This window comes from Salvia hispanica, chromosome 2 (genome assembly GCF_029641045.1).
Source record: "Salvia hispanica isolate PSC_SH4W2 chromosome 2, Shi_PSC_v1, whole genome shotgun sequence".
Taxonomy (NCBI): Eukaryota; Viridiplantae; Streptophyta; class Magnoliopsida; order Lamiales; family Lamiaceae; genus Salvia; species Salvia hispanica.
Genome location: NC_142693.1, coordinates 48,001,917 through 48,074,005, shown reverse-complemented (window position 1 = coordinate 48,074,005; position 72,089 = coordinate 48,001,917). Strand labels below are relative to the sequence as shown.

Sequence of the window (72,089 nt, the reverse complement as noted above, 5' to 3'; positions counted from 1 at the left end):
GGATTCGTTCATGAGCTCCCATGCAAGTATGGTCGAATCATCTTTGTAAGCTACGCCACTTACTGAATTTATTCTTGTTACCACTGCCTGCATTATAGTAATTAATTAATTAGTGTAATTAATATGGAAGGAGAAAAAATTAATTTGACGGAGTTAACAATTTGAAAATGTCAACAGATGACAAAATAACAGCAACAAAAAATGTCAACACAGTGTCAACGGTTGACGCTGTGTTAACAGTGTTGACATCAAAATCTTGAAATTTTACAATGTGTTCACACTGTATTAAGAAATTTGAGTTTGTACAATATATAGAATTTGATTTTTATCACTAGTTACCTTAATATAATTTTTGAAGTAGCCTTTAACAATAGTATTAGTGAAAAACTCATCATCGTTGTTCATCGATTGGCCTTGCTCCCTAGCCCATTGAACATACTGCTTTTTCCATCCATAACCATCCCAATTGTTCACCAATGTCAAGATTAGATGAATCCCATGTTTGCTGGCTTCTGATACCACATAATCCAATCCCTACACAATACACATATAAATATATATGAACAAACATATCTACAACGACTTGGGTCTGCTCTGATATCATAAGGAAAAAAAATGTAGGTTTTCACTAATTATACCTTAAACATGTCCTCATTATATGAGCCCGGAGATGCTTGCAAGGGTTTAGAGCCTCCGTCGTTAAAAGCCCAAGTCCTTGCGACGTTCATTCCATATTTCGAAGCCTTGGCATAGGTTTCGGACACCTTAGCCCTTGTGGAAGGATCGGACGCCATGTACATTAACCAATAAGAATTGAAGCCAATCAAAAAGAAGGCCTTTCCATTCTTGATAAATTTCTTACCTTTTGTCTTCACAAACTCACCACCTCCAACTCCAACTCCTCTTGCCTCGCCACTTAAAATGGCTGCAACTGCAAACACCAACACAAAACCCCAACTCTTTCTCCACATTTTGTAACAAAATGTTTTCTCTTTTTCTCATCAATACATGGAAATTGGTTTATTTATAGAAGGGGGATGGATTGGTTATTAATGTTTGCAGCCTATTATTCTTTGTACAAATTTCTTGTGGAGATCGTGTAATTATTTTTCTTTATATCTATCATCTATTATATTAAGGGATTTGATATTGCGAAGCCATCAAAATGGAATTTTGCATTGCCACTCCTCGTCGTTCCATTAATTAACGTAATTAATATCTATCTCTAAACATATTATAAACTTGTTTCCTTATATTTTGCACATATATTTATTTTGCAATATTATAATATGATACTCAATAATTATCTCCACTAAAACTCTAGTATAACTTAAATATATCTTAATAACAAGAATGGAGACTACTAAAATTTCTGTGATTTGGACATTAACATCGATAATTGTTTTTATAAATTTTAATTATGATAAACTGAACATAATCTCTCAATATACTATTAAAATTTAATCAATTCATTTTTGTTTATATTTCGAACATCAACATTCATATCTAATCAATATATTAAACAATATTTAAACCTTGAATCAGTCACGCAAAAGAGAAATCTTGAATGCGACAATAACACTTTAACACATTTTAATTATCTGTGGTATGCGAGTTCGTTACAATAAGGAATAAGGTACGACTAGAAAATTAAATATGATCTCCAGCTAATTGCCTAGATTAAAATTTCCAAGAAAAAAATGGCAACCATATATTTAGAGTTGTTAAATACTTAAATGAGTTGAATCGGCTCATGCTTACTTCGGGGGGCAGACAACTTGAGGCCTGACCCAACCCAGGCCCATCACGAAACAGATTGGGGTCTATAAATTTGGATCCAGCTTAGTGCAGCCTAGGCCCACTTAATAAGTGGGATGGACTGACTAAGCAATTTAAAATTTTCATATAATTTAAATTTTTTATTATATACTATTATAGATGAAAAAATGTATTATAATTTTAACTTTAGTTCATATATATATGTGCTGGATGATTTTTGTATTGCATGACACATTACATTGTTTTTTACTAAAAGTACTTACTCAAATGTATTTTATTGTACTTATTTATCAATTTCATTATGATTTATGAATCATGGTAATGTCCGTGACTGAGTTGTGTTGGCGCGTGGAAGCGCAGCAGGCATCCTCCTTCGAAGGAGGATGCACGGCAACGAGGGACGCGGACAAGAACCTGCTCGAGGGGGGGTGGGCCTGCCATGGCTGGGAAAGAGAAGAAGAACGGTGGGGGGAAATGACACTGGAATTGTGCACTTATTACTCCTCCATCTGCCATTAGGAGTTCCATTTATGAGCGACACGGGTTTTAAGAAATGTTAAGAAAAGCGGTTGGAAAAAAGTTAGTGGAATAAAGGTCTCACTTGTATATATTAGTTTTAAATGAAATGTGAGTGGAATGGGTTAATGGAAGGTGAGACCCTATTACCATTTATGGTAAAAGTGAACCGAGACTCTTACTCGCGGACGGACTAAAATGGAAAAACGAGACTTGCACGAAGGGAGTAATTATTTATGCATTTATGTTTTTAATTAAAATTTGAATTATTGTTACCACTTTAGGAGTCTCAATTTAGTGTAGTACGAATTTTAAGAAATGTAAAGGAAATATGGTGAAAAAAGATAGTGGAATGTTGGTTTACCTTCTATATATTAGTTTTATAATAAAATGTGAGTGGAATGGAGTTAGTGGAATATGAGGCCTATTACTATTTATGAAATAATCTAACTGGGATTTCTAATGGGGATTGACTAAAATAGAAAACCGAGACTGCTAAAGTGGTACAGAGTTATGGAGGGAATACTATTTATTGCATTTATCATTAATTTGTGTATTTATATTTTATATTTTAATTAATTATTATTATTATTCATTAAATGTATAATAATCATATTAGTTACGCATTTACTATTGAAATTGTGCATTTAATTGTGATAATACAATTAATTAAACATAGATTATAGATATTTTGAGTGAATAGTAAAAATTAATGTGAAAGGCAAGGAGAGAGACGTCCCATTGTAGGAGTTTTAGCCTGACGCAGGTAAAAAAAAACACAGATGATGACATGATAAGGCCAAGGCGGGAGCATGTCCCGTTCTAGATGCTCTTATAAGCAATGAAGTAATCCTATGCATGCTAATATCTTCGATAGTAGTACTGCTAGACTTGTGATCAAATGCTAACTAATTTTTAATCCAATATCCAAAACATATTTTTAATATTTTATATTAACGTTATCAATACCGTATTGTTGATATACTTATACTAATAAAATTATATTTATAATTTTAATATACAATATTAAAAGATATAGGTTCTAAATTGAAAATTTGTTTTATTTCAAAGCGATCAAATACTACTATACATTAAGGGCACATTCACTTTACAAGAAATGCTAAAAACTACCAAGAAATGCTAAAAACTACCAAGAAATGGGATCAAATTTGTTCATTTCCATTGTTTGCTTTACAAGAAACAATTCTTTGAAGCCTGAGAATTGATGGTGAATCCACACTATTCATAAGAAATAGAGCATATTTATTTCTTTCAAAATTGGCAAGATTTGCTATTAGAGGAGTCGATGTTCTATGCCTGACAATTGATTGTACCATATATATGCAAATATTACATTATTACACCAATTTATTCTATGTTTAGCCCAGCCCACTATTCGCCCCGAAGAAAATGATATAAAGACAGTGAACTTCAAAGATGACTGAAGAAATAAAAGTCCTCAACTAAGTGGAGTAGTTACATAACTTCTCATCCAGAACAATAAACAAACGCATGACAGTTTCAGATCACAAAACAGTGATTCCCCAATTAAATTAATTTGAACAGAGATCAGTTCAAAAAAAATTTCTCTTTCAAACCTGACCATCAACATGAGTCATTCTACTGCCTGCTCTGCTATATTGACAACAAAATTTACAGTTAAACTAACTTCAACTAAGCTCTACCTTAATTTCCACACCATTCGCAGCATTGTATTCCATAACCTTTGTGGGGATACCATTAGGGATTATGGTGCCGCTGTTATACCCATCCATAAGCAACTTCCCAATCTTTGATCTCCACTCAGATCCATCCTTCTCATTCCTCCTGTCGTGAAAAACCCGGTCATAGTAGTTGAGCATCGAGCCAAGACCAGTGTTTGGTATCCAACCATATTCCATCAACACCTTCGCTTCTCCCTCGCTCAAATCATCACCAACCTGTCAGTTATATTGGTTACAAGGAATTAACTACCATATCCGACCTGAGAGAAATAATAAGCCAAAATAAAAAAATAAATCGAGTTTCTGTGAATATGAAATCGCTTGATGCTAGAACTGATGATCAGGTGTATCTCAGTTGTCATGTAAATCACATTATGCCTTGTATGAAAGAGAGCTAAATGCAAAACAGAACTAAATCAAGCATTTTTAATCATAAAAGGTATGATTGAAGGTAATCACCATCAGTGCTCTGTTCTCAATTAAAGTAGTCCTACTACAGCTGGTAAGCTTCATGGCAGTTACTAGCCGTTTGATTTGCCAAGCTATAGGCAAGGAATCTACCAATTCAAAAAAGTATGTTGCATAACCATACTCAGGTCGTTCAAGCACTATCCTGTAGACATGATGCACATGAGACTACTGAGCTTTTGATAATTATAAGAATAATTGCACAAGTGTCACCTGTTGTGCCTTTCAAACACAAAGATAAAAGATTGGAGATCGCGGCACCATCCCCATTCAACTGGCCAACGTCGATGCTGTAGATACTGAGCCTGCAAGACAAATGAGTCAATCGAGTAATCGTCAGAATCAAAAGAAAAATGATGTGCTCATGCTCTTGTATTAATTGTCAGCACAAGCCAAATTAAAGTGAAAGAAATACCTGCTCCACAAGTGAGAACAAACATTCCAAACAGTAACTGACCCTCTCACCCTTCGAGCAGCGCACTGGACCGAACTTCAATAAAGATTCCCGCTGGGAGAAAAGCTGTCCGTTGATAAACTGATCAGACCTTCATTTAAAATACCACAAAATGCAATCTGACTTGTACTAATTATTAATGGTTAATCTGCATCTTTATCAACTATGCTACTAGATATACATGAACAGATGAACTATGGGCAAGAACTCAAAATAGATGACCACCATAAAAAAGAATGAAGATCTTAGCAGCAATACTAGGAGGCTGGATACTGACAAGGATTACAGATTAGGTATAGTCGAATCACATCATTACAGTAAGCCACAAACAGTGATGGATAGGGAGTCAGGGAAGTTTATTAATTATTACTACTCAGCGCGTCTAGCATATGTTTCATTTGATTCAAACAACTTGCCACTAGTGCTAGAAACTATAAAGCATAGATTAATGTGTAATATATACCACTACCCAAATTCCAATAAAGTATGACAATGATAAATACATTAATGAAACACCAACCACACACAGGATTTTTATAGAGATTTTAAGCTTTATGACTTCATGTGACTTACCATAAAATTGAATTCAGCTCTAGATAAACAAAACATAAGAATCCATGCTTCTAGTGCTAGAAACTATAAATGTTTCATTTGATTCGAAGTTTCGAACAACTTGTGACTAGTGCTAGAAACTATAAAGCATAGTTTAATATGTACTACAAACCGCTACCCAAATTCCAATACAGTATGACAATGATAAATAAATTAATGAAACACCAACCATATACAGGATTTTTTTATAGAAATTATAAGCTTTATGACTTCACGTGGCCTATTATAAAATTGATTTCAGCTCTAAAAAAACATAAGAATTCATGCTCTTAATTTACTGCACCAATTCAGTCATAAATTTTTCAAACAAATTATTGCCCAGAATACATTATTTTTGTAGAAATGATATGCTTTATCACTTCATATGGCCTATCCTAAATTTGATTTCAGCTCTAAATTAAAAAAAAAAAAAAAAACATAAGAATTCATGCTCGTAATTTACAACTGCTCCAAGTCGGTCGTAAATTTTTCACACACTGATAATTGCCCAGAATACAGGACTTTTATAGAATTTATAAGCTTTATGACCTCATGTGGCCTATCATAAAATTGTAATCAGCTCTAAATTAAGAAGAGACATAAGAATTCATGCTCTTAACTTAACACTGTTCACTGCACTAACTCAGTCATAAATTTTCATAGACTGATAATTGCCCAGAATAATAGAAATTGCAATTCTAGCAATTTTGTGAAAATGTTGAGCAATAGAACTCCATAATGTATGCCTTTAACCGGCATCGAATGAAATCTTTGACAGGTTCAAGTTTTTTATGTTTTTCAAAAAAAAAACTATTCCATGACCATTCAGTGTACATCTTTGACTCCCTCCAACCATGCAGTGTAAAGCCCCTAGCTCAGCACTTATCATACACAACAAGGTTGCCTTCTCTATATCTAATAAACCACAATGAAGTGGTATGTGTAATGAGCTATAAGGAAAAGTTGACGTGTTACATGAAAGTAAAAGAAAAATAAATGACATATCATGAGGAACAGTTGTTCATGGATCTTGTAACCATAAATGCCAGCTTTTATGGCTAGCCTGAATAATGTACATATAACAAATATCAAGAGAAAAAGATCCTCACAAATCAATTGCCCAACCTTTGTAATAACTTCTTCTAGCTCTCCAAAGCTGTCTTGCATGAATGAATCATCCAAAGCATCTTTGCTTTCTGGTTCACCATAAAGCTTAATTTCATCAAGTGCAACACCTTTATCTATCAAAACCTGTCAGTGATTAAACATATCAGCATGAAATCCAATTTCAGCATGAGAACAAGAACTGCCTACACCACCTGCAAGAGTCCAGGGGCATCTTCTTCCATAGCAGTTTCAATTGAATCCCTGCAATTAGCACCAGGGAAAGAAAACAAACCAAAGTTATTCTAGGGTAACATTTCTGGATTATATATTGAATCCAAAGCTCTGAAAAACATACGTAGCGGTTTTTTGTCTTTTCCTTAGGCGGTTGATTTTCACTGAATGGGTAGGTTTTGATCGATCTAGCCAACAACCTGAAGCAGAATGCTTCATTTTGCTCATAGATATAGGACTTTGATCTGTGTTTGAACTAGGAGCATTTCTCGATGACAACAGTTTCATTCGCTCTCTCAACAACAAATGATCCAAGTCATCTACAAGTGTATCACCAGCAGTATGAACTTCAGCTTTCAATGGGACAAAGTTACTAGATGACATTGGACCCACAGTACTTGCATTCGAACTCTTAAAATCATCAGGATTTGGAGCTTCAACTTTAACATTTGCTAAGCTAGGTATATCTGGAGTTTGCACAATCGGACCGTCACCAGAGAGATAGCAAGGTGCCTGTATACAGATTATATTTAGACAAAAACATAAATAAAACTCAAACATAATATTCATCACATTAAAATCTAAATGACTTCCTTGTCGATAATCATAATAAATGAGCATGTGAAATATTGAACAACAAACTCATTATGTCCCACTTCTAATTCTCAATAACGAAAACACCACCTTCAGCATTTGCGAGGACAATCCCAAGCATTCACTGCAGAAGAACAGAAGGAAGAAAAAAATAAATCTTCAATAATAATATGCAACTGCAAGATGAAGACGATGTATAAATCTTCTACATACATTGGATACTTGGGTTTTAGTAAGGAATAAGCTTCCAGAAGTTATTTAGACTTAATCCCTAACACTATAAAGTAGCATAACCGCACATGTTTTCTCCCCTGCAAACTTCCAAATGATACTCTTGCTATACTTTTTCTTTTATTGCCCATTATGTTCTACATACATACCATAGGAAATCGACCAATCTAGGGCTCAGCTTAAAAGGTAAAAACCGAACCTTGTTAGCAGCCTCCTTAATCGTTCTTTTAGAACCACATGATCCAGTTCATCCAAATGTTCATGCCTCATCTCGGCTTTAGAATTCGATTCGATCCCAATGCAGTTGGAGACATGTTTACAGTCCCCAAAACAACAGCTACCAACATTGTTTTCACCATCTTCGATCTTCACTTTGATAGGACTTTCAACAACCAACGATTCATATACTCCAGCAGCAGTAACATGACTTGATTTAACGCACTTATTTTCGGAGTCATTTTCGTGTTTAAATTTTCCAGAATGGCCTGCAGGTTTTGAATAATCATGAACACAGCAAAATTTAGGAAAATGCAGCGAAGATAAGGAAGTGTAGAAATGATGATTTACGAATTGCAGGGAATGGAGGCTCAGGGGTTTGCTGAAGTCGGCGAGATTTCAATTCGGAGTCGATGGAGATGCAATTGGAGGCGAAAAGCAACTTGAGGCGCTGTTTAAGGGGCACGCGGTCGAAGTCCTCCGCGCCATTTTGGGGAAGGGTTTCCGATTGAGCCATAATACTAAAATTCAACTGAAGGACTGCGCAATTAGAATGCTGCTGCCATGGCCATAGAGAGAAGAGGGGAAACAACCTAGGGATTGTGGTACAGAGCTGTAGGTGGAGAGGAAGAGAGAGTAGAATCAATTGGGGATTGAGAGGAAATTAATTGCCACACTCTTACGAAGAAACCCCAATTTCAGATGCTTAATTTTTGTTTTAGAGCATCCGCAATGGATAATAGGCCAGCCATAGGCCAGTCATTCTCTCCCCTGCCACGTCAGCAACACTCAAAAAATCACCTGCCACATCAGATTTAGGCCAGCCATAGGCCAGCCGCAATAAAAATAATTCAAAATATACTACATTTACGGAATTAAAATTACTAAAATACGGAATTAAATTTACGACACATATACGGGAAAAATAATCCATTCCATTAAAAAAAAGTACAAATATTTTAAAAAAAAAATACATGATTCTTTTCTAAAAAAAAGGGCTTCAACACACGGGCCCCGCCGCTCTCTACTCCTCGTCGCCGTCTCCGTCGCCGTCGCCGCCCCCGCTGCCGCTGCCGCCACCCGCGGTATCTGAGCCCACGTCGGAACCCGTAAGCCGTGCCCTCGCGGCGGCTAAATCGGCACGCATGCTCTCGAGCATCTCCTGAAGAAACATCTTCTCCGTGGGGTCTGTGGCGGCCCTCCACTCTTGTAAGACCTTGTACATCTGATCCCGCGTATGGTTACGCGAATGGAGAGTGTACTCGAGTGGGGCGGGTGGGAGGGCGGAGGACTGGACCTCGCGGGGCGATAGGGGGGATCCGCCCCTCGCAGCTCGCTGCGCCCGCTTCTGTCCAATCGGGCGGGCGCGACCTGTAAATGAAGGAGGAGACGGAAACTCCTCGACATCCGGGGGGAGGTCGTGGGATCCGCCGCTGCTGCCGCTGTAGTCGCCGCTATAGTTCAGTCGCTGCTTCTTCGGCCACCCAGCGTCGCACCCCGCCCGGAACTTCTCGGAGTCCTTCAGCAACAAGAAGCACTCCCAGAAGGTGAACTCCTTATACTTCCCCTCCACGGGGAACTGACTCGCGGCTATCCTCCGGGCGTCCTCCTCGTTCTGCCCACTCTTGAGCTGACGGAGGGCGTTGGCGTACAAGTTCGCAAAACGGCCCACCGCGGCCCTGGTGCGCTCCCATCCCTTCCGGACCTCCTCGTTGCTGAAGTCCTTCCCCTGCGGGCAGTGCCTCCTATAGGCAGCTCTGATCTTCGCCCACATGTTGACGACCCGCTGGTTGTTCGCAACCAGCGGGTCGTCGCACACCTCCAACCACCCCCTGGCCACCCCGACGTACTCATCCTCCGTCCACTTCCTCCGGGTCGGGGTGTGGTCAACAGCGGGCTGCGATGACTCGCCGACCGCCTTCGCCTTCCCCCTCGTCTTCTTCTTCGGCGCGGCCCGCCTCGCCGGAACGGGAGTATCCGGATCATCGAGATCGATCCCCATATCATGCAACGACAGAAGGTCATCGCCAGTGAACTGCGTCTCCGCTGGGGTCGAAGTGTGAGACGAAGCCGTCAAAAAATCAAGAGAGGGCCGATATACCGGGTCCCCTCCCGGTGACCCCTGCCCCTGCAATCCCCCCTGCATCCCGGGATACATACCCTGCTGCACCCCCCCCCTGCCCCCCGCCCTGCCACATCATCCCCATCATTTGCTGCAGCATCATCTGCTGCTGCATCTGGGGCATACCCCCCAACCCGGGCGCTGACTGCCCGCCGCTCCCCTGCTTGCCCGTCATCCCCCACGGCATACCCCCCGGCATCCCACCAGGCATACCCCCCGGCGCACCAGCCATCATCCCCATCATCTGATTCCAAGGGATGTTAAACCCCGGGCCCATCTGCCCCCATCCAGATCCCACAGGTACCGTGGGAGTCTAAGATCCACTCGTCGCTGGGCTGAACTCGTTGTTGTGATCCATCGCTCGATAATGCTCTTGTACAGAAAGTTAGAGAGAGAGAAAACTCGTTAAAACAAGTGGTGCAAATGAAAATGAAGCGATTTAGGTTTTAAAAAAAAAAAAAAAAAAATCGGAAAACACCGCTGGCCGATCGCTAGCCGATCGGGCCTCTGCAATGGCGGCTAGCCGATCGGCCAGCGGATCGGCTAGCGACGAGCGATCGGCCAGCCCACGCCGATGCGCTCGCCGATTTCGCGCTGGCCGATTGCAATGGTTCGGCTAGCCGATCGGCTAGCGCGACGAATCGGCTAGCCGGTCGCTAGCCGACCATTGCGGATGCTCTTAATCACATGCGTTGCACTTGCATATTTATATAATAGAAAAATGGTTTAGAGACAGTAATGTCTCCAAGTCATAATGCCATACTGAGGTTAAAATTGTAATCTTATATTATATTATATTTTTAATTAAATATACACTTTTTTACATCTACTTTTTTGCCCTTCCATCTTAAATAAGGATGTGGTAGCTTAATTATGGAATATATATAAATGTGGAAGATATGATTTTAAATTAAAATATATACCTAAAGAAGTAGAATATTAGAGAAATGAGAGATTTATTCATATATGTTTTATTCAACGTAATGTTCCAAAACTAAGGGAATAAATTATAAGATTTGAACTTAATGAATAAATTATGAATCCATTTTATAAAAACACTAATCCTATATTATTTTCTTCTTTTTTCTTATATAAAATATTAGAGTTTTAAGCTCCATTCAGTACATCATTAAATAAAATAATAATAATAATAATAATAATAATAATAATAATAATAATAATAATAATAATAATAATTGACTTAATAGTTTTTATTTTAAGAATTTTGTAATTTTTATTATACTACTTCTTTCCTTTCCAAAATTTTAATTTATTTAAATTTTTTATTCTTAGAACATTGCAATCGAACTTTGATCAAATAAATAATTACAAGGCATTTTCTCTTTTGCTTTATAAATAATTGAGTTATTAGCTCAATTCACTATATCATGAAATAAAATTAAGAAAATATGTATAATATATTAATACTAATTGGGTGTAGGTTTTTTTTATATCATACTTACTATTCTAAATTATTCAATTTTGAAAATTTAATTTATTCAAATTTTAATTTTTGGAAAATTATTGTCGAACCTTAGTCAAAATAAATATAATACTAATTGAATTTATTATTTTAATTTTATGTATTTTATAATATTAGTACTCTAGTTTGATTTTTGAGTATTTATTTTTATGTTATTCCTATGTAAAATATATAATATACTCTATTGAATTTCACCATTAGCTTTATTAGTCTTTATTATAGAAATTAGATCACCCCCTAATGATCTTGCTAATTGATTTTATCCAAAAATAGCGTTTGGTTATATTTGTCCACATATAAAATATAATTATGGCATAGAGACATAAGAGTATTATGGCATGGAGACATTATGTCTCTAAATCACTACCCTATAATATACTCAATCCTTCTCATAAAAATTAAAATATTTGGAATAATATAAAAATTAGTGGATAATTGATAAAATGCTTTTATAAACTATTATTCTTTCATTAATTGCGCCTTTAATTATGAAACCTCATCTTTTATTATGGTTTAGATACTTCTAAATGAAATATTATCTATTACAAAGATCAATCTATATAGTACATTTTACCAAAGAAATAAAGAGAAAATAGGGAATTCTTTGTGCGGAAAAAATAAATTTAAAAATTTATACTCCTTACCACTTCTATTTCTAATTTTGAAGCATAAAAAAATTTATTTTGAATTATAACTCACTTAAAATTCTAAAAATGTTTATTTCTGAGTGATTATTTAGGATTATACATTTTATTTTGCATTACACTCTTCATAAATGATAGACATATGAAGGTGTTTTAAAAATTTGATTTTTTTTCTACACATATAAGAATATACAATTACATATAGTGTCATTTTAGAAGTAAATCAAAGTACAACAAATGGTTTGAATTTTAATTAATATTTCCAAGTATAGAAGTGTTAAAAAATATAATAATACTCCTTAAAAGAACCCCGGTGATTTTTGGTGGTGGGAACCAATTTAATTAATTTGGAAGAAATTATAGTGGAAGTGGAACAAAAGGTTAAAAGAAATAAGGAAAAGAGACATAAGAAGGCGTATAGAAAATGGAAATTGTACATGAGCTTTATTAATTAAGACCGTATTGGGTGGCACAGCACCCTCTGCTGTGGATGAGGCACAACAGAGGATCCTTGAGGATCCTTGCCCATCAATGAAGACCTCTGTTTGGAAGAATACTTGACAGATTTATAGTTTGTACTACCATCACATTAAAAATGAATTTAATACATAAAAAGATGAGGAACGGTGCCGTTTTGGGTGGCACAGCACCCTCTGCTGTGGATGAGGCACAACAGAGGATCCTTGCCCGTCAATGAAGACCCCTGTTTGCAAGTTTATTATTCACGACTCAAACGTCCATCAGTTGTGACCACTGCACTGCTTTTTCTATCCCTGTCACAAAAAAAAAAGAGTATTTAAACATATTGTGAGTAGTAATTCTTGTGTCATTTTATTTAGAATATGGAATGGGTCATCAAAGTTGATAGACAATGACAAGTTAGGAATTTTTTGCTAGCACCCAATCAAAATTGTACTGGTACAAAAATTATGCAAAAAACTTTGAAGATTTTTTTTTCAACTCGTTTTTATTCAGAATAAAATGTAAAAATGACAAACCTCATTAATTGTGTGTGTGGGTTGGCCTAGTGATAGAGTTACATTTCAAAATTGAACTGGTGCCAGATTTTGCAAACACCTTTGAAGATTCAATATACTTCCTCCGTCCCACAAATTTTGTTACAGTTTGATCGGACACAGATTTTAAGAAATGTAATGGAAAGTGGGTTGAAAAAGTCCGTAGGGTGTGGATTCTACTTTTAAAGTATTAGTTTTATAATAAAATGTGAATGTGAATAAGTTAGTGGAATGTGGGGTTCTACTACCAAAAATGGTAAAAAGTGAAATGTGACAAGACGAACGGAAATGGAAAAATGTGAAAAAATTTCAGGGACGGACGGAGGGAGTATATATTTCCACGTATTACAATAAAAACACTACAAATATTTCAACAAATGTATAATAAAAACAGACTTTTGATACAAAACACAATGTGTGACACAATACTAAATTGCACAAAATCGAAAGAACACATAAATTCTCAAAGTAAAATATCATCTTCCTCCATTAATTGGCAAACCAATATGATCCCTGCTGATGCTATCATGTCTGAGCTCACACCTCCCATTCCATCATGATCATTTGGTAGCAAATACTCCATCTCCTCTATACTGTCCGCATTATTTCGTTCCCATGAGTGCTTTCCTCCGAGTATAAGTCCTTGAAGCTCCATTGCTACCTCTTTCAAATTAGGCCTATCTTCTCCCTTCACGTTCAAACACTCTTTCGCTAGCTTACAAACCACATATATTTGTTCCATATTTCCCAAACCTACACTTTTTTCATCAATTATTTTTACCAACAAATCTTGCTTGAGTACATAAAGGAAATAGTTGGATAAACTCTTCTACTGGGCCGGCCTATCAAAACTCAATGCTTTACGCCCCATGACTAGCTCCAGCTGAACAACTCCAAAGCTGTAAACATCGCTCTTTTCTGTCAACTGGTTTGTCTGCATGTACTCAGGATCAAGGTATCCGAAAGTCCCTTGCACCATTGTAGATAGTTGCGCGAGATCAACGGGAACCAACCTTGAAGCTCCGAAATCCGACACCTTTGCTGTGAAAGTATGATCTAAAAGGATGTTGTCCGGCTTGACATCCCTATGAATGATGGGAGTAGAAGCTGAAGAGTGAAGATACGAGAGGACCTCAGCAGTTTCTGTAGCGATCTTTAGACGCATGTATCAATCAAGAACACGCGCCTTAGCCTTATCGTGCAAGTGTGAAGAAAGAGTGCCATTGCCAATGAACTCGTAGGCTAAAAGCGGAACATCTGTTTCTAGGCAACATCCAAGAAGTATAACTACATTCCTATGGTTGATTTGAGACAGAATAACAACCTCATTGATGAACTGCTCGATTTGTGTGGGATCAACTCTTATAGACCTCTTGATTGCCACTGTTCTTCTATCTGCTAGCATACCTTTGTACACGGTGCCAAAGCCACCTCGGCCAATGATCATGCTGTTGTGAAAGTTGTTTGTCGCCTTCTGTAGCTCGGTGGAGTTGAAAATGGTGACCATTTCCGATGAGGCTTCTCTCATAGCGAGTTTCTCTTGCAGCATATGCCCACCGTTTTGGAGGAAGAATTTATGCTTGGTCTTTCCCTGCTATCTTCGCTTGAGTTCCAAGTAGAGTAGAATGATACAAAGTAGCAGAGCAATGATTCCTGTTAATTTGTTTGAAAAGCCAAAATTAAAAGATAAATTTGAAGAAACCAAATCTATACATATATAAAAGGCGAGTTTTGGCCGTAATTTGATATATTTGAAAGTTATGGGGTGAATTTAAATTATTATAAAATATGTAACTCTCATGAATATTTATTTAAATATTTTAATGCTTTGACTAATATTTAAATAGGATAATGAGCATTTAACAAATTTTGTAACCTCTATTCTCTTAATTTTATAATTTATGATGTTTTAATTTCATGATTTCTCATATTCTAATTTTATGCCTATAAAAAGCATAGAGTTGTAGATGAATTACACATTCATCATTCTCTCTCAAGCTCTCAACATTTTATACATTTAGAGTATTGCTCAAATTTTGGAACTCGATCAAGTTCATCGGTGCCAGCGGGTTTGAGAAGTTATACACGTTAGGAGGAAGACGTTTCATCTTTGGGGATAATACGTCAATTCGAAAGTACTAACTGTGATGTACTTTGTCGTGCGGAAAGAGGGTTTTTCTCAACTAGACTTATAGTTCGGTTTATTTTATAATTTTCGTTGTAATTTCCATTTCATTTTTTTTATTGCAATAGTTAGAGTACTGCGTGTATATGGTTCCAGAATTCTATGCTAATATTTTTTACAATTCTTAGAGATGGAAGAATTGTAACATCCTTAACTCAAACAAGCATAATGTTTATCTTCATATTTACACAATTTATTATTTTATATATTTATATTTCAACTTGTGCTGTAATTATATTATATGGTGTCTAAAAAATAATATTTTATGACTTATGATGAATTAATAAGTGGTGCATAATATGTATATTTGCAATGAGATAATTAAACCTTTCAAAATAGAGTTGATCAAACAATTAGTTGTTCAAATAAAATAAAATAGTTTACAACCAAATTTTGGTTTACTAATAATACTATTGTTGAAATTAGGATTTGGCACTTAATTGTTCCGGGATACAACTGATTTTCTATAGAGAATCTAATTATCTTATATATAGGTGATCAACTAAGTAAAATATATACTTATATTAAATATATTTTACAAAAAGAAAATTTGCAGCATTGAGAATTGTAAAGTAGCATAAAAAATAATATAGATTTTTCATATTCCAACCAGCCATGTTTAAAAGTACAATAAATAAAGATAAACGTTCCAACATTCAAAAGGCCTATCATTATTCAATAATATAATAGTGTTAATTCAACCAATGAATGTAATATTTTTTGTATAGTTTATCATTTGAATTTTTTTATGGTCATAGTTTTGACATTTTGAATATTATGAGTTATCGATTTATTATTTTGTTAAAAGTGTGATATACATTATTTTTAGTTGAGAAATATGAAGGATTGTTTTAAAAATATTTTTTAAATGTGTCTAACACTTGATATAGTCTCTTCATCGTTGTGCAAATAATTATGTCTGCCTTGATTCCATTTCAAATATGTTTAATTTTATGTCTTTAAGTGTAAAATGCATCGAGGAGCATATATTTATTGAATTTTTATTATATGTATATTTTTCTATTTTTAAATTTTATATAGTTATATTTTCATATTTTAATTAATCAAATAACAATTTAAAAATATGTGATAAAAAATATATTATGTCGTGCATCGCACGTGGGTTAACACTAGTTTGAATAATGATCAAGTTTTGATTTATTACCAATTAAGACATAGGCAATCATCAGACTCTCCTTTCGGCAGCCATCTCCTTCTTTTCCATTACCATTATGACCTTTGGGACAAGAACATGTGTAACTCCCAATTGTATTCTTGCAATACTCATTCTTGGTGCAATTATTTCGAATCTTGTCTGTGCATTCATCAATATCTGCAAACATCATCAGGCATGTAGTTCAAATAAGTAAATAGAAAGAGAGTAGCAAACACATTTGATTCTTTGAAGTCATACCTATACATCCACGAGTTAGGTAGGGATTTCCTTCTTATCCGTTCTTGCAGCGACATCGGTAGCCAGAGCCGTTTACGGGTTTGTAGCATTCCGATTCTGCACTGACGCAAGCATAGGCGGTGAGGTTTCTCTTGGCCTCCTCGCACGTGCCATTCCCGATGGCTCAATCAAGCACCGCAGGAAGTTTTGCAACGTTGGCCAAGTTTGTAAGATTGTCCTTAGAGAATGTGAAGGCTCTATCCTTAACAATAAATGCATAACTACAATTGCTAAAGTCCGAAACATTGGTATAATTGGAATAACTCCTGACATCAATTCGCACCTAAAAATGAAGTGGGACAATTAATTAATAAGGGACTGACCAAAATAAAAAATGAAAACGACAATTAATTATGAGATAAAGTTGGACCTGCCACACATCTTCAAGGAAGGTAGTCTGGCAACATCCGGCTCCGGCACACTCTCCTTCCTCGAGATCGTCAAGGGACATGGCGATGCAGCTTGTAGTGAATCTGCGGCCGACCCTGCGGCCCGACACATAGCCGTAGCTGTCGCACCCGACGATAGTGAACTTATTCGCAGTGTTATTCACCGTGAAATAGCGAGGAAGGCGTAGAGTGGGGTTGTTGTCGCTATATCGACTTTCTTGTTTATCGTAACAGTTTTTGGCTATGAAACGCACCACCGTGATCTGGCAGTCGAGGGATATGTCTATGATTTCGATGCTCGAGTTCAACCAGAATAGCTTCGGAGGATTGAAAGCTGTGTTGTTGCAGGTCACAAGGAACTGTTTGGCGTGGTAGCATTGGGCTGTGGTGCCGAAAGGAAAGGGGATTTGTACGTCGCCGCAAGTATGCTTGCAGTAGGACTGAAAACACTAGAGTTGATGAGAAGAAGGAGGTTAATATGAGATGAAGATAAAGATGATCATAGCTAAGATTATGCCTGTCACATGTATGATAGAGAGAATATTATACACATAGGGGGTGTTTGGTTTGCAAGATTGTATCCGAGATTAATTTTGTAGCATGTTTGGTTCATGAGATTCAACCCCTCAACTCAATCCTAGATGGATAATCATGGGATAATTAGTCATAGCTAACCCCCTATGACTAAAATAATCTCTCGACTCAATCCAAAATTATATCTTGATATTATTTTATCTTGAAAACCGAACACCACCGTAACATCCCGAATTTCCGAACCCTAATTTTAGAGCCCTAGAATTTATTATTGATGACGTGGGAGATGTGAATTATTTGATAAATGAATTTAATGCATGAGTTTCTTTGACCAGGAAGTTTGAAAAGTCAAAATTGTTGACTATGTGATGTGGCATGTGATTTATTAAATTATGAGGCAAATTAATTGTTTAAGGGTGAGTGAGAATATTAGAGAAAATTTCCATAAATACTAGCCATTATCGACCCCCTTGCTTTTTGAAGAAGAAATTCTATTTTTCCGAATTTAATTTAATTCTTGGGATATTTATCCAAATTAAATCCAAGACCCAATTATTCCTTATTTTAAAGAGGGAAAAATCGGCCCCCCTTATTTCTTGGTGATTTTAGAAAATCACCTATTTTGGGAAGGAAAGAATTATTTTATTTTTAGTTGATCCCTTATTTGATTTCCTTCCATACCTAGAATTAAAATATTCTACCAAATCTTTCCATACCTCAAGAGATCTTGCCATATCTTATTTTAGTTAATATTCAAAATCCATGCCTTATTTAAAAAGGGCACTACACGCCTATTTCAATCCCAAGTTGGGAGAGTTCTTATTTTTATTTTGCTCCGTGATATTTTATTCTACTCCGTAAAATATACCAAAACAAAATCTTGGCTAATTAAAAAGCCTAATTTTCGAAACCTACATGCCTTGGAACCCTAGATCTTATTTTTATTTCTTCTTCCCTACTCCACAATATTTTATTGTGTAGAATCAAATCTTACCAAATATTCTATTTATTTACCTAAAGATTTTATTGAGCACTATAAATAAGAGAACCCCTAACCCTAGCCCCATAATTTTCGCCCCCCACCCATACTACACGCCCCCTCTCTCTTCTCCACACTTTCTCAATTTTCTTCTACTTTTCTTCAATAATCCTTCAACCTTTGAGAAGAATTGAAGTTTGATCCAAGAATTTTGAAGAACCAAGTCTAATACTTAATTCCTACCTTTCGTTTTTCTCATAAGGTGAAACCTCAGTTGCGAAGTCGGATAACAAGGGAAAGAACTTACTTGAAATCTAAGCAGTCGAGGTGGGCTTTACTCTTAAACTCTTTTATGTGCAAATATATGAATGTGGAGAAATAAGGGTGGTTTAACTGTTATGCCATGCCTATGTCTGTTTTGTTGTGATATTGTGCGCCTGATGCACAGTTTGAGAGTTCGCTCCATTGGGCTATAGGGCTATGGATATGTTAAACGAATTCGGGTCTGAGTATGGGCTGCAAACCCTACCAGGCTGTGTACACGAGGGGATTGGGAGCCGTCCTTGCTAGTCGGCCGGTCTCGTGGGCGAAAAGTGTGGCCACACTTTCGTTGCACCATGGAAAGATTGTGATTGTGGAATTTGATGAGAAAAGTGGGGAGTTATTTGACTGGCCAGTCTATGGAAAATATATTTTGTGATACTCGTGATATTCTCTTATAACTGCTTAAAACTCGAGTTCACTTGGTAAGGGTGACATAACTTATAAAACGTTTTGGCGATGAGCTCACTGAGTATTTCAAAATACTCAGCCCTGCATGTGTTTTCCTTATGTGCAGGTTGAAAGATGACGAGCGGTGGAGGGTGTTGAGCATGATAATTAATTAATATGGTTGTTTTGAACTTCAAGCGTAGTTGTGTCTTCATACATAGCTGCTCTTTCTCTTGGTCGCTTTCCGCTGAGTTTTTGATACGCTTATATTTATTTTGGATATTTTGCACTCTCCTTTCGGTTTAGAGGCCATAGACTATCTTGTGGTTTTTATTTTGGAAACTATGTCATACTCTTGAGATTGTTGATCGTAATTTATGATACCTTCCTTTTTCTTATTTAAGCTTCTAGGTTAAATTGTCGTTTTAAATGCTCTGATAGTTTCTTTAAATCTTTGGTCAAAACTCTTCAAATGTAACCCTAGCCTATGTTGAAATTCTTTAAGTCCGTTTTGGTAGCAGTCGCCGCATTTATTGTACCCTAGGAAAGCGGGCTGTTACAACCACCATAGAGTTTAAGCCAAGTCAATGGATGTCCAAGTCTTTAATAATTCAAATAGAGTTTAAGCCAAGTCAATGGATGTCCAAGTCTTTAATAATTCAAATATTTGTTTTTCCAACTTAATGTCGACATCCATTCTGCTACCACTTATACTCTTTCTATTTTAAATATTTAAACCTTAGTTTCTATTCATCAAAGTTGGAATAAAATAAACAAACATTGTTGCTGTAGTAGTTCAGCACCTCATTCCTTAAACAACATAAGGTTAAGGGTTCAATTTTTGTCTATATGAATGAATTAAAAAAAAAGGATGAAATAGATAGTCACAACTATTTCTTTTTCCAGTAAAAAGCAACACATCTTCTTTCTGTTTTATTCTCTCATACAGTATGTATCATTCTATGTTCTATATATTTGTTTTCTTATTGCAGATTGTGGACCATATATAATTTATGGAAAAAATACTCGAAAATAAGTAATTATCTGATTGTTCAGTTTAATCACAAATTCAAATAGCTACGAATTCACTAGGCCAACTTGTGAACTTGGCAAGATCCAATTAACTTAATATATAAATGTTTACTTGTTACCATACTTTATTAATTATCTGTATATGACCTGATTAATAAAATACTAGAATTATTACTAAGTGGTGAAGTTTAGAGTCTGTAGACTTTAGCATTATTGTAGGTCCCGTGAACTAGAGTAATTGTGATGGAACTGATTAAACAAATATATTTCAAACCTGAGTAATTGTGATGGATTTGATTAAACAAATATTTCAAAACTGATTAACTATGATAAAACTGATTAAACAGATATTTCAAAAACTGATTAATTGTGACAGAATTCTTCAAAACCTTTGAAGATTCATCTCGTTTTTATTCGGAAATAAATGTAAATATGACAAATCTTGACCAAGCTAAAATAAAGTCTCCACATTTGCTTGGAAACAAGAACATTTGTTAATAGATGACATCAATTATGCCTGTGAATTGATCTAATGGTGGAGTAGAGAGAAAATATACACATAAAGTTTGAGTCAAGTCCATGGATGTCCAAGTCTTCAATAGTTCAAATGTTTGTTTTCCAACTTAATGTCGACATCCATTCTTGTACCACTTTTACTCTTTCTATTTTAAACACCTCAACAAATTAGCATGTTCACTTATTATCACAATTATGAGAGCTAGAACTAACAGAAACAACCATATATAACAAATTCGAAAAAACATTTTGATACAAAATTACACAATATATATTCTTACCAGACTCAACATGAATATCTATACACATATATATATGCTCAAATTAAAATATCATCTTCCTCCATTGGTTGGCAAAACAATATGATCCCTGCATATACTATCATATCCCACACCACCTGTTCCGTCATGATCGTTCGGAATCAAAGACTTCATCTCTTCTTCATCATCTACATTTGTTGCCCACAAGTGCTTCCCTCTTAGTATTAGCCCTTCGAGCTCCATTGCCACCTCCTTCATACTAGGCCATACTAGGCCTATCTTCTCCCTTCACGTTCAAGCACTCTTTCGCTATCTTACAAACCGCATTTATTTGCTCTATATTTGCCAAACCTACAATTTTTTCATCAATAATTTTAACCAACAAATCATGCTTGAGTACATAAAGAAAATAGTTAGATAAACTCTTCTCCTCTATCGGCCTATCAAAACTCAATGCTTTACGCCCCGTGACTAGCTCCAGCAAGAAAACTCCAAAGCTGTAAACATTGCTCTTTTCTGTCAACTGGTTTGTCAGCATGTACTCGGGATCCAGGTATCCCAAAGTTCCAAGCACCACAGTGGATACCTGCGCAAGATCAATTGGACCCAGCTTTGATGCCCCAAAATCCGACACCTTCACGGTCAAAGTATGGTCTAAGAGGATGTTGTCCGACTTGACATTCCTATGTATGATCAGAGTAGAAGCTGAAGAGTGCAGATACGAGAGCACCCCTGCAGTTTCTAAAGCAATCATCAGACGCGTGCTCCAATCAAGAGCACGCGCCTTAGCCTCATTGTGCAGGTGGGAAGAAAGGGTGTCGTTGCTAATGAACTCGTAGACTAAAAGTGGGACGTCTTTTTCTAGGCAACAGCCAAGAAGCCTGACAACATTCCTGTGGTTGATCTGAGACAGAACAACAACCTCGTTAATGAACTGCTCGATTTGTGTGGGATCGACTCTTATAGACCTCTTGATGGAAACTGTTCTTGCATCTGCTATAACGCCTTTGTACACGGTGCCAAAGCCGCCTCTGCCAATGATTATGCTATTGTGGAAGCTATTGGTGGCCTTTTCTAGCAAGAATGAGGTGAAAATGGTGACCATATCTGGTGAGGCTTCTCTTGTAGCGAGTTTCTCTTGCATTATATAGCCGCCGTTTTGGAGGAAGAATTTCTGCTTCATCTTATTATGTGTACTTCTCTTGAGGTCCAAGTAGAGGAGGATGATGCCAAGTAGTAGACAAATGACCCCAACGACGACTCTTGTTTGTTAATTTTAAGAAGCCAAAATTAGGAATATGATTGGAAAATAGAACTTATAAAATTAAGAGTATTTACCAATCAAGACATAAGTAATCTTGATATCTTTGGGCGGCTTCTCTTTGCAACCATCTTCACCCATTCCATCACCTTCATAATTCTCGGGAAAAGTACATGTGCAATTGCCTATTGTATTGGTGCAAGATGCTCTCTTGTTGAAATCGTGTAAAGTTTGATTTGAACATTCATCAATATCTACAAACAAACAGTCGCACTAGTTCCACATATATAAAGTAATTTATTTGTTTGAAAAGGTCAAGTATATATACCTATACATCCTTGAGATAGATAAGGGTTTCCTAGAAATCCATCCTTGCAACGACAACGGTAGCCATAGCCGTTTTTGGGTTCGTAGCAGGTGGAGTTTGCACTGGCGCAAGCATAGCTGATGGCTTTGTCGCATGTCTCGTTCCGGACAACCCAATCATCCTGTTAGTATGCCTTGAATTTGTATAGGATTAGGTTTCTTAATTGGGATAGGATTATGTTTCCTAGGCCCAGTTTGTCTAATGTGTGCCTATATATATGGGACTAGAGCACATAATTCTGCAATCTGTATCTGAAAACCGCAGTCATAATACAATTTATTCTCCGTTCTTGCCTGTGGACGTAGTGAACCATGTAAATTCTGTGTCTATTTACGTTCTTTTGTTTCTCGATTCACAATTGCCCTATTTGTCAAAACAAACTGGTATCTAGAGCCTTGGTTTTCGAACTAGGGTTTTGAATTCCGCTGCGAGGGTTTTGTCTGGTAAATCGAGATGTCTGCTCTGAACGTGAAGGTTGACAAATTCACCAGGAGAAATAGTTTTGGTTTATGACATATCAAGATGCGATCTCTGCTGAAGCAGCAGGGTTTGTGGGAGCCGCTCAAAACAAAGAAGGCTACAGAGGATGATAAGGAGTGGACAACCTTAGATGAAAAGGCCCACTCGACCATCATGTTGAGCCTGTCTGACGATGTTATCATCGAAGTTACGGATCAGGAGTTGGCTGCTGCTCTTTGGGCGAAGTTGGAGAGTCTATACATTGACGAAGTCTCTAACCAACAAGTTGTTCTTGAAGCAACGTTTGTTTCGGTTACACATGCAGGAAGGTATGCCCCTTTGGGATCATCTGGAAAAATTTGAATAAAATTTTGCTAGATTTGCGTAATGTTGATGTTAAAGTTGAATATGAGGATGTTGCTTTAATTTTGCTTGTGTCTCTGCCTGAATCTTACGAAAATTTTGTTTGAGTCTTTTATGACTGGCAAGGAAACTCTTTCGTTGGAGGATGTTCGATCTGCTCTCCACATCAAAGAAGATCGTCAACAGGCAACGAGTTCAGTCACAGAAGGACAGAAGAAATTCGGACAGAAGAAGCAGAAAGGTTCAAAAGGTCCTAGATGACATCTGCAGATATTGTAAAGAACCAAGGCATTGAAAGACTGATTGTCCAAGGATAAAGAAGAAATTGGGAAAGAAGGAAGATGCTAACGGTTCTGCGACTGTGGCAGAAGCTGATACAAATTCAGAAGAAGAATTGACCTTGGTTGCGGATGAACAGCCACAGTGTAATGATGAGTGGATTTTGGATTCTGGAGCGTCATATCATCTCTGTCCTCACAGGGAGTATTTCAACACTTATGAGCAGATAGATGGAGGCAATGTTACCATGGCCAACAGTGTTGTCTGCAAGGTGGTTGACATCGGCTCAATGGGGATTAGGACTTATGATGTGGTCTTCTGCACCTTGAACGATGTTAGGCATGTTCCACAGATGACGAAGAATCTGATATCCCTGAGTACATTTGATATAAGGGGTTCAGTTTCAAAGGTGAAGGTGGAGTAATTCGTATTTTGAAATGTTCGAAGGTGGTTCTGACAACTTTGAAATGGGGTACCTTGTATATTCTGAGAGGTTCCATTGTGGCAAATTCTGCTAATATTGCATCATCTGAGGTTGCAACCAATGATATGACCAAGCTGTGGCATATGAGGCTCGGTCATATGGGAGAACGTGGCATGAGAATCATGTCAAATCGTGATTTTCTTTCGGGCCATAAGGTGCAAAAACTTGATTTCTGCGAATACTGTGTGTTGGGGAAGCTTCATCGCAACAAGTTTCCAAAGAAGGGTGTTCATCGAACGAAGGGGACACTTGAATACATTCATATGGATTGTTGGGGTCCCTCACGTGTTGAGTCTATTGGAGGACACAAGTATTTTGTGTCGATGATTGATGACTACTCGAGAATGACTTGGGTGTTTATGATGAAACATAAAGGTGAGGCATTCAAGAAGTTCAAAAAGTGGAAGACTCTAATTGAAAACCAGACTAGGAAGAAGATCAAGTGATTGAGAACAGATAACGGTCTGGAATTTTATTCGTTCGAGTTCGATGAGTTCTATAGGAGTGAAGGGATCGTTCGCCATCACACCATTAGACATACACCACAACAGAATGGTGTGGCAGAACGCATGAATCAGACGTTTTTGGAGAGAGCAAGATGCATGCTCTTCCAAGCCGGTTTGACTAGGAAGTTTTGGGCAGAGGCAGTAAACACGGCTTGTTATCTGATCAACCGTGCACCTCACACTGGCATTGACTGCAAGACACCATACGAGGTATGGTCTGATTTACCTGCAGATTACGCTATGTTAAGAGTTTTTGGGAGTACTATTTACTATAATGTGAGTGAAGGTAAATTGGAGCCAAGAGATAAGAAGGGAGTATTTGTTGGTTATGGAGATGGAGTTAAGGGGTACAGAATTTGGTCATCTTCAGAGGGTAGAATTATTCTCAGTCGGAATGTGGTGTTTGATGAAAATTCTATGTTTAACTCTACTGTGAAGTCTATTGCTACAGAGGATTTGGATGGTGCTGATGAACAGGTGGAGCTGCAAGTCACTCACGATGTGAGTGAATCACAACTCCAAGGTGGAGAAGATCAACACACTACTGTTGAAGCCGTTGATACTTCTAGTTTTGATGTTCATCCACAAGCTCGTCAGAGAAGTATCGCTATTGACAGAGGCAGGAGGACAGATGTGAAGCCTCCGTTGGGGTATGGTTTTGAGGATATGATGGCATACGCACTGCAGGTTGCCAATGAGGTCGAAGATGAGCCTTCGGCAGATGAACCACCTACCTACAAGGAAGCTGTTTCGGGCAGTGAGCGTGCCAAGTGGATCGCTGCAATGGAAGAAGAGATAGAATCACTTTTGAAGAACCTGACTTGGGAATTGGTTCCACGGCCTAAGGGGAGAAAGATTGTCACTTGCAAATGGATTTTCAAGAAGAATGAAGGCATTGCACCAAATGAGGGAATTAGATACAAGGCTCATCTAGTTGCAAGAGGGTTCACGCAGAAGGAGGGGGTTGACTATAATGAGATATTCTCACCAGTGGTCAGACACACTTCCATCAGAGTGTTACTTGCGATACTTGCACATTATGATTTGGAGCTTTAGCAACTAGATGTGAAGACGGCTTTCCTACACGGATTGCTTGAGGAGGATATCTACATGACTCAGCTAGAAGGATTTGTGGTTTTGGGCAAGGAGGATTATGTGTTCATGTTGAAGAAATCCTTGTATGGACTAAAGCACTCTCCGAGGAAGTGGTATAAGAGGTTTGACAGCTACATGATCAAGCTGGGATTCAGCAGGAGTCTGTATGATTGTTGTGTCTATCACAACAAAACTGATGATGGTTCTATGGTCTATCTTGTTCTATATGTGGATGATATGCTCATAGTTGCGAAGTCGAAGTCTAAAGTACAGAAGTTGAAAGCCCAGCTTAGTGCTGAGTTTGATATGAAGGATTTGGGTGTTGCGAAGAAAATTCTGGGCATGGAGATTTCTAGAGATAGAGAAAAGAAAAAAGCTTTCTCTGTCAAAGAAGGAAGATTTTGTCAAGATTTGGCATGTTTGCATCTAAGGCTATTGATACTCCAAGTGCCACAAACATTCATTTGTAATCTGATCTTGCACCGAAATCCAAAGTTGAGGAGGAGTACATGTCTCGAGTCCCGTACTCTAATGCAGTAGGAAGTTTGATGTACACCATGGTCTGTACTAGGCCGATATAGCGCATGTTGCCAGCGTTGTTAGCAGGTTCATGGGAAATCCTGGAAAGGTTAAGTTCCTTTTGGGCCCATATAGGGATCTATGGAAGGTTTTGGATATGGGCTCCCCAAATTAGCTTTTTACTAATTAAATTGAACCCACAATTTAATACAAGCTTATATTGGAATATTACGAGAAACCACTACAGAAGTAATATTGAACTCTCCCCATCCAAATCCGAAATTACAAGTAATCCGGGTTTCCACTTTGTTTATTATTTATTTCCCGCGCTTAAGATATAAATGTCCATTAATTAATTAATGTCTGCTATGGACTTAATTAATTAACATTTTATTAACTCCAAGAGTGGACTTAGCAAGAAACATTCATTTATTATTCATAGAGTAATAAAACTCCAACTGACCAGTTTTCCGAATAATAAAACCTTGTTCGAGCTCCTCTTGAGGACATTATCAAACGAGACTCACCTCGTGCACGATTCAACATAATAGCAATCCTAGCACCGCTAGATATTAATCACCACTACCCAATATATCAGGATTATTGGGTTGCGAAAAACCCACACCATTTGATAAGTCAAAATAGTGCATAATCTATACCGTATGCTCAATACTAACATATATAGATTAAGAAATAATATTTTATCAAGACCTAGTCTTTCAGTAGATAGCATAAAGACACGTCTTGTTGTTAGATCCGTTCAGTGTTATACCACACCAATGTCATCTTATTTCAGTAAGGCTTAGAAATATGTGGACTGACATTGCAACCTTTCACGATAGGTAGCCAAAGCCTATCTAGGGTGTGAAATTCTTCTTTTTCTTTGCAAAGCATTGCATTGATCTGACCGTGTTACCTTAAAGTGGACGATGCCCACAACCGGTCTACTAAGCAAAAGACTTAGACTTTGTTTGCTTCTTATACATTTATATGTTTATAAAACATCTTATAAATGCACAAACAAACACAATGTAATAATATACTGATTCTATTCGTGTGAAACTACTCGAATAATACTGAATCGGGTTAAAAGTGGATTGTAGAGTTTTACGTATACAAGTAAGATTCTATTCGAGCGAAACTTGCTCGAAACATGCTTTTCATTATACCAAGCCTAACAGCAAGGGCTAGTTGGTGATCTTGGTTTACATCAAGATCAAGCCGTTGTGTTCTGTGACAGTCAGAGCGCTATTTGTTTAGCCAATGATCAAGTCCATCATGTGAGTACTAAGCATATTGATGTGAGGTATCATTTTCTAAGAGATGAGAAGAGAATTGAGATGAAGAAAGTAGGTACTGCTGATAATCTAGCTGATATGTTCACCAAGTTAGTCCCGCGGAGCATGTTCCAACATTGTTTGGACTTGCTTAATGTCACGAGCTGTTAGTTGCCCTTGGAGGGAAAATCTGAGGCAAGAATGAAGAAGTTTGTTCGTCTGGTGTTATGATGATACATCTGCAAGGGAGAATTCAAGTCAAGGTGGAGATTTGTTAGTATGCCTTGAATTTGCATAGGATTAGGTTTCTTAATTGAGATAGGATTATGTTTTCTAGGCTCGGTCTGTCTAATGTGTGCCTATATATATGGGAATAGAGCACATAATTCTGCAATCTGTATCTGAAAACTGTAGTCATAATACAATTTGTTCTCCGTTCTTGCTCGTGGACGTAGCCAACACAACGTTAGTGAACCACGTAAATTTTGTGTCTATTTATATTTTTTTGTTTCTTGATTCACAATTGCCCTATTTGTCACAACACAGCCACCACAGGAAGGCTTTTAACACGTGACAAGTTTGTAAGATTATCCTTTGAAAACTTGAAGGCAGATTGATACGATCATGGAAGCCGTGCGTCAAGGATTTCAACTACAGTTGGATTCAACTGGAAATCGTCCTATTGAGATGACATCCGAAAGCTATGAAACTACAACCATTATCTTCGTCTTGGAAACAGCTTAGCGTGGGTATCTTGCACATCCCAATCGGAGTCTGAATGAGGGAGTTATGGCGGTTTTACGGAAGTCGCGCAGAGAAGGCCGGGAGCTTCGGGAAAAACGCCCGACCGGGCGTTTCGCTTGTGAAAATCGCCCGGGGACAGGGAAAACACCCGGGCCGGGCATTTTGGCATGTGAAAAACGCCCGACCGGGCGATTATGCCGATTTTTTAGATTTTGTGGGCCAACTTTCTATTTTTGGACCCATAGTATAAATACCTCTTGATGTCATTTCTTTTCTTAAGGTTTTTGCTGAATTATATGCTTGAGAGATTTGTTTCTCTTGAAGAGGGTTTCCTATCCAATTCCTAGATTTAGGTTGCTTGGTTCATCAATTCTTAGTGAAGTATGGATCAAGTAGAGGTATGCTTCAAGGTTTGTGGTTTCCTTGAAGATCTAGCCATGGATGCATGTTAGTATGTTGTAAGTGTCTTAGCTTGCCTCATCAATGACTATGTATCACAATTTCCACTCTATCCAATGTTACTTCTTGTTTTGATCATCTTAGTTTCCTTAATTCTTGTTGGGTTGCCATTATTGATACAATAGAAAATCTACTTCACAAAAAAATATTAGATCAATCACCTACAAATTGGGTAAATCCTTGGGAAATGGATCACAAAATACATGGATCCACATCATTTGGTATCTAGAGCCTAGTACCCACTAGGTGTTTGATCTATTGTTGCTTTGGGTTAGGTTATTTTCCTTTTTGTCTTTTGTTTTTGCTCTGTTTTGTTGGGATGATCAGATTGATCAATTGTGCTTAGATTAATCTGAAATTTGGTGTGTATGATCTATGTTATGTGACCTACGGACCTGCAAAATATCATCAAAAAATTCCTTCGTTTGCCTAGTTAACCGTGGAGATTAACATCATTGCCCTGTTTTGGCATAGTTGGGGAAAACCATACAAAACATATCCAATCATCAAATCTGACTATATATGGCCATTTTCCCCTTGATCTGGACTTGTTTGGGAATCTATCCACCAAAATTCATCCAAATTGGGCGCGGGAATCAATACCAAAAAAAATCATAAAGATCAGCCAAATTTCAGCAAAAGTGTCACCCCTTGTTTGTTTTTCTTTGACTTGCATCTTGCTAATATGTGTTTATGGCTTTGTCTTCTTGATTTTGTCTTCTTGATTTTGTTGACCAAGGAGTATACCTTGATTGATCCACCTCAATCACTTAAATCTTGGAATTGGAGTTGTGAGTGTGAGTGAATCCACCTTTCTCACAATATTCTAAGCCTTTGTCGAGAGTTATTGGGGAGTGATTTGAGGGGGGGTTTGGGACGTCAAGGTTGAGTTCATCTTCTTAAATTCTAATTTCTTTTATTACTAACCTCTAGGACTAGTTCCTAGTGTTTGTTTGATTTGTAGGTACTTACTCTATGCCTCCTCGCACCCGGTCCAACAAAATGGCGGGGACAAGTGCGGAAGGGGAGGAAACAAGCATGACTCACCCTATACCCGATGGGGACCTTGTGAGCATGATGGCCCGCATGATGAAGGAATTCAAACAAGAGATGATGATCCAAATGGATGTGCGAGCAAAAGAATCCATTGCTCAATCAAAAGAATCCAAAGCCCGCATGCTTGCCGCCCAAAACACTTTATTTGAGGAGTTCAACACCTTGAAGGGAGGCTGCACATCTAGGACTCCTACTTCTAGGGGTAACAATCTACCTAATGTTGCCCCGGAGGAGATGATGGAAGAAGTGGTGTATGAGGGATGGCAAAGGGGGAATGATAGAAATAGAGTCAATCACATGGAGAATGATCGGTTTGGGGGAAGAAATGGTGTCCGTGGCCGTTTTAAAGGTGACTATGAATCAAGGTACCATGGAGATGGGCTTGATAGAGGATATAGTGGGAAAAGAGCTCCCAAGTCTCATGGAGAGTGGTATTCTAGGAGGGTGAGAGATCAAGTTAGCCATAAGGGGTTTGAGAGGCCAATTGAAGAAGAAGTCTCATATAGAGCTCGATTGAGGCCTACCTACCCACATGGTGGTGTTGACACAAACCAAAGAGGTAACTCATCAAGTAATTTGGCTACACCCTCTTCTTTCCATTTATCACATAAGTCTCTTGATGTATATGGAAATGTCTCCTCTTCGAAAAGCTTAATCCAAATTAGTAGAAAAAAAGAACGAGAGAGAGAGAAAAGGCTTGAGAGTGAATGTGAGTCTAAAAAGCCAAGAGAGCGTGATAAAAGACAAGAGTGTGAGGTGCAAAAGTCAAGAGAGAGTGGTGGGGGTGAGAGAAAAGAAAAATATCAAATGAGAGAAAAACCACAAGCACAAGTGAGTAAAGGGTGCTTGTTAGATTCTAAGGTCAACCTTGGGTGGGCACCAAATGATCCTTTGCCTCTTGCCCTTGGTGAGGAAACTAAACCCTTACCCACTAACACTTCTTCTATGTCTTTTTGTGTTCATGAATTTTTAGGAAATTTAATTGAAGGCATGGAAGTGAGGCATCATGTTGTACATGGCTTGGAAACTACTCACCCGGAGAAGGAACAAGATGAACGAGGGCAAGTGGATGAACTCCTTGCCCAAGGTTCAAGTGCACTATCCTTATCTCCTTGTGATGTTTCATGGAATGAGATTATATTAGAGAAGCCCCTTTGTGTTGATAAATTTGTTATTGATGTCTTGTGTAAAAAGTGGTCTCATGAGCTTGAAACTTTGAATGCTAAATCTACCTTTGCACCATATATTGATCCTTTCTTGGTAAAATCAAGCATTGAGAGACATGACATTTCTCTTGTGGCTTCTACCTTGAATGTTGGAGTGACTTCCTTGCATGCTAAGATGCCTAAACTTTCATTTGTTGGTAATTTTGAGCTTCATGTGTATGTGGATGAGGATACTAAGACCAAGAAGAGTAACATGGATAATGACTTTAGAACTTGGTGTTTGCTATGTCTTCATTGCAAAGTGGTTAAACCCTTCAATGTGATTGGAGTATTCTATGGCCGTTTTGTGAAGGATTTTTCCACTCATATGTCTCTTGAGGATGATGTTGTGACTAATGGCATAAAATTGCATAGTTCTCATGTTGGTGGTATTGTTTTAAAATTGCTAGAGCAATTGTGTGGGGCTAATTTGGAAACATTTCTCATGATACTTGATGTAGTTTTTTACAAGTATCATATGCATGGTGTTGTGTCTTGTCTCCATGTCGTACATGAAGGTTTATGGACACATTGCTCCCTTATGTTTGATAATCTCTTGAAATTGATGGGGCAATGGGATGAAATCCATATTGATGAACTTTGTTTGTTAAATGATAATCATTCTTGCAAACTTGATGTGTGTTGTGATGAACCTACTCTATGTGTTAAATATGGGCTTGTCAATTTGTGGAGTAGCTCTCATTTGAGCAAGAATGATGTATCAATGGTTCCTTATGGTCTTTTGTTGTTTAACCTTGAGAATAGGAATCTTGTGAATAGACCGACCTTATTCGGTTACCTTTGAATATATACACTATGAGGACCCTTTCTTGTATATGCCTAGTCTTGTTGAGAATGTCAAATCTTTTGTGAAGATGTTCAAGGATTTGGGCATCATTTGTATGAGGATGATCGAACCAAATAGAAACAAGGTGCTTGGGGCATTTGTGTTTTGGCATGTTGATTGCTTTTATTGCATGTCCATCAAACCATTCAATGGAGTTGGGATGTTTTATGGTCTATTTGTGAAGAACTTTATATCTAATGGCTTTGTTTGGGACTACATTTTGAAGGAATGCCTATGTTTATTTGCACATATTTCTTATACCTATATTGTGAGGTTGTTTGAGTTTTGTTATGAAGGGTATCTTGATGATTTTGTCTTGATTTCTTATGGGAGGGATTTGGACATGAAAGGAATCATTAATTCGTGCTCTCATGTTTATTGTCACTTGGCCTTGAGCTTGAGGGAACATGATTTTGGAGGCCCACACAACGTCTTTGGTGTATTATTGTCACTTAGAGCCGTTAGTGGTCTTAATCCTTTTCATCATACTTTCATATTTGATTTGCTCTTTTTCCATTTCATAGGTGTACGAAATCCGGATTTGAGGACAAATCCTTTCCAATGAGGGGAGGATGATATGACCACGAGTGCTAGACGTCAAGGGTCTTCATTTCGGCGTGAGCCATGGGTTGATTGGGGCCCAAGGATGAAAGAGAAGACAAGCCAATGGTCCAACAAAGCTAGAGGGATTCCCGATGAGGCAATGAATAGAGACGGCTCGGATTTGAGGACAAATCCTTTCCAAGAAGGGGAGGATGATACGATCATGGAAGCCGTGCGTCAAGGATTTCAACTACAGTTGGATTCAACTGGAAATCATCCTATTGAGATGACATCCGAAAGCTATGAAACTACCACCATTATCTTCGGCTTGGAAACAGCTTCGTGTGGGTATCTTGCACATCCCAATCGGAGTCCGAATGAGGGAGTTATGGCGGTTTTACGGAAGTCGCGCAGAGAAGGCCGGGAGCTTCGGGAAAAACGCCCGACCGGGCGTTTCGCTTGTGAAAATCGCCCGGGGACAGGGAAAACGCCCGGGCCGGGCATTTTGGCATGTGAAAAATGCCCGACCGGGCAATTATGCCGATTTTTTAGATTTTGTGGCCCAACTTTCTATTTTTGGACCCATAGTATAAATACCTCTTGATGTCATTTCTTTTCTTAAGGTTTTTGCTGAATTATATGCTTGAGAGATTTGTTCCTCTTGAAGAGGGTTTCCTATCCAATTCCTAGATTTAGGTTGCTTGGTTCATCAATTCTTAGTGAAGTATGGATCAAGTAGAGTTATGCTTCAAGGTTTGTGGTTTACTTGAAGATCTAGCCATGGATGCATGTTAGTATGTTGTAAGTGTCTTAGCTTGTCTCATCAATGACTATGTATCACAATTTCCACTCTATCCAATGTTACTTCTTGTTTTGATCATCTTAGTTTCCTTAATTCTTGTTGGGTTGCCTTTATTGATAAAATAGAAAACCAAGTCTCACAAAAATACCTAGATCAAGCATCACTAAATGGGTAATCCTTGGGAAATGGATCACAAAATACATGGATCCACATCACAGAGTCCTCTACAACAAACGCGTAAGTGCAGTTCCAATCACTACGACTAGTATAATTGGTCAAACTCTCGATTGTAACAACATACTCCGACACATTTTGGGGGATTTCAACCTGGAATTATACGATATGGACTTGAGGAGCGTGATCTAGCCGTCGAGGGATATATCTGTGGTTTCGACATTCGTTTCCCCCCGTGAAGAGCTTCGGGGGATCGAAAGATGTGTGGTTGCAAGTGAGCCGGAATTCCTGTGAGATGTGGCATTGTGGTGTGGTGCCGAAAGGGAAGGGGATGCTTATGTCACCGCAAGTATCGTTGCAGTTGGGCTTAGCTATAGGGAAATTCAAATTATTATGCGAGGAAAGGACTAGTATTTGTGAAGACCACAATGTGAAGATTATCATACCAAAAATTGATGAATGCATGTTGTTGAGTTTCTCAAACATCACAATTTATTGCTAATAACATTTGTGACCAAGACAATATATATAGAAAACTATATGTAAGTCAAGTAAATTAATTTAAACAAAATTTTGGTTACAATAAATAAATACATGTGGTGTCTTCCGTTTAAATGTAAATATCATTTTCATTTACTAATCTACAGTTACGTGCTTCTTATCGATTTCATATTTTATTTCTATTTTCTCTTTAAATCGATAATAGCTAGCTTCCGAGAAAATTCCAATATTTCGTAGGTCCACTGAATAATAGTCTTATATAACATGTTATGGAACAGCATGTCGAATAAACTACGTTAAAATCTTTGAACATTCAATTATGGGTATTTCTTCATATTCATTAGGGGTAAAATTATTTATTATACTATCGTATCTCTTAATTAGTGCTCCCTCCGTTTCGTTATAGTCGAGTCATTTTACTATTTTGGAAAGTTTCTTTATAGTTGAGTCATTTCCATATTTGGTAATTTTTTTCTCTTTCTTAAACTCTCTCTTACTTTATTCACTTTATACTTTATTCTCTCTACCATTAACGGACCCAGGTGGGGTGGGATGGGGTCGGCCGACCCCACCGCCGGTCCATGAATACCTCCGAGAACCTCCCAAAATCAGTCGTCAACCTAGCGCTGCACCGGCTCCAACCCCACGCTATGGCTGCTTTGTCTCAACGGAAGAGAAATGAGGAAGAGAAATCGAAGAGAAAAAGCTTCGTGAGAAAATTGAGAACGGAAGAAAAATTGCAGAAGTTTGGAAAAGACAAATGGAGATTGGAGAAGAAGCGGCGCAAAGCTGTAATTTGTTTTAGACTTTTAGTAATCCTAGTAATTTTATCTAATGAGTATAGCATTATTTTATTTCATTTTAGTGTAAACGTAAATACTAGCTAGTAGCACTATTAACATGTGTTTGTTGATTTAATAAGTATGTTTTATTACTAGTCCAAGTAAATTCTGAATGTGAAAATATTAAAATAATACTCCCTCCGTCTCCGATTAAGAGTCACATTTTGACCGGACATGGGTTTTAAGAAATGTAAAGAAAAGTTGGTTGAAAAAGTTAATGGAATGTGGGATCCATTTTTTTATATTGGTTTTGTAATAAAATGTAAGTGAATTGAGTTAGTGGAATGTGAGACCTACTTACTATTTATGGTAAAAATGAAGTGTAACTCTTAATTGGGAACGGACCGAAATGGAAAAGTGTGACTCTTAATTGGGGACGGAGGGAGTAGTTATTTAGTATGATTCATTAATTTGATTTGATTTGACTCTTATTTTATTTGCAGTTAACAATAACAATAAAATTACAAATAAAATAAATAGTATTCTTAAAAGTTAATAAAAATATAGTTAGAATAATAAAAAGGATGAAATATTAAATATTTTATAACAGCATAAACAGTTAAATTATTGTATATATGATATGTTTTTTATCTTTTAAAAAATATGGATACTGGCATTAATTAATTACCGTGCTTAACAAATAATCAATATTTAAATTGTATTAATATATATACTCCCTTTGTCCCAAGATAAGTGAGCCAAATACGAGATTTAAGTAAATGGGGTTTGTTAGTAAAATGGAAATAATAAAGTAGAGAGAAAATGTCACAAAAAAGTAAATGACTCACTTATCTTGGGACGTCCCAAAAAGGAACGTGAGTCGCTTATCTTGGGACGGAGAGAGTATTAATTATTTTTCGACCCCACGAGTCCAGTTTTCTGGATCCGTCATTGCTCTTTACCTTTTCCTCTCTTACTTTTTTATCTATTTATTTAACACACCCAAAATTCATTTCTAAAATTCCGTGCTCAAAAGTTTTGCCTCAACTATAGCAAAACGGAGGGAGTACGTCATAACCCAAATATAATTGCCAGTATTTTATTGCATTCCTTTAATTTTGCCGTATATGTATCACTACTTTTGCCGTCTTAGCCATAATAATTTTTTGTCTCTGTTGAATTTGTTAATTTTTGTAGTGATAATTAAGTGTGAATAAAATAATTTGAAGTGTCTTTGGTAGTTATTCTGAAATATAGCATATTTGATGCAAAATTAGCATAGAAAATTTGCACGGCCAAAAAGAACCACCATGGTCAGCCAATAACAATCAACTTACATAGACACATCTGCAATTTCGAATTTCGAGAGTCATGTTTGATTGATACATAATTTATTCGTTTCATTTTCAAAATTATGTTTTTTGTTTGACCTATAATATTATTTTTGACACGTTATGGTGTTCAATTGAAATTTAATCATCGTTCGATTAATCTTGTTTATAGTTTGATTATTCAAGTCATAAAATATATTTTTGAGTTGGAAAATAATAACGTTTAATTAAATAGAGATGATCAAAATTAAAAATAGAATTAACTGTCTATAAATATATGAGTTGTACGTAAATTTTGGCATGCAACGGATTCCGTTTTGATTGTACAAAACTATATGTTTGGAAATTTGTAATTAGTTAAAATTTCATGGCGAACAACCATATTTTTGGAAATTTATTGCAATTCGAATGGTGCCATTGGAAATTTCTCTACAATGGTCTTTTAATCATACACCATACATAAATTCAAATTGTGACGAGTAAAAGAATTTTTCAATAGACTACCGATTGACCATAAGGTTAACCGTTAATATGATACTCCCTCCGTCTCGCTTTAGCAGTCCCATTGACTTTTCTGCACTCGTTTTGTAAAAATGATAATAAATAGTTAAAGTGGAGAAATAATAAAGTAAAAAAGAGAATAATGTGGATAAGACTCTTCTCTATATTATTCTCTTTTTTACTTTATTATTTCTCCACTTTAACTATTTATTATCATTTTTACAAAACGAGTACAGAAAAGTCAATGGGACTGCTAAAGCGGGACGAAGGGAGTATTTATAAGGTGTAAATAGTTATGTTCACATTAAAACTATTACATTGGTTAAAAGGTTTTGATGCACATGTCCATTTTATTGAATGACTCGTTGTAGCGGAAAACGACATCACCATTTCTAACAAGATCTGCAAATTCAGCTCGGGTGGATGGAGAAACTAGCTCGCTCCCAATAGTCGGAATGGGCGGGACCGATAAAATAACTCAGATGAGATCTAAACTCGGGCAGAGATGTGTTACCAAAATCTCGAAGACAAAGATACATGTAAATTCAAAGGCGCTATACATGTGAATTTCAATGTAACTTCAAATTATGAATCCTACTAAATAGTTATAATAATATACTAAGTAATTTGAATTATATAATTTTAGTAGCATTATTTATTATTTATTATAAAGTCATCCAATTAATTATTTAAATAATTTTAATGTAATTATTAACACATTTATAATCGATAAATGTGTTGTCATTCATATGTAAATATCCTTATCATAGGAGTACTAATCTAAACTCACTCGATTCAGCTGTTGGATCTGTGCTTCACTACTGCAAGAGCAATTCCGACTCCGTCATTGATTATCCCGGAGTTAGTTCATCATCGAGATCTGCACTCAAGAGTCAAATTGAAGATCTGCCGGTTAAGCTGAGGAGATTAGCGGAGAAACTTGCACCAACGAGCGGAGATGATGTGGTTGGATTTGATGAAGATTAACAACAGTTGATGTACCGAATAACTGGCTATACAATCCTCTCTATTGTGGGAATGGGAGGCATTGGTAAGTCCACACTTGCTACACATACTTATACTAATCCAATGATCGTGGAGCATTTTGATATTAGAGCTTGGGTCACAGTATCACAAGATTATAGTGTAGACAGTGTTAGAAAAGAAAAGATTGTGATTGGAATCAATTACTCTAATTAGGTAATTGACAAAATATTTTGTAATTAAATTATAATACTTAGTGCCCAAGAATACTTGAAGCTTAAGAATACTTGGTGCTCAAGAATACTTGGAGCACAAGTTCCACCATATTTACTTGTTTGTAATCCCTATTTAAAGGGTGCTTTATACAATGAAATCATCATCCTATTCAAAACAACCGTTCTCTTTTCTTCTTCTCTTTCAATTATGTTTTCTGCACCATTTTACATGGTACCAGAGCAAGACTCAGAAAAGTTTCATCATCGTCCCTAAACCTTTCCCGACCTTTTAAACCAAAACCTGCAGAAAACCATTCAACATGTCAGAAAACGGCGAAAAAAACAGTTCATCCCAGTCGGATGAAATTGCTCGGCAAATGGCTGAGATCATGAGCCGAAGCCTTTCCCTGATAATACCACCCAAACTAGAAACCACAGAAAACCCACCAGAAAAACCAGTTGTGTACAAAATTGATACACAACCTCTACACGTCGGAGGCAGCAAGTTAAACGGAGACAATTACTCCGAATGGGCCGTGCTAATGAAGACGGCTATAAGCGGCAGGGGAATGGTATCTCACGTAACCGGAGTGCCGCCTCCCCCGCCACGAACAGATCCAGCCTTCCTGCAATGGCAACAAGCTGACCATTGCGTGTTTACATGGCTGACACAAAATATCGAGTCGCGGCTGGTCAGCCGGGTGTTAAAGCAACCGACTGCCAAGCACATATGGGATGCATTGGCGGTCACTTACGGAAGCGGTGGAGACAAACTCCAGATTTACGACCTGCACATCAAAGCCAGTATGGTGAAACAAGGAAGTCAATTGTTGGAAGAGGTATGGAGCACCCTACAAGATATGTGGACGTCAATACACCAAAAGCGGAAAAATCCTATGAAATACCCCGAGGATATGGAAATACACGACAATTGGATCCAAGAACAGAGATTGTATACTTTTCTGATTGCCATTGATGGCAAATACGAATCAACAAAGAGAGAGATAGTTAAAATGGAGTCACTCCCCTCGGTGGATCTTGCATATAACTTGATCAAACAAGAAGAAACAAGATCCCAGGTTCTGCAGTCAGGAGCCGCAACCACGGCGGATGGCATCGGGGCTGGACTCATCGCCCGAGGAGGGTCGAACCAGTCCGGTGGCGGTTCGAGGAACGACAACAATCGAGGTGGAGGTGGCTAGAATCGGCGAAGCAACGACGAGGACAAATCGAAGCTGGTTTGTTCCTATTACAAGAAGAAAACACACACAAAAGACAAGTGCTTTGAATTGATTGGATATCCCGATTGGTGGGAGGAGAAACATGCCAAGAATTCAACCGCCCCGCCGCTTGCACGCACAGTCGCACACCCTGGAACCGCGGCGGCAGTCGTCGGAGCAGATGGAGGTGGCTATCCTCACGCCGCCACCAAGGGCAACAAGGAAGTCACTCAAACTTGGGGTGGCGATAGGGGAGCTGCATCGATTGGCGCTGCAGAACCGGTGATACACACCGGCAACGCTAATTTCGACGGAGGGACAGTGATTCGAGACTGGGGCGAGGCGGAATTTGGATGAGTTGGGGAAGGAGCGGCGGCGGTTGAAGGTAAGGTAGGGTTTGATGGTTCTTTTATTAAAAAGCTTCAAACCCTACGAAAATTCCAAACTTTACCCCAAAATTTTGATAATTTACCTTATGCACCCCATTTATTGCCCAATGACCCCCGAACTCCTATTTCGTGCAAATCAGACCTCGAATTGTGTATTATTCCTGTAAATGCCCAAATTGTGTGTAAAAATAGGTTTCAGCCCTTAGAAAATTGTGGAATTGCATATAAAGTGTCTAGTGAAAATAAGAAGAACGATAGGTGGATATTCGATTGTGGGGCGACAGATACAATAATTTATGATGCTTCGGATCTTACAGAGATTCATAAACCTCAGAAATCCCATATTCAGACAGCTAATGGGGAGTTTATAAGAGTTGAAGGAGCGGGAACTGTGAAAATGTCACCTACTCTTCAATTATCTAATTGTCTTTATATTCCTTCGATGTCTCACAAATTGTTGTCTATTAGCCATGTCACGAAGGAATTAAACTGCACCTTATTGATGCAACCACATTTCTCTCTGTTGCAGGATATCCGAACCGGAGAAATAATTGGACGTGGCACTGAACGTGATGGATTATACTATGTAGACGAGATAGCTCAAAAAGGGGCTGCCATGCTAACTCACGGGTCTGCCGATAGGAAAGCTTGGCTTTGGCGTCGGCGCTTGGGACATCCATCTATCGGTTACTTAAAACTATTATTTTCCGAATTTGTTTCTAAACATGATGAGTATTGTGAAACTTGTTTTTTGGCCAAAAGCCACCGAACTTCTTATCCTTTGAATAATACTCGTGTTGATTTCCCATTTTCCTTAATTCACTCTGATGTGTGGGGGCCCGCACCTTTTACTGGGGGACAGGGTCTTAGATATTACTTAGTTTTTATAGATGATTGCACTCGCATGACTTGTCATGGGTATACTTTATGAAACAAAAATCTGAGGTTTATACACATTTTTTACATATTTTTAACCTTATCAAAACCCAGTACCAACACTCTATAAAAATCCTGAGATCAGATAATGGGAGGGAATTCGTTAACTCGGCCATGAAACAATTTTTTCAAGAAAATGGCCTGATTCATCAAACCAGTTGTGCCTATACTCTCGAACAAAATGGTATAGCCGAAAGAAAAAACCGTTCCCTCCTAGAAATGACCCGCTCTATGCTCATTGAGTCAAAAGCCCCGAAAAACTTCTAGCTAGAAGCTATTGCCACCTCAGCCTACCTCTTAGACAGATTACCCACATGTATCCTCAAACACCAAACACCACTCCAAGCCTATCCTCATTCACCAAAATTCCACCACCTTTAACTCTTGAACCACGAGTCTTTGGGTGCTCTGTTTTTGTTCACACCCCGAAACATGAACGAACCAAACTTTCCCCTTGTGCAATCAAGTGTGTCTTCGTGGGATACGGGGTAAACCAAAAGGGGTATAGGTATTTCGATCCTAAAACCAACCGAGTGTTTGTCACCATGGATTGCAATTTCCTTGAAACCGAATACTTCTATACCCACCTCAGCGGTCAGGGGGAGAGTAGTGGTAAGGACCCGCTAAGTTGGATATCAGCGCCAATGCCAACACCAAGTAATCTCGAAGTGGGCCTAATAGAGACGGCAGTAAACGGTTCCGCCGAGCAAGTCTCTGAAGTAGGACAGTCTGTTCCTGAAGGTGACGCTCACCCAACTACTTCCCCGTTGAGGCTATCCAATGTAAGTATTGATAACCCTGTAATCCCGGTTCCTTTTACTATTGATGATGTAAGTGTTGATGAAGAAATAGACCCCGTTGCGGAGAGCACAGGTGAAGAAGCTAGTGAAGTAGAAGGGGTCGAAGGAGTTGACCCCGACACAAGGGGATACATCCTTCCTCATCGGGAGAACAGGGGAGTTCCACCTAAAAGGTACACACCTGAGAGGATTAATAGGAAGGCTCGCTACTCCTTTGCTTGCCTAGTTACGAGTCATCTATCAGAAATGACCCAAGCTTTTGAGAAAGCACTGTATGAGGAAGAAGAGATCCCACAGTCATGGGAAGAGGCTATGAGAGATAAGCACTTGAGAGAGACAATGCAAAAAGAAATTGACGCACTGATCCGAAACAACCCTTGGGAAGCGATCTGTAGGATGTCGATGGGTCTTCACTATCAAGAGGAGACCAGATGGCTCAGTTGAGAGTACAAAGCAAGGCTGGTTGCGAAGGGCTATACTCAGACTTATGGGGTAGACTATTCAGAAACCTTCTCCCATTAGCCAAGATGAACACAATTCGAGTTTTGTTATCTGTAGCGGCATGTAGAGTTTGGCCTCTGCACCAATTCGATGTGACGAATGCCTTTCTTCACGGTGAGCTGAAGAAAGAAGAAGACGTATATATGGAGGCTCCTCTAGGATTTGCAGCAGACTTCAAGATAGGTAAAGGATGTAGGCTAAGGAAAACATTATATGGGTTAAAGCAGTCCCCAAGAGTAACTCTGAAGAAAAGAGGAGATAAAATCACTTGCTTGATCATTTACGTCGATGATATGATTATCACAGGTAATGACTTGGAAGAAATTGAGAGCTTGAAGAGGAATCTGTTTCAGGAATTTGAAATGAAGGATTTAGGAGATCTCAAGTATTTCCTTGGGATTGAAGTGTTAAGGTCACAGAGAGGGATCTTTTTGAGACAGAGAAAATTCATTTTGGACATCCTAGCAGAGACGGGTCTCCTAGAGTGTAAGCCAGCAGATACGCTTATAGCAGTTAATCATGGGTTGCAGAATAATGATAAGGCCGAGTTGACCGATCGAAGTCGACATTAGCGACTAGTTGGAAAACTTATTTATCTATCACACACTAGGCCAGACATTGCCTATGCAGTAGGGATCGTAAGTCAGTTTATGCATCGACCATAGACGGACCATATGGAAGCAGCGCTCAGGATTTGCCGATATCTGAAAGGGACAAAGGGACATGGAGTGTTGTTCTCTAAGAGTGATAATTTTTACATTCATGGGTACACTGATGCTGATTGGGCAGGGAATCCTAATGATAGAAAGTCAACCGCCGGGTACTTTACCTTTATTGGAGGTAACTTGGTGACTTGGAGAAGCAAAAAGCAGAAAGTGGACACCCTCTCGAGTGCTGAGGCAGAGTTTCATGGAATCAAAAGTGGACTAACTGAGATAATGTGGCTAAGAAGACTGATGAAGGAACTCGGCTTAGCTCCTAGCAGAAAGTGTCGACTGTACTGTGACAACAAGGCCGCTATAAGCATCTCAGAGAATCCAGTTCAACATGATCGAGCCAAACATGTTGAGGTGGATCAAGGAAAACATTGAAGGAGACATTGTAGAGCTGCCATTTGTTCGCTCAGAGGATCAGCTTGCTGACATTTTGACAAAGGCAGTCAACAAGAGAGTTTTTGAAGATGCACTTTGCAAATTGAGTATTGGAGACCCCACAACTCAAGTTGAGGGGGAGTGTTAGAAAAGGAAAGATTGTGATTGGAATCAATTACTCCAATTAGGTGATTGACAAAATATTTTGTAATTAAATTATAATACTTGGTGCCCAAGAATACTTGAAGCTCAAGAATACTTGGAGCACAAGTTCCACCATATTTACTTGTTTGTAATCTCTATTTAAATGGTGCTTTATACAATGAAATCATCATCCTATTCAAAACAACCGTTCTCTTTTCTTCTTCCCTTTCAATTATGTTTTCTGCACCATTTTACAGACAGTATTCACTCACAATTACTAGCTTCGCTTAGAGGAATAGTTGATCCAATTGGAAGGCATTCATTGGAAGCATTCGAAGTTGAGATGTTTCGAGTTTTATTGGAGAAGAGGTATCTCGTAGTAATGGATGACATTTGGAGCGAGGAAGCTTGGCATTGTGTAGGGAGGCTATTTCGTGACGATCATAATGGAAGCAGGACCATACTAACCACAAGGCTAATGGATGTGGCTACTGCCGTATCGCACAGTATTCATATGATGCGTTTCCTGGATGACGAACAGAGTCGGCGTTTGTTCCAAAGGAAGGTTTTCGGAGATGATGATTGTCCTCTTCACCTACAAAGTGTTGGGGAGAAAATTGTAAAAGGATGTGGAGGACTCCCCCTCTCCATTCTTAATGTGGCGAGACTTTTATCTAGGATTCCTAGAACTCCCGAGTCGTGGAAGAAAATTGAAGTATATGATGGGCAGTTGGGATCGATATTATCTTTGAGTTACAATTACTTGCCTCAATACTTGAGGAAGTGTTTCTTGTATATGGCAGGCTTCCCTCGAGATTACAAGATCCGTATCTCTGAACTCATCAAACTTTGTGTAGCTGAGGTAGGGCTGGGGAATTATACCGAAATACCGGAATACCAGACTTACCGTACTGAAAAAATACCGAAAATACCAATTTTTCGGTATACCATAGTTTTCGGTACGGTATCATATTCGATACGGTAACGATATTAGATTTCCTATACCGCGGTATACCGAATCTTCAGTATACCGGTATACTGAACTATCAATATATACCGAAGCTTAGGTATACCGTGGTATACCGATTAATTATATACATATATTTATATACTAGAATTTAAAAAAAAAATATATTCTATTATAAAAATAAAGAAAAATTCGAATTTGTGATCCCTATTTTCTGAAATCTCAAAAGTCTTTCAAATCTCAAAAGTCTCTCAAAACTCAAAAGTCTCTCAAAAGTAAAAACCTCAAACCCTCGTTCCTTTTCCGCTGCATGAATCACTAAATCATCATATCTCCACCGGTACACCACATCTTCGCCGTCTAGGTGCAACCTCTGCTCCCCCGCGCCACCACGAGGTGACCGTCTTGCTTGCCAATTCCGCCGGTGTCCGCAAGCTCGCCGCTCAGCTCCACCGCCAGCTCGTCGCTCACCTCGAAACTGCTTCATCAAGGTAATCTTATTTTTGTTCATTACTTCATTTATAGTGCTTTATTAGATACTGCATGTTTAATGAAAAGGGATCGTTGTTGTTTCTTTGGTGTTGCTATTTTGGAGATTGTAAAATTAAAATTCTAGTATTAAGTATTAACTACCATATTTTCATTTATCTATGATGTTTCATCAGTTATCTTAGTAATTTAATAAATAACTTATTGAATCTTGAATGTGAACTGGACAATTTAATAAATAACTTAGTGTTCTTCCTATCACAGATTTTGCTGAGTTATCAATTAATTAATTAATTAATGGGATAGCTTAATTTGTAAAAAGGGTTTATACGTAGTAGTGACTAGTGAGTGCTCCTTTTACTGCTACTGAAAAATTGAGCAACATGCATATTTATTGATTGTAAGATTAATTGTGTTGTTATTTTTTCAGAATGGAATCAGAGTCATTGCATGCTCTTCCTAATCCACCTATTCATGAACCGCCAAAAACAGTTGATGGTGGTACTAGTCGAAAGCGAGCAATAGAAGATTCGACAAAAAAACCTCCCTTAGCTCCTAAAAATAAGAAGTGTAGCCCATACTGGGATCATTGCGAAAAGAGAGTAGAGAAATTAAAGAATGGCAGTGAACAAATAACTGGGATATGCAATTACTGCAAGGTTGAAATACCATGTTTGGGTGGAAATACAAGTGGGTTGATAAATCATTTAGTGAAGAGATGCACATTATCTCCACTGTATGAGAATCATGGTCGCGAGAAAGGTCAAACGTTGTTGACGAATGAGACCATGGGACAAGGAAGTCAGTTGGTTGCACACAATTTTAATCAAAAAAGGTGTGAAATGAAGGTAACTGAATATGTGATCATTGATGAAGTGTCTTTCCGGGCCGTTGAAGGGAGGGGGGATTTGTTTCTCTCCTGCACGAACTAGAACCAAGATTTCGAATTCCTGATCGAAAAAAGTTGCAGGTATGGTTTATGATTTATACTTGGAGCATAAGAAGGAAATTAAGAATGTGATTAGGGGACAAAGAGTGAGCATTACTACAGATACTTGGACATCGATCCAGTATATAAACTACATGGTTATCACTACATATTTTCTAGATAGTAATTGGAAGTTGCATAAGAGAATAATTAACTTCACAAAAATCACTAGTCACGGAGGGGAAGAAATAGGCAAGGTGATTGAGTTTTGCTTAAGAGAGTAGCGGAAAGAAAAAATATTCTCGATTGTAGTCGGTAATGCATCTTCTAATGATAGTACAATTGACATTTGAAAAAGAGAATGAGAATTGAAAAAAATTGCTTTTTAATGGAAAATATTTGCATTTGAGATGTGCTTGCCATATACTTAACTTGATTGTAAAGGATGGAATGAAAGAGCTCAATTCTTCAATTAAGGCTATTAGGAATGCAGTTGTCTTCCTACATTCGTCCCCTTCTAGATTGAACAAATTTAGGGAGTTTGTTGTACTCGCCAAGTTTTCAAGTACATCAACAGTACCCATGGATGTGAAACTAGGTGGAATTCAACCTATAAGATGCTTGATGTTGTATTGAAGTTTAGAAGGGTGTTTGACAGGATTTATGAAGAATGACACCCTTTTGCAGCATACTTCTATGATAAAGATGAAAAGGGTAGTAAAAGAATGGGGCCTCCACTTAAAGATGATTGGGATAATGCATCTGCATTTGTACATTTTCTCAGGAATTTTTATATTGCGACTTTAGAGTTAAGTGCATCAAAAACCCCTACATCTCATTTGATTGCAGTTTCGATGTTCTCTATACAAATTGAGATTGAGAAAAAGTGCAGTGATTATTCAGATCCGATTCTGTCAGATATTGCAAAAGCAATGAAGGTGAAGTTTGAAAAATATTGGGGGGATTGGAATAAGATGAATCCACTAATTTTTATTGCTAGTGTTCTGGATCCGAGAAACAAGCTTAAAATGCTTATGGTAAGCGTCAAGAAATTGAGAGGCAAGAAATTGAGAGACAATGATCAAGAGCTTCAAGAGTTATGTGATCGTTTTAAATATGATTTGGTAAAGTGAATGATTCCTCTTCCTCTAAGACTCAGAATCTGTACCTACAAGATGTGGACAATGATGAAGATAATATCAGTCAAGGTGGACTGCATCTCTTTGATGAAATTAACAATGGAGTGCAAGAAGAAGTTTCTCAAGACCAACTTAAACAGATATCTAACGAAGTGGATAAGTATCTAGCTGATGAGATGGAGCAGCTTTATCCTTCTTTTGATCTTTTGGATTGGTGGAAAGGAAGTGGAACTAGATATCCAATCCTTTCACTCATTGCTAAAGATATCTTTGCAATTCCAAGCTACACACTTGCTAGTGAATCTGCTTTTTGCTTTTAGCTTAGGTAAAAGAGTTGTGGATCCTTTTAGGACCAGCATGAGTCCAAAGATGGTAGAGGCATTGGTGTGCACGAATGATTGGCTCAATGCAGATAAGTTTAGTTTATATAAGGATCCAACTGATGATGACCTTGATTTGTATAGAGAAATTGAAGAAATTGAAAAAAGTAAGTGTTACATTAATTTATTAAGTTTCTTTGTCTTATATATATTAACTATTGTTTTGTTTTTTTAGATGCAAGCATGATTCAAGGTGATTCTCATGTTTTACCAACTACTTTATCAAACAAGTAGAATTGATCAGGTACTAATTTTAATCAAATTTCATGTTCTAAATTTTTTGGGACCATTGGCAGAAGAAGGGACTGTGGAGCTAGAATAATTCATGCATATGAAGCCTATTGCAAAAGATAAGTGTCATGCATGCATTTGATTAAAATATAGAGTAAAGGCTAAAATTGGTCCTGAACATATGGTCATTTTACGTTTTTGGTCCTAAACATTATCTTTTGGATTTCGTGGTCCTGAACATATGGAAATTTGATCATTTTGATCCTCCGTCAACATTTCCGTTAAAAACTAACGGTCAACGGGCTTAATCCGATTTTGACCAAATTAAACTTTAATTCTGATTTTTTACTCCCTAATTAATTCTTAATTATTTTTACACTTCAATTTCATCTTCTTCTTCCTCTTCATCTTTCATCCTTCCTCTTCCTCTCAAACCAAATACTGGTCTTTGAACACCTAATCGTTGTACGGATCCGATGCCTCCGCGTGGCTGTTGAAGAGAATCTCGCCGTTGGATTTCCGTTTCATCGTGAAACTGAAAGGATCCTTCGTGTACGCGAAGATAAGCTCCGTCCCGACGTATTCCGTCGCCGTAAGCGCGTCCTTCCTCGAAGAGGCGAGCGCCTGTTTCAGCTGCGGAGGCTTCTCCCGCGGAAGGAGATTGTACGGAACCTCCCATCTCTGCTTCTCCGTGTTGGTGATGTGGACTCTCAGACGGCTGTCGGTTTCGTGCCTGCGGAAATTTGTTAATTAGGTCGCAATGCAGGAAAATCCACCATTAATTTTGGGGGAAATTGTAAAGCCTTACTTGACGGAGAGGTGGAGGTGGGGGATATCGGTGCCGTAGATGTTGTTCTTCTGCTTGAGTTGAAGTAAGCCGACGAGGCCACCATTGGAGGACTCCTGGATGGAGACTAAGTGGTAGCCATTGCCGATTTTTTTGGGAACGGTTTGAGCTCCGGCTGAAGCTAAAATGCAAGTAACATGAAAATCTTGGAGTTTTCTGATTTGTGGGTGAAATTCAATGTTTCTTCCATTTCGGTGTCTTGGTCTTCGACGGTGTTGAAAGATGTTGGGGAGAAGATAGTGGGGGAGACTAGGGTCTGAGAGGAAGAGGAAGGAAGAAGAAGAAAGATGAGAGAAAGGAAGAAGATGAAATTGAAGTGTAAAAATAATAAGGAAATTAATTAGGGAGTAAAAAATCAGAATTAAAAGTTTAATTTGGTCAAAATCGGAATTAAACCCTTTGACCGTTAGTTTTTAACGGAAATATTGACGGAGGACCAAAATGATCAAATTTCCATATGTTCAGGACCACAAAATCCAAAAGATAATGTTTAGGACCGAAAACGTAAAATAGCCATATGTTCAAGACCAATTTTGGCCTTTACTCTAAAATATATAATTGTCATAGCAGTAAGAAATTCAAGGTGTTGCACTATTGGTTAATGATTGAAGATACACACCATTTCATACTTGTTAATTGAGTTCTTTTCGGTATTTTGTTTGTATGACATGATAATTGAAGATACACACCATTTCATCTTCACCATTTATACTTGTTAATGAGTTCTTTTCAGTATTTTGTTTATGTGACAAAATTACTGAAGATACGCTCTATTTCATACTTGTTAATGAGTTCTTTTCAGTATTGTGTTTATGTGATATAATTAATCTATGTTTCTTGTTCTTAGCAGGTTGGATCCTTCATTTTTAGTCCTAACTACAAGTAATGTCTTTTGTCAAATTCACCAACGAGGTTGCAAGAAATGAAGATAATGTGCTCATGATTTTATAATTTGTTTTTGATTTGGTTGTTGAAGTTTTATTAATTTGAATGTTAGAATGAATGTAAGAAGAAGATATGATTGTGATTGGTTTTGTTATTTTAGACTTTTTAAAGTATTTAAACACTAGATTTTTTTTTTTGAATATTTTGATTATAATACGATATAACGGTATAACGGTATAACGGTATGCCATACCGCAAAACACGGTATAACGGTATGCCGTATCGCAGTTTGGTGTACCACAAAAGTATGGTATACCGAAATGCGGTACGGTATACCGAAAAAACGATATGGTAACGGTATCAAAAACTATCATACCGAATTTCCGGTATACCGGAAACTACGGTACGGTATCGGTATGGTGTTTTGTCATACCGAACTTTCGGTACGGTATACGGCATGACACTCAAAGTACGGTATACCGTACCGAACCATCCCTAAGCTGAGGCTTTGTCGAACAACGAAATACATATATAAGCATAGAAGTGGTGGCAGAGGAGTACTTGGAGGGTTTAATCAAGCAAAGTCTGGTTTTACCCATTAGCCAAAAAATTGATGGCAAAACCAAAAGTTGCAGGCTGCATAGTATGGTGCGGGACTTTTGTGTGAGATAGGCTGAGAAAGAGAAGTTCCTTCTTTCCGTCATGGACTACTTCTCTAATCCTAACTTGAGGAGGCATTTTCTTCCACAAGTCCTCAAAAACCATCCGCGCATCAGTGTTGCTTGTTATGATCTACATCTTAAAGACTCTACACATAGCTCATATACCACATCTATTATATGCATTCCACAGAGAAGTTACCGGCCCAAAGGCCATGTAGAGAACTTTAGTTCACTAAGGGTATTTCATGTTTTACGTAGAAACGATCATTCATATTGGGAGCTAGTTCGGGTGTTTGAATTGATTTATCTCACTTACCTTGCTTCCAACATTCCTGATAGTATTGTCCCTCCAGCTATAGCAAAGATTCGGAATTTGCAGACTTTAATTATTTATCGATTTGATGTTCGTTTGCCAGCGGAGATTTGGAGCCTGAGGCAGTTGAGACATCTTATTGCCTTCTCATTTTGTCGTCTACCCCTTCCTGAAGAAGGAGCAACTCTTCCTCAAGAAAACTTACAAACACTTTCCATGGCAACAAACTTTGTATATAGTGAAAGGACGGTGAAAATGACCCCAAACATAATAAAGTTGGGAATATGTTACTCTGAAGAGAAACTTAGTGCAGGATATTATCTTGGTCTTGGCAATCTTATACATTTGCTTCGACTTGAGAAGTTGAGACTCGAGGTGCATAGTTCATTTGTGCCACATCTTGACAATATTGTTTTTCCTCCATCGCTAATGAAGTTAGAACTGAATGGCCGGTGGATTTCTTGGAATTATATGACGATTGTTGGTTCGTTGCCAAATCTTCAAGTGTTGAAACTGAAGAACTATGCTTGCTTTGGGGAACAATGGGAAACCATTGATGAGGAATTTCGTAATTTGATACATCTGCTTATTGATGGATCAAATTTGAAGTGTTGGACAACTGATATCAGCCACTTTCCGAGCCTCCGATGCCTAACACTTCATCGTTTTCCGAACTTGGTTGAGATTCCATATGATATTAGAGTGTTTTCAAGACTTGAATTGATTGAGATCGATGATCATAACCTATCTCTTTTGTACTCGGCAGAAAAAATACGAAAGGAGCAATGTGAGATGTATGGATATGAATTTCTTAAGGTTGTTGTGAAGCGTTCTTGATCTTGTTTCAAACTTGACAGTTTGTTGCATATAAGGAATTCATAGAAGTTGCTAATTAGATGTTATGAGAAGGCACACACTTAGCTAATAGCCACGCCTCTAATTTTCTTTTGTTTTTTCAGATGCAGAGCTCAGATGATGCTGCCTCATGTAAAAGTATGTTTGAGGATAACGATCTCAATTGTTATTATGGCAAGACTTTTATCTATGATTCCTAGAACTCCAAAACATAGAATTTCGGGAAAAAAGAAATCTGATCCAAAAAATCTGAACTAAATTTAATATTCCGGTTTGGTAATTCGAATTACAGATATGTACTCCACCCTAATCATTTACCTTATACACCAGTTTAGTACTTCGTCGGTCCCGCCATAAGTGAGCCACTTCTTTTGGCACAAAATTTAAGGAATTAATATATAAAAAGTTAAAGTGGAGAGAGGAAAATGTAGAGGAGTGAAAAGAATAAAGTAAGTGAAAAATAAAGTACGATGGAAATATTTTTGCTTAAAATGGAAATGACTCACTTATGATGGGACATCCCAAAAAGAAAAGTGACTCGCTAATGGTGTGACGGAGGGAAAGGAGTTATTCATTTTGTCTATCACATTTTTGTTATGCTCCCTCTGTCTCATAAAAATAGAGACTTTAGAGGTGACATGAGTTTTGCATAAGTTTTGATACAAAATTGTTAGTGATTGGAATATTGTTAGTGAATAATGAGACTCACCTCTTACGGGAGAAAAACATGCCAAAAATAGAAAATGTCTAGTTTTGTGGGACGACGCAAAATGGAAAAAGACTTTTTATGCGGTGGACGTAGTATATTTAAATGTCATCTGCAATCCAAAATTTTCGGTTCGTTTAGTACAAGCAATTAAAATTAAAATTTTATGGAATTGATTTGGAAAGAAATGAAATTCTAATTTGTTTATTTGGTAAAATGAAGTACTTAATACATTTATGTGCACTTTCCATTTTCGTCTGGCCCATAAAATTATGTGTATTTCTATTTATGGAAAATTGACTACAACTCATTACTTATATACATCAATTTATTTACAACTTATACCACTATGACCCACCATTACAACTCATTAAACACTAATAATATTGTGGTTCCTACTATCCACTAGCACTACTTTAACTACCATTCTGCTCTCTTTCTTACTTTAACAACTATGTATTAATTATTGTGTCATTTCAATTGCTCATATTCTTAAATATGGAACAGAGGGAGTATAAAATTGAATTTGAAAAAATTGTTCGCACACTATACTCACACACTCACTAAATGCACACCGACGTATACAATACACACACTTACATAAACTTGAAGCCAAAAGTACGTAGACTCGAAACGTAATATGAATAAGATACTCATTCATCCCTTAGAACTTAAAGTTTGTATTCACCGTTTCATATCCTCCATTTCCTCGATAAAATTTCACAAAGAAAGATCAAGATATATTTTTCAAGTGGTTGGTGAAAATGACAAAAGCAAGATTACCTTCTTGATATTAATTTAATCAAAGGAATTTGATGGTCGCGCTTGAACTTTGTTCGCCTGTCGTACGACAGACGAAGGTCGCGAAGCTCGCCGTTGGAGCAGTAATAGGGTCTCAGCAAGTCTCTGTAAGTTTTATATCTCACATATGTGACATGTGATAGAATTATAAATAGAATTGAATTTTTAATATAGTACATTAACTTGGTATAACACACATTTTTCCCTAATTAATTAACTACCAATTGAATATATTGATTCAAATGAGACGTTTTCTAATTAGTCATTAATTGTTGACTAATATATATGTTTCCTATTGCTATTAAGAAAATTGAGATATTTATATATAATAATGATTAGCATTAATTTAGTCAAGAATATATATGCTTTTGATTGTCATGAATTTGACATTAATTATGTTATTGACTAACAAAATCAAATCAAATTATTATGATCATTTATTTAATTTGATTTTGGTATTGCTTGGTCAAAAAGAAACGTCCTAATTAAATAGCCACTTTGATGGAAATGGCTTTAAGGTTTTACAATTAGTGTTTGTCCTCTCTGCTTATAAATAAACTGTGGTCCCATCAAATCACATTACGGCGAACACATAAACGAAGGAAAGAGAGAAACAAATCCTTGGAGTTGGAGTTGGGCCACTACGCCGAAAAGAGTTCAAGGAAATCGTCTCCTCCTTCCTCAATCGCTTTCGCTATGGATCGCCAAGGTATATTTCGATCCTATTATGTTTATGGTTTTACGTGAAATACATGTTGTTCGAAAATCTTACTTTATTTATATTCAATTATGTATTCTTGAATATATAATGATAAATAATTTCCAATAGTCCCTGCTCATGGACAAGATGAATCGTTGCGAGAGTTCATCGTTTTTTCACGTGAGAACCCAACGTTTGTCGTTTTTTAAAAGTGAGGAGTGTGAGTGTGGTGCCCACGGTTCGTAAACTGGCATTTCCGGTTTCGGAAAATGTGGAACCGGAACCGAACCGTGAGGCTATTTGACGGTTACGGTTTTGGTTCGAAAACCGGCGGTTCCGGTTTGGGTTCCGAACCGCCGGTTTTCATACGGTTCCTCGCGGTTCCAGTTCGGTTTGGCGGTTCCGACGGTTTTCTTGGTGTTTTTTTTTTTGCTATGTAATTTGGAATTTTAGATTTATACAATAAATTGGAACAAGACAATGGATAATTTAAATTGAAATAAGATGCATAAGGTGAAAATCATATCAATTTTATTGAATTTGAGTTGTAACGGACAACAATACATTACAATTGTCAATACATATACAACAATGTGATATAATTGTCAATACATATACAAAAAACCATGAAATGGGGGGAAAAAGGAAAAAATTGAAAAGGACTTGAGATAAACTTAATCGCCGGTTTTCATGGTTTTCCGCAGTTAATCGCCGGTTTTGGTCAAAAAACCGTCTGAAAAAAGCTGAATCACGGCTGCGGAAGCTGAATGCCTCAAACGCCTCGCTGGAACCGTGAAACCGCCAGTTAACCGGCGGTTCGGAACCGGCGGTTCGGTTCTTAAAATCTGGAACCGGAACCGGCCCGCGGTTCAAATTCCGGCGGTTCCGGTTCAAGAAAAAAGTCGGGATTCCGATTCGGAACTGGAACTGAAAACCGTGGGCACCTCTAGTGTGAAAGATGTAAGAGACTATTGAGTATTGAGGACTCAGAAGTGTGTGAGACGTCACCAATGATGAGTATTGCATTTATTTATTTTTGTATTTTGTTTTCAAATAAATGAATTTCCGTTTTTAAATAATTAACTAAAAAATGAAGTTATAATTAGTCGGCTAATAAATCTAATCTAATCAGTAAAATGGAGCTTCACTGGCATTGACCATTGAGTTTTGGACCAGTTTTGGACTAGTTTTGTAAAATGGCCAAATATTTAGGACCGAATAAACTTTAATCTAAATTAAATATTTGCAACAATTTAAATGTTTAAGAAATTAAATCTTGGTAAATCTTTGTATATTTATTGAAGTTATTTAGTGAAAATATTGTGTGGAATGCGGCGTGATCTTAAGAGAGTAAAAAGTAAAACAGTGACGATTGTGTAGATATTCCAAACTAGCCTTCAACTTTTTCACAATTTTTGGTCACTTCCACTTGTATATTTTTTGATATATACCCCCCCTTCTTAAAAATAGCAACTCTTTCTTTTTTTTATCTGTTTCTTAAAAATAACAACTTTCAAATTTTCTATTTTTAGAAATCTTTATACCCTTATACACCTCCCTAATAAAATGGTCTCATAATCCACTAATATTAATTTCATTATTTTTTTCTCTTTCTCTCTTTTACTTTACCAATTCTTTTCCTCTCACTCTCTTAATTTATTAAATTTTGCATTAAAATCAGTGCATTAAAATCAGTGCCGTTTCAAATGTCCATATTTTTAGAAATCTTTATACCCTTATACACCTCCCTAATAAAATGGTCTCATAATCCACTAATATTAATTTCATTATTTTTTTCTCTTTCTCTCTTTTACTTTACCAATTCTTTTCCTCTCACTCTCTTAATTTATTAAATTTTGCATTAAAATCAGTGTCGTTTCAAATGTCCATATTTTTAAGAAACAGAGGGAGTATATATTATATTTCAACTTTGAATTGCAAACAGTAGCATGGAGTAATTTAGGAGATAGAAAAGTCTCCTATACTACATTTTATAGATGAAATTGTGTGTAATAATCAGCATTAACAGCCTACCCAATGTTAATAGCAGCAAGTCAACTAGAAGTTGGAACATTTAAATGTTAGTTGTTTTGTTTGGTTGTTCCTTCCTTCTGTCCACAGAATAAATAAAGCAGTTGTAAATATCAAGGCAAGCACAACCCATATATTCCTTGATTCCCTAAACTGGGAATCAAAAGCATGTGAAATCCCCAGCTGCACACAACCTGTTCGAGGAAATGTCTGTTTCCTGCGGAGCCGAATGGGTGGTTGTGCTGGGCTGTATGCGCTGGGCCTGGAAGCGCTGCACATACATCGGCTCTGACGACAGCGCCACGTGGCCCCCCGCCACACCCGACGAGTTCGACCCCATCCCCCGCGCCTGCCGCACCATCCTCGCCGTCTACCAGCCCGGTCCCCGATGCCCGGGCGACGGCCACTGGGTCAACCCGGACTGGGTCGTGAAGCGGGCCCACTACGAGCAGACCCGCGGCCATGTGCCTCCATACTTGATCTACGCCGATCACGACAACCACGAGATAGTCCTGGCCATCCGCGGCCTGAACCTGGCGAGCCAGAGTGACTACCGCGTGCTGCTCGACAACCGGCTCGGGATGCAGATGTTCGATGGCGGATATGTGCACAACGGGCTGCTGAAGTCTGCGTTGTGGGTGCTGAAACGAGAGTCCGAGACGCTGAGGAGGCTGTGGGAGGAGAATGGGAAGGGGTACAAGATGGTGTTTGCAGGGCATTCTCTTGGGTCGGGCGTTGCGGCTCTGATGACCGTCATCGTCGCCAACCATGGCGACCAGCTTGGCGGCGTTCCTAGGAGCCTGCTGAGGTGCTACGCGGTGGCGCCTGCGCGCTGCATGTCGCTCAACCTCGCCGTTAAGTACGCCGATATCATACACTCGGTGGTGTTGCAGGTTTGTTATAAACCTACTTTACTTAGTAGCTAAGCATTTGCAAGTTCAAGTTTTTCTACATCATCTTTGTATTACTTCAAAGTTTTTAAAAGATGTTAACATTGGATTCACATTATGCTAAGAATGAAACACTCGAGGAAAAATTAGATAGCCAAACGGCGTCGGATTCAAAGGCGGATCGGAATGTGGATGCGAAGAGAACATGTGACGAATAATGGTTATGCATCTCTCACAAATCCGGAATTCAAAAAAAAAAAAAAAAAATTCCCTATTTGGGAAGCTAATTTCAATATTACACCCAAAGAAGAATTTCACCCTCATCTCCCATATGCTAAAAACATTTGAATTTTTTAATTGATGCTCTCATTTTGGCATTGTCAGGATGATTTCTTGCCAAGAACACCAACCCCATTAGAAGACATTTTCAAATCTGTTTTCTGGTGAGTTTGTACTGGCCAACTAATACTACTGACTCCATATGAATCCTTTGACATTATGAAATATTATTCTGTTTTTGCCTCTTAAAAAGAGTGAAATTTACCATCATTTAAACCAGGCCGTAATGCTTTGGACAGTTTGCCTTGCTTGTTATTTCTCGTGTGCCTGAGGGATACGTTCATACCCGAAGGCAGAAAACTCAAAGACCAAAGACGACTGTATGCCCCTGGTCGGATGTATCATATCGTAGAAAGAAAGTTTTGCCGGTAAACTGCTATAGAGACGGACAAAACTTGTTTTAGCACAATTACATTGATTTATCTGACAATAATTCTGCGGTTCGCCATAATAGATGTGGAAGATATCCTCCGGAAGTTAGAACAGCTATTCCCGTAGATGGAAGATTCGAGCATATCGTCTTGTCGTGCAATGCTACATCTGATCATGCTATTGTTTGGATAGAAAAAGAGGCAGAGAAGGCCTTAAAAGTAGGTATTTGCATCCTTCTCGTTTTTACTCTCCTTTCGAATTTTAATGATGTCTACGCGCTCTATTCTCGTGATGCAGAATATGCAGGAGCTTAATACAGAGACCGTAACTACTCCGCCACAGGTACAGAAATTCAACAGGAAGCTGACATTAGAAAAGGAGCACAAGGATGCGTTGGAGAGAGCCTTAAGTTTGAATATACCTCATGCTGAAACGTCATACGAAGAATCATATGGGAACAGTGAAGAGGGAACTTCACAAGACGGAAAATTGGAAGCCTGCAACAACACATAAGATTCTTCAGAAAAGGAAAAACCAGTTTGTAAAGACGCAAGGACCAACTGGGATGAAGTAGTTGGGAAGCTTTTCAAGAAACACGAATCCGGGAAGATGCTCCTGAAAAGAGATGTCACTGAATCCATAAAATGCTCATCTACTAATTAACCAGTTTCTGCAAATTTGTATCTATTTTTTATAACCATTCTTTCTCTAAACTAACTTGTAGCAATATTAATTGTTTTGCAAGTGTGCATACTAATTGTAAAACACTTCACATTTATTTTCTTGTGTTATATATATCGAAAGAGGAAGGTAAACTAACTATAGTTTTAACATCCTTTTGGGACACAGATATATCATACCTAAATGTGGATAACCGTCCGCCTGTTTAACTAGAAAAGTGTCGTCGTAATTGTCAAACCCCTTGTGTTAATTCAATATGCATGAAGAATGCACGGTGCAGGCACGTTTAAAACTGGTGGGATTCATCGTACCAAAGACGGACAATACCCCCCTCCTGCACACATGTGGCCCATACGCGTCCACTGGCACATGAAGCTCAACTACAGAGACTACCAGCGCGTTAAGATCGCCATCACCAACTTTGTCTGCAGGATGAACTTCACACAGTGAGTCCACATCTCACAACTAAGTCTTGTTTGAGTCATCTTCTACGACAGTCCTCTGAAAATGTTCAATCCGAGACTCTATGAATGAGTGTTTCCAAGGAAGATTTACCTCAATGGGGCTGAATGCCAACTGCCACCTCCTGCTGCATATCCCATTTTACCTAACTCTGCATACAAATATTTCATCCCAGCTTTCATGGTTTTGCACATTACCGTTACAAATCAACAGAGATTTCTCAATGAAAATCGATAACAGTAGCAACGACTCGAGCCATAACAAACTGGTTATTAATACCAAGAGATGGTAGTAATCAGGAATATGATGAACAAGTAGTGGAATTATTCAAAATGAATCAAACATGTAGATTGCAAAAGGAAAGCAACAAGCTAGAGTCATCTCTAAAGAAAAGACTCCTTAACATATTCGATATCTTATATCTGCAAGATTATGAATGGAAAGCCCAACGATAATTTAACCTCAAAGAAAATGCTGCAGAAATAATTGTATACAGAAGGCTGACAAAGAAATAATTGTATACAGAAGCATTTAATTTATAGAGATGAGACAGGGGAATTGCCAATACCCTTTCAGACTCGTTCAGATCTGCATAAGCTAGCTCACCTAAACAGTTGATCAACGAAAACTACGTTCTGGTGAATCAATGAAATTGAGTGCGAACGATGGCAAGCGGCTGAGTGAAGCAGGCATGTTCAAAAAAGTGATTCACAAAATTAATGACACTTGCACACTGATACTAAAAACTACATTTCAAAAAAAGGAAAAAAAAAAACAGAAAACAGAGGTGAAAAACGTACAAATATGAAATATTTGTACAAAAATTAAGACAATTAGTCCGGTGAAGAATGAGGCAGGTGAACGGCGAGAAGATATCAGACAGCTAGTAACATAGTTGGAAAAATCCCCCTTTAAATGGATGTATACATATCCCTTAGGAATGTATTAATCCCTAATTGCGAGTGCAAATATATTTCAATAATTTTTCATCAAGCGCACAAATTTATACAACAATTTAAAGCTAATACAAGTACATGAAGAAATTAGATATAAGAATGCAGAATTCATAAATACACCTGCTAGAAGTTCAACGATTACAGGAGAAATATGCATTTGTTCATCAATTGAGGATTCAGAGCTATGATAACATATTATACCTTAGATCATCCCAAGCTACAAGAAATCTGAAGCTTCCGGTTGCCGACTGTGCTATGATAACATATTATAAACTGCAGAAAGGCCAGGGGCCAATTGAAAATGCCTGTTCCTTTTTTACTAGAATAGTAATCAATCTATTTTTTGGTCTCAGAGTACCCTTAACTTCAATTCATATATACAGAGAAGAAGTAGTAATCATCAATCTATTGTTTTGTCAGAATTCGGAGTTATGAAGTAATGCTATTGCCTGTTCCTTTTATTGCACCTTTTCCAGCCTTGCCCAATAGTCATAACTCAAGGTAGCAGACAAGTATTTTAAGGGAAATAAGAAAGGAAAAAAAAGAGCTTGGTCTTTAACAAAGATGGCTTCTTTCCTCATGTTTGAAATCGACTACTCAACAAAAATTACAACAGAAAATAATGGTTTCTTTCTTCATACTTATGCAGTTATACTAATTACTACAACTGAAGTAGTGAATCTGGAATGGATTTCCACCTGTGATAATGAATGTAAAATTTTGAACATGAATTCAGCTATCAAATAGCCCATTCTTTAAGTTGGTATACATAATTACACATTCAATCAGCTTGAAAGTAAAACAGAAAAGAATGCCTACTATTTGGTTCACTATACACAAATATTTCAACGGCAACTAAATTGCTGGTAAATGGCTGGTCTGAACTAGATGTTTTATTGCCTTACAAAATTGTAATCGAATTGAGGACATTACTAAAACGCTTACAACAGTGTAGAGAGCTTTTCCAAACTCCGAAGTACCATGTGCAGCTGTGGATCAACATCATTTCTTGCTACAAACTCATGAACTTCATCTTTAACCTGAATCCAACTTCTACCAGGAATCTTTCCTTTCATTCTCTCTCTCATGTTGTTCCTTACGCTAACCACTCTATCCCACTCATTCTTACTAGCATACATATTAGATATGAGCACTGACGCTCCTCCTCTCTCTTTCAAAAGCTCAATCTTTCTTAAAACAGCTTCACCAAACTGCAACTCATTGTGAAGCCTACAACTACTCAGTAAAGATCCCAATACAGCCAGATTAGGCTCCATCGGCATGCTCTCAACAACACTATAAGCTCGTTTAATCATCCCAGCTCTTCCCAAGAGATCAACAATGCATCCATAGTGACGAAGGTCAGGCTTAATTTTGTACCTTCTCCACATCAACTCAAAAATGCACAAACCTTGGTCGAGCAGGCCAGAGTGTGCACATGCTGAAAGAATCGCGACAAGGGTCACAGCATCGGGTGCAAGTCCGCGGAGTGGATCCATTTGAGAGAACACACACAGTGCGTCTAGTCCTTGGCCATGCATACCGTATGCTGTGATAACGGCTGTCCAAGAATACAAATCCTTCTTCACATTCTGAATTTGGTCGAAAACTCTAGTTGCGTTACTTAAATCTCCACATTTTGCATAGGCGTCAATCAGGGAATTAGAAATAGAAACGTCAGTTTCGATCCATCCAGCCTTCTCTAATAAAGCGTGGAAGCATTTAGTAAGATTTGCATATCCTAGACCACCACAAGCTGACATTGCAGAGATGGTGGTGACAACATTTGGATGTGGTTGGCAGTCATCGGCCATCAAATCTTTGAAAACTAGAAGTGCTTCCAAGTAATTGGAATGCGCGACGAGCCCTGATATCAAGCTCGTCCATGTAACGACATCTTTGTTCGACATTTCATCGAACACACTCCGTGCATCCATTGCCGAGTCCCGAATTGCATAGGCACTGAGTACGGAATTCTGAACATACAAATTGTGATCGAAACCAAATTTCAGAGCATGGCAATGAACTTGTTTCACAAAAAACAGATCCAAACTAGACCCACCAGCCTGGAGTAAGAATGTGAATGTATATCTGTCGGGGAGTATTCTCTCTCTAACCATTTTCGTGTAATAATGCAGAGCAATCATGGGATCTAACCCGGCGAAGAATCTAATTAGTGTATTCCATGAAAAAATATTGGGTCTTTCGATCCTACTGAAGATCTGAATTCCAAACTCTGAATTTTCGATAAGGTTACATTCTTCTGACTCAACCAAGTTCAAATAGAGTATGCGACTCATGATGAAGGGGTTGCGGTGAAGACCCGTTACAAATACGTAAGCAACAAATTGCTTGAGATGATGAAGTGTTTTCATCCATCCTTTCTCAAAAAGTTGCAACCTGGGGTGCCTTTGAAACAATTGGTTGTGTTGAACCCAGTTGGAAAAATCAGATTGCGACGAACAACTGAATCTTCTCTGAAGACTTAGCAGCGGCAGGGATGATTCAGGTAGTTGCTTAAGGATAACAAATTGATTATTTGGGAAAAGATTTTTGAATGGCATTCCAAAGTCAGTAATTGATGATGCTCTAGAAATTTTGTGACTTTCGCGTTGAAAGATTTCTCCCTGATTGTCTTCACTTCTGTTCCTTCATCTAATCAATGATTTAGAATTAATTCAGTAAACAATAGAGCTCTAATTTCAATAACACTAAACAGAATACAAAAAAATCCAAGCCCTAATTTCAGGTGAAGAACAACAAACTAACTTGAATAGATAAGGGTGGCTGATGGAGGTGGCCACACGCGTCGGACGTCAAGCAGTCTATACATAACAACATTTCAAGCGCAACATAGTCATCCTCATCGCCTTCAAATGCTTCTTCCTCTTCTTCTTGCTCAAGCTCTTGCTTTAATTCTTCTTCATGAATACTTTCTACAACCAAAGTCAGCAATTTTTCTTTTCCTTTTCTTGATGTGGCAGCAGCTGCGGTCCTTGTGTCTTTCTTAGAACCTCGAACAAAACTAGATGATGTGAAAAACTCTTTTCATGTTTTTGACCTACTATATGTCGTAGACTCTCCAATTGCTGAACCCTAAGCCTCATAAGCAGTTTCCCGGTCTAGTGTACCACCATCAAAAACCAAATCATTGTCGTGTTTACAACTTCAACATCATTTAATTCTCCAACCAACCATTCGTTACACTCATCAATGTCGTTGAATGAAATGGGATCAATTTTGTCTTTAATATCGCGTCTTTCAGACAATTTTTTTGGTTATATTTAACCTACACCAAATCATGCATCTTCTTATTTTCAAATCTATTTCTCTTTTTTGAATGAATCTATCACATTATATATTGTTAATGTTAGAACTGAAAATTCAAGAAATATTTAAAAAGTAACTAAATTACTTACTTGCTCGAAAACACTCCAATTGCGCTCAAACCCGGAAGCACTACATGTTAAGCTCAAGATATTGATAGCAAGTCTTTGCAACTTGGAGCATCATGGACATACTTCTTCCACCATTGAGAAGCAAAACAAAATAATATAATAGTGAATAGTTGATTATCAGTTGTGGTAATCTATGTACCAATATTTATACTTCAGTGTCATATTAAAATTTAAAACATATATACAAAACTAAAATAAATAGTTTTTCACTGGTTCTAATTTTTTCCTATGATGCACCATAAATTTGTGAATAAACATGCCTTCACTACTTGTACCATCTCATCAAGTGCCTCGTCGTGATCTTCTTTATTCGGCCATGAATTTGCAGTGTGACATAGAAATATATTAGCTCCAGGTGAGAAACTATTTATTCCAATATTTAATTTTGCATATATGCTTTAAATAAATACTGAAGTATAAATATTGCTACATAGATTACTACAATTGATAATCAAATATCCACTATTATATTGTTCTGTTTTGCAGTTCAATGGTGGAAGAAGTATGACCATGACGCTCCAATTGGCAAAGACTTGCTATTAAGAACATGAGTTTAACATATAGTGCTTTCGGGTGTGAGCGCAATCGGAGTATTTTTGAGCAAGTAAGTGATTAAGTTGTTTTTTAAATATATTTCGAATTTTTAGTTCTAATATAATTCTATAATTAACAAGGTAATAGATTCATTCAAAATAGAGAAATAGGTTTGAAATGCATGATTTGGTCCTCAACATATGACCAAAATATGAATTTGGTCCAAAACAATCACTTTTTGAAAAACAGATCCATAACAAATGAAATTCTTGTCGAAATGGTCCTTTTTTGACAGGTCCGTCAAAAAACTAACGGTCATGCCACTGTGCAATTAGCGGTGACCGTTAGTTTTTTACGGAACCGTAAAAAAAAGGACTAATTCATCGATATTTTCATTTGTTATGGACCTATTTTGGACCAAAATCATATTTTTACTCTAAATAAAACAAAATATTGTGTGAAAGGCACGATATTAGAGATAAAAATTGATCACATTTCACTTAACGACATCGATGAGTGATGAGTGTAACGAGTGGTTGGATGGGGAATTAGATGATGCTGAAGTTGTTAGCGCCGACAATGATTTAGCACTTTGATTGGAACTGCTTATGACGGAGGCTTCGGGAATTGGAGTGCCTACAACATATACTAGGACCAAAAAATAGAGTCTTCCACATTATCGAGTTTGTTCGAGGTTCTAAGAAACACACAAGGACCACAACCACATCAAGAAAAGGAAAAGAAAAATTGTTGAGTGGATGTAGAAAGGATCCTTGAAGAAGAAGAATCAGAATCAGAAGAGAAGAAGGATTTGAAGGCGATGAGGATGACTATGTTGCGCTTGATAATGAGGATGAGGAGTGAAGACGCTTTACTATAGACTTTGCATTTTACTTTGCGTTTTTATCATTGAGTGAAGACCTTAACTTTAAACATAGCATTGTTTTACTTTTAGTTTCAACTACTATTTTTTATTTGGAATATTACATTTCTAAAATTTTGCATCTTATGTTATGTATTATATTTTCCTGTATTTATTTATTTACGTATCGACTGCCATAATACCACTGAGCTGGCCGCCATATCCCTATGGCGGTTTTTGACCAACCGCCATATGCCGCCATTAATAACACTAATTATGATACATCTATTCATACCAATATTTAACTTCATGTCTCAAACATGATATTCATAATCTCATACGGTCCATTTATAATATCATTTTCAGTCAAAGCCTTGAATAACTATTTCTTTCGATCACACACCATTTTCCGTTCCCCAACTACTTTTTGTGGTTTATTCACCTTTATAATATCACCCACATAATCCATATCAATTTATCAATGAAAAGGGTGTTGCAATAAGTAAATCCTTTAAACGTCTAAGGTATTTGTCATGCCTTACAAATATGTGTAAATTAGAACTACACAATAGAAAAGTTTCTCCAAAATTACTCTTACTTAGCTAAGATACCTTTATTTCTTCTTTTAACTTTTAGAGCTTTTAAAATTCACTAGTACTTTGTCCACCGATCCTTCTTTCCATGCTCCTATCTATACTGCAGCTTTCACTCTACCGGGTAGACCAAATTCACTAGAAGAAGAGAGCTTTCAAGCCCGTTTCAAGATAGATAACGTGCATTACACTATATTTAAATAATAAACTGCATTTTTCTCGAAGCAACCTAGGGGTCGATTCCTATACCACGAGAAACCTCTTGGTGTCTAGTTTAATTTTTAAAAAAAGTAATCACCAAAACTCCAAGGGATGAGGGAGTTATGGCAGTTTCATTTCAGCCTGCCAGTTTGTGTGACAGTTTCTGCCAACTGTTTTGCAGGAATTTTTAAAATAGCAAACATTGATGATATAAGTCGAAATTTTAAAGGGATCTTCCTAAGACATGATAATATCTAAAGAAAATTTTATAATAGGATTTTCAACACAATGGGATGGCTGAATCTGACCAGTACAGTAGGGAAAGAACAATACTAAGTACAAGTTACTTCATATTTGTGTCATTGAGTAATTCCCTCAACAGTCACACTTCATGTTCAACAGAAAGACAATATAGTTGTGTATATTTTGGATCTAATCTTAAACCAAGCAAGGCAGATTCCCCCTTTTTTTCCTAATTCACACACTCTTCAAAAATTTGGATCAACAATCATCTTCTCCATGGTTTTTTACAGCCCCATATCATAATTACACCTATCAATTGCAATTTTAAGCTCAATTAAATACATGAAACTAAGTTCTCTATTTGATCCCAAGGTTTTAGACGGAGCTTCATTCATCTCCAAAGTTCAACTTTTCTTTTCAATTCATCTACAATTTACAGGTTAAAGACTAATTAAATGCCCAAATCCAGCAATATGAACAAACCCACCAAGGCCAGTACTCAGTCCTTTTCATTCATTTTACTAGAAATGCAGGGTAACAAAGGGGAGTTCATTAGCACTACAAACTTATAGCCTTGTAGAGGTTACCAATTCTCCTTGATTGTTGGTGATTTTCAAAGTATTGTATGAAATCAAGAACAATTAAACAATTAAAGCATAATCTTTATTTATTCCCCTACAATTTTCAGCCACACCTATTTCAATTTGAGAATTGGTTTTTATACACCTTTGTTAATGTGCTCTTCCTCCAAGGACTAATTCTATAGCTAATTCAAACCAATATGACAAAATACATCAAGAACAAGAATAAAAAGGCCATTGTTCGGTTCTTCCCCTCTCCAAACAAATATAGAAATTTCTTTTATCTGCCTATCAATTTCATGTGCTTAGAAGATGACATAAAAACAAAAGGGGTAGAAAACTTACAATTTTTTTGTAAGAAATCAAATATGAGAAATTGGTTCTTCAAGCTAGACGCCACTAAAATTGAGGTGTGGTGTTGGATGCAAGTGAATAGAGTAAAGCGGCTGAACACCGGCGGGGCGGCGGCGCCTGAAGTCAAGGATGTTCAATTTTGCTCTAATTTTTCTCTCTTTTTTTTTCCTGTATCGGAGTGAGAGAGTGATTTTATCATGGAGGTTAACCGGTTCAATCCTCCAGGTTTGGGACTTTGGGCCAACACTATTCGGATTATAGATTAATCAAATGCGGAATAATTGGATTGTGGTTTGATCGCATTGTGTTTTTATCTAGTTATAAATATTCACCGCTAATCCTAAATATTCAGGTTCCGACTAGCCCATCAGGCTGCAATGCATAATAATGAAAAATAATTAAATTTTTATAAGTTGTAAATTATTTAATTATGATAATTTGAAGATATACATTAAAATCAAACATAAGTACATGCTAGTTACTCTCCTAATAGAGTAAAATAAAAATTAAATATATTTTAAAAATTTTGTATGAATAAAATAAAAATTAAATATATTTTAAAAAACTTTAAAGCATATTTTACAAATGGAATATTTTATATGGTTAATATGAATTTTCCATTCCAAAAAAATTAACAAACTTGTAAATACCGCAGGTTTTAATGTGCAATAAGTAAAGTAAGATAGAGATGAGAAAAAGTAAGATAGAGATGAGAAAAAGTAAGAGAGGAGGTGGGAAAATATAGTGGAATGATTGTTAGTGGATTGTGGGGTCCACATTATACAATGTATATGATTATTATTTGTTGAAAAACTTTCCATATTTAGACTTTGTCTAATTTTGGGGGACTGCCCACAATGATAAAATAACTCTATTTTTTTGGAATGGATGTAGTATTATATTAATAAAAATGTACTCCCCATACATGTATTACAAAACTAAATGTTTTTTTATAGTTATTTATGTTATAAAAATAATTAATTAAATATTGAATTATGTGTCAAATATGAAGAAATAATAGTAATAGTTGGACCTAGGTTCAATCTACTGAGCCAGTCCATCAAGTTTCGAGTCTATACCTATCGGGTTGCGAGCTAATCAGACTGTACTTTTATCGGATTGAAAATTTGTCGGCCCTAACCCTCTAAATTTAGCGGGTCAGGGCGATCTACAGATTACGGACTGTACTGATATTCCTAGTTTTTTCCAATTTAATTCTCTTTCTTTTTCATTTTTTTAATATTCCAACACCTTAGTTATACCACAATCGGGATATAATCATCCCTTCTTTTGATTCCTTAAGCCTCCATGTCATGTGAACAAGGGGATGGGCCAGAGCAGCTCACCATTGGGGATAGAATTTAGAAGTGTGGAGCAGGGGAGAATGAAAAGAGTTAGAAAAAAAACGGGCATGAAACCTTGGAACCTAACCCAAAAAAAAGGGGTTAGAAAACAAAGTTAGAAAAATCGGAAAATAGGCAGGAAAAGTTGTAACTGATCCTAGATTTGTTGTAACTGACCTTAAGAAAGTGTTAGGAAAATAAGGCCAAAGTGGTCAGGGTTAGTTTTGAAGTTTTCAGTTTGTACATAGGGAGGTTGTTCTAGTTCTGTCTCTAAGTTCACATGTCCTTCATTCTTGCACCAATCAGCATGAACTTAGAACCCTAGGATCCTCACCTATATATACTATAACCCTTGGCCCCATTACCACCTAAATAAAAGACCTTAAGGAGTTAGCTTCTGTCAGTAGAACTCTAACATCAATGGTATGGAAAAATGAATGAGAGAATGGATCCTAACCATTCTTGTGAGGATTGAGTGACCGAGTGAATCCAACAGTTACGGTGATAGAAGCTATCTACAAAGGGACAAGCATGATTAGGTAGAAGAGGGGAGGAAAAGGAATTTGAGACTGTAGATGATTGGATTGACCTTAAGCTTGTGGGGACAATTGCCAATAAACATAAACCAGTTCTATCTTTCTTCACTGTGTTTTCTTTTTCTTTATGACAATGTGTTTAGTTGTTTTCTTATTTTTCCTTCTTTTCTAGATTTTAGGTTTTGTTCTTGGTTTTTGCTGTTTTCCAATAAGAACCATGCATTGAAACGTGCCTCTTTTCTTTTTCTTTTTTTTCATACTTGAGGACAAGTATGGGTTAAGTGTGAGCAGTTTGATGAGGCTCATTTCATGCATGTGTTCTATAGTAAAACTGCACGTAAATCAGTGAACTAACGATCCTTTTTTAGCCAGGTGTGTAAATTTCGCAAAAAACCGAAGATCGCACCATTTAAGAAGGCGAAAGCAAAAGTCGAGGAAAAGAGGAGAAAAAGGGCGGCATTCAGCTGATCAAGTCAATAATTTACCGGAGCCAGCCAGACTCTGCGCTGAAGAGAAGATTACAAAACTCCACTCTAGAGTGTGAAGGGCAGAGACATCATTTTGGGAAGGTGGTACCCTAGGGATTAGAGCCCTACGTCTCCCTATATAAAGGAGCCTTACACACCAAGAGAAAGGAGTTCCACCATTTTCATTTTTGCACTTTAGTTTAGAGGGGGTTTTCACCCGTCTTCTTAGAGTAGGTAGGATTTTAGTCCCCTTCTAGGGCTGAAATCAGAATCTTCTTCTCATTTCCTCGCCTTCAGTTTGCTGCACACACTTGGTTCCGTCTAGATAGCTAGTAGTTAGCTGCTTTAGTGTTTGTCTTCTCGCAATTTCCATTTCTGTTTGTAATTCTACTCAGAGAAGGGGTGATGAAACATTTTACCTCTTTCTTAGCTTAGATTCTGTTTCCTTTTGATGTAATTGACTCTTTTTTGTTTTCTGCTTGTTTAATCTAAGTTTCCGTTTTTGTTTCTTAGCTTCGTGCTTGTTTTCTGCTTTAATGTTTAGATCTGTTTTCGCTTTCGTGTTTTATGTTGAGTCTTAGCTTAGATTTGAGGTTTTCTGTTTGAGTTGTCGTTTTCGGTTTAGATCTAGTTGTTTATTTTCCGTTTTTGCATGGTTGATGAGTCTGGTTTTTAGGCTTTGGTTACTAGTCAGTATAACATGCTTTATTGGATAATATCTGCAAAATAGTTGCTAAAGTGTGCAGGTTGAGGTACTAAATCAGGAGGAAAGGATCAGAAAGAATTGGAGTGAAAAAGCAGCAAAAAGAGTGATACTGGCCAGTATTAGCAGAAAAAGTGCAAACTGGTCAGTATGAGCAGGAAAGGTGCAAACTGGCCAGGATGGATGCTACGGAGCTGGACACGAGAAGGAAGAACTTGTTTGGAACAATCAACTACTAAAGAGGGGCAAATTGTCATTTCGCATGAAGAGGCAGCCCTAGAAATTAGGGCAAGCCACCCTATAAATAGGAGCTGAACATAAGGGGACTTTATCATCACTTTTGAAATCACTTACAACACATTTTTTGGGGAGTATAGCTCCATTGGCTCTAAGTTCCACTCTCTAAATCCAGCAGCCTGCCATGAAGATTCCGCCCACCTGCCGGCGGAGAGTCATCATGCCTTATTCATTCTAGCCGTCGTAGTCCAGTTCCAGTTTTAGAAGAAGCCATCAGCCATTTACATGCTTTCTTTTAATGTTTTCTTAGTTTAAGAACTTGTTTTACTTGCATTTGTCTCAGATTTCAGTAGTTAATTTGTTTGAAGCATCTTTTGGTTTGAATGTTTGAATGAAGTTAAGTGTTTATGGTTTTATTTGAGTTTCAGCTTTGTTATTGCTTTAAATCTCTCTAGTTAGCTAAATCTGATAGTTTTATGTTGATTTCTATTGTTTAAGTGCTTGAATCTGCCTAGCTTAGTTAGATCTAGTATTTCCAAAAGTGTTTACAAGTTTTAATATGGTTAAGTTTCTCAAAAATGCATGGAATTCGTTTCTGCTTGTTTCTGTCATCCTGTCATGTTGACCAGTATGCGTAAATCTCAGTTTTTCTTGCTTTCATTCTTGATTTCAAGTTAAATATTGCATTTACGAATTTTTGAGCTTGAGCATTCATCAATGGAGTTTGTTAGGTCTGGTTAGCTTAGCTTGGTGAAGACGAAAATGTCACAATATATGTTGCTTTTGTAACTTTTTGCTTTTGTACTTGTACTTTTTTTAGCTTTTCTACAAACCCAGCAGTCAGTCTGCCAGCATGTCCTTTGATTCCATTTACCTTTTGTCTAGCCATTTTTAGGAAGTTTCATCTAGTAGCTTCTAACATGCACACTCGCACCTTAGTTTACATACACATTTTAATTTCTTTTAGCATGCAACATTTAGAGCCACCCTGACCTAGGAGGGGTATAGGTCTCATTTTCACCTACTGGTCAGTTTAGTCATGAGTTCTGTTTTCGTTTGCAAGTTCAAGTTTCCCACTTTAGATAGAGGTTTCATTTCATTTAACGCCTAGTTTTAATCTCAACCCCATAAAGCGTGGTAGCAAACCAACCCTTCCAAAATGTCTTTGCAATTGCACCTCGCCTAGCCAATAGAAGTGGGTTGAGGTATTTTTGTTGACAAGAGGTTTTAGGCACAGACCCAACGACACAGCTAGGTCTAGGCACCCTCCTGGCCAGTTGACACGCACATACAAGAGTCGCCGCCTTAAAAAAAAAACCTCGTCCGTCAATGATACTGTCATAGTTCGAGTTTTTACGTTGTCATAACTTAGATCGTAGAAGTAATTTTAAGTTTCATGTGTTTTCCTTTATTTCGTCTTCTTCAGCTTTTCAGATCTGTTGCTGCTCTGCTTCTTTATGTTGATTTGTTGAAGAAGATGATTCTGTTAAAGTTGTTTTACTTTTTCGTGCTTTTTGCAGGGACTGACAATCCCGTTTATTCTGTTTGTCTTTTTATAGTAATGTTTGTTGAGTTGATCAGTTAGGTTAGTTTAGTTGTTCTGTTTAGCTTTTCATTCCAACCCAGTAGATAACTTAACCTATCCCAAAGTAAAGCGTGGCAGCAGCCAAGCCCCAAGCCGTGTCACACAAACAATGTTCAACGCCTCATCTCTATGAGATCGATCCTTACTTCCCTATACTAATTAAATAGTATTAGTAGGTTAAGGTTTTTTTGTTCGATTGCCCTCTTGTTATCTCTTCCCTTCTTCTCACTCGAGTCGGAGCCACTCAGCTTGATCTGCTTTAACTTTTACCGTATCCACTAACCCGCATTTTGCAGGTAGACAGGCAGAAATAGGTTGACCTAATCAGGTCGATTGCCCAACTTGAGCAGTTCACGACGATACACACACAGCTTTAAAGAGACAAAAGAGACGCGCGCGAAAGGGGGAGCGAGGCTGAACAGCGACGATTAGTCTTCTCATTGGGTGCTCCCGCTGCATGTTATTTGCTCCAACTTGATCCAATTGTGCAACAATTTGGCTCCTTCTCCCGATCCATTCGTCCGCCCAGTTAATCAACTCATTTTTCTGAAAATGGCGAACTTCACACACAGGTACCTGGCTCAAAATTGGATGTTAGTTTACCGAAATTTGATGTAGTTTTATGATGAAACACATGCATGAAACAAGCCTCATCTAACTGCTCACACTTAACTCATACTTGTCCTCAAGTATGAAAGAAAAGAAAAAGAAAAGAGGCAAGTTTCAAGCATGGTTCTTATTTAAATGCATTAACACATATATGTACAGGACCTAGAAAGGAAAAGTATGTAAGCAAACTAAACACATTGACAAGTAAAGGAAAGACGAGACATAACCGTTTTATTTAGTTTGACAATTGTCCCCACAAGCTTCAGGTCAATCCAATTGTCTACAGTCTTAGATTCCTTTCCCTCCCCTCTTCTACCTAATCTTGTTTGTTCGTTTGTCAAGATAGTTACTATCTTTCCAACTGTTGGATTCACTTGGTCACTCAATCCTCACCAGAATTGTTAGGACCATTCTCTCATTCATTTTGTCATACCAATGATGCTTGAGTTCTCTTGACAGAAGCTAACTCTTTAAGGTCTTTATTTAGGTTGTAATTGGGCAAGGGTTGTAGTGTATAAAGGTGAGGGTCCTATGGGTTTTAAGTTCATAATGTATATAGAAAAGTATGAAAGACATGTGAACTTAGGGACCTAGGAAAACCGCCCTTTATTCAATATGAAACTTCCCCATCTTTAGAACTACCCTTTGCCATTTTGGCCTTATTTTTTTTCTAACTTTTTTACAGGGTCAGGTTACATCATTTCCTGCCCTCTCTTCTTTCTATTTTCTTTTCTTTTTCTATCTTTCACTTTTTTTTCTGGGTTAGGTTACAATGTTTCCTGCCTGTTTTCTTTCTATCTTTCTGTTTTCTATTCCCCTGTTTCACAACCTATTTCCTATACCCAATTGTGAGTTTCCCTAGCCTATACCCTTGTTCACAAGACATGAAGGCTTAGGGTTTCCAAAGAAAGGATGATCATAGTTAAGGCTCAAAAGGTGTAACTAGGGGGTTGCCTTTCCAATGAGGCGGGTCTATATGATTCGAAAGAATTAAGCTCAACTGGCTGTTCTTATTGTCTTTAGTTCTCACTAGCTTGTGTCATTCCCTCCAAGCATCTACATTCTACTAAATTCTACAC

General features: G+C 37.5%; 4 protein-coding genes and 7 pseudogenes across 10 annotated transcripts in view; 5 read left to right on the top strand and 6 right to left on the bottom strand.

Moving 5' to 3' along the window:
• LOC125196653 (mannan endo-1,4-beta-mannosidase 4-like) overlaps nt 1–971 on the bottom strand; it is a 3,502-nt pseudogene extending 2,531 nt beyond the window's left edge. The window contains exons 1-3 of the transcript XR_016134844.1: nt 639–971; nt 340–534; nt 1–87 (exon numbers count right to left, since the gene is read on the bottom strand). The exon at nt 1–87 is cut by the window's left edge and continues 36 nt beyond it. The product of XR_016134844.1 is annotated as a mannan endo-1,4-beta-mannosidase 4-like (transcript). The remainder of the gene's footprint in view (nt 88–339; nt 535–638) is intronic.
• A 2,754-nt stretch (nt 972–3,725) lies between these two features.
• On the bottom strand, nt 3,726–8,601 carry LOC125202569 (uncharacterized). Its single transcript, XM_048100991.2, has 10 exons — nt 8,263–8,601; nt 7,895–8,180; nt 7,555–7,588; nt 6,995–7,383; nt 6,852–6,900; nt 6,658–6,783; nt 4,903–5,007; nt 4,701–4,792; nt 4,479–4,632; nt 3,726–4,235 (listed from the first exon to the last, which is right to left on the bottom strand). The coding sequence occupies exons 1-10, from the start codon at nt 8,426–8,428 to the stop codon at nt 3,966–3,968; spliced, it is 1,671 nt and encodes a 556-aa protein (XP_047956948.1). The 5' UTR covers nt 8,429–8,601; the 3' UTR covers nt 3,726–3,965.
• A 4,918-nt stretch (nt 8,602–13,519) lies between these two features.
• LOC125196643 (putative wall-associated receptor kinase-like 16) lies at nt 13,520–21,268 on the bottom strand (annotated as a pseudogene). The gene is made up of 5 exons (XR_016135583.1): nt 21,257–21,268; nt 17,185–17,652; nt 16,776–17,097; nt 16,518–16,694; nt 13,520–14,832 (listed from the first exon to the last, which is right to left on the bottom strand). The product of XR_016135583.1 is annotated as a putative wall-associated receptor kinase-like 16 (transcript).
• Nucleotides 21,185–28,461, bottom strand: LOC125196632 (wall-associated receptor kinase 5-like; annotated as a pseudogene).
• Nucleotides 28,462–30,050: 1,589 nt separating this feature from the next.
• Nucleotides 30,051–37,777, top strand: LOC148932573 (uncharacterized; annotated as a pseudogene).
• A 532-nt stretch (nt 37,778–38,309) lies between these two features.
• On the top strand, nt 38,310–39,566 carry LOC148932572 (uncharacterized; annotated as a pseudogene).
• A 5,932-nt stretch (nt 39,567–45,498) lies between these two features.
• LOC148932571 (zinc finger BED domain-containing protein RICESLEEPER 2-like) lies at nt 45,499–46,479 on the top strand (annotated as a pseudogene).
• Nucleotides 46,480–46,482: 3 nt separating this feature from the next.
• Nucleotides 46,483–47,207, top strand: LOC148932570 (uncharacterized; annotated as a pseudogene).
• Nucleotides 47,208–54,957: 7,750 nt separating this feature from the next.
• On the top strand, nt 54,958–57,356 carry LOC125220107 (uncharacterized). The gene is made up of 5 exons (XM_048122246.2): nt 54,958–55,897; nt 56,279–56,337; nt 56,473–56,601; nt 56,688–56,823; nt 56,903–57,356. Exons 1-5 carry the CDS (start codon nt 55,211–55,213, stop codon nt 57,116–57,118), a joined length of 1,227 nt encoding a protein of 408 aa, XP_047978203.1. The 5' UTR covers nt 54,958–55,210; the 3' UTR covers nt 57,119–57,356.
• LOC125220039 (putative pentatricopeptide repeat-containing protein At3g28640) lies at nt 56,453–65,766 on the bottom strand. Of its 5 annotated transcripts, none has more exons than XM_048122186.2 (5): nt 65,522–65,766; nt 61,474–61,826; nt 58,906–61,359; nt 57,842–57,899; nt 56,453–57,711 (listed from the first exon to the last, which is right to left on the bottom strand). In XM_048122186.2, the coding sequence occupies exon 3, from the start codon at nt 61,266–61,268 to the stop codon at nt 59,646–59,648; it is 1,623 nt and encodes a 540-aa protein (XP_047978143.1). In that variant the 5' UTR covers nt 61,269–61,359; nt 61,474–61,826; nt 65,522–65,766; the 3' UTR covers nt 56,453–57,711; nt 57,842–57,899; nt 58,906–59,645. The 5 variants fall into 5 exon arrangements, with proteins under 5 accessions (XP_047978143.1, XP_088920343.1, XP_088920344.1 ...); XM_089064217.1 differs by having other exon boundaries at nt 61,474–61,729; XM_089064218.1 differs by having other exon boundaries at nt 61,474–61,710.
• Nucleotides 61,827–63,779, bottom strand: LOC148932569 (uncharacterized). The gene is given in 4 exon segments (XM_089065161.1): nt 61,827–61,976; nt 61,979–62,050; nt 62,124–62,204; nt 63,762–63,779. Coding segments are annotated over 4 exon segments (321 nt in total).
• Nucleotides 65,767–72,089: the final 6,323 nt, after the last annotated feature.

Bases quoted from the DNA above. Each gene is read 5' to 3' on its own strand.
- LOC125220039 (XM_048122186.2), bottom strand. From the start codon at position 61,268: ATGCCATTCAAAAATCTTTTCCCAAATAATCAATTTGTTATCCTTAAG.
- LOC125202569 (XM_048100991.2), bottom strand. From the start codon at position 8,428: ATGGCTCAATCGGAAACCCTTCCCCAAAATGGCGCGGAGGACTTCGAC. The intron at 7,589-7,894 runs GTTCGGTTTTTA...GTTCTTCTGCAG, and splicing joins TTAAGGAGGCTGCTAACAAG to TGAATGCTTGGGATTGTCCT. The intron at 6,784-6,851 runs GTGGTGTAGGCA...AATCACTGACAG, and splicing joins ATGCCCCTGGACTCTTGCAG to GTTTTGATAGATAAAGGTGT.
- LOC125220107 (XM_048122246.2), top strand. From the start codon at position 55,211: ATGTCTGTTTCCTGCGGAGCCGAATGGGTGGTTGTGCTGGGCTGTATG. The intron at 56,602-56,687 runs GTAAACTGCTAT...TCGCCATAATAG, and splicing joins GTAGAAAGAAAGTTTTGCCG to ATGTGGAAGATATCCTCCGG. The intron at 56,824-56,902 runs GTAGGTATTTGC...CTCGTGATGCAG, and splicing joins AGGCAGAGAAGGCCTTAAAA to AATATGCAGGAGCTTAATAC.